The sequence below is a fragment of the Ostrea edulis genome, chromosome 10, assembly GCF_947568905.1.
Source record: "Ostrea edulis chromosome 10, xbOstEdul1.1, whole genome shotgun sequence".
Classification (NCBI taxonomy): domain Eukaryota; kingdom Metazoa; phylum Mollusca; class Bivalvia; order Ostreida; family Ostreidae; genus Ostrea; species Ostrea edulis.
In genome coordinates this window covers 4943728-4997391 of record NC_079173.1, presented here as the reverse complement: position 1 = coordinate 4997391, position 53664 = coordinate 4943728, and the positions used below count along the sequence as shown (strand labels likewise).

Genomic DNA, 53664 nt, shown 5'->3' with positions numbered 1-53664 from the left:
ACATTTACACACCTGTCACAGATACACTCAGTTACACACCTGTCACAGATACACTCAGTTACACACCTGTCATTGATACACACAGTTACACACCTGTCATTGATACACACAGTTACACACCTGTCATTGATGCACACAGTTACACACCTGTCATTGATACACACAGTTATACACCTGTCATTGATACACACAGTTACACACCTGTCATTGATGCACACAGTTACACACCTGTCATTGATGCACACAGTTACACACCTGTCATTGATACACTCAGTTACACACCTGTCATAGATACACTCAGTTACACACCTGTCACAGATACACTCAGTTACACACCTGTCACAGATACACTCAGTTACACACCTGTCATTGATGCACACAGTTACACACCTGTCATTGATACACACAGTTACACACCTGTCATTGATACACACACTTACACACCTGTCACAGATACACACAGTTATACACCTGTCACAGATACACACAGTTACATACCTGTCACAGATACACACAGTTACACACCTGTCATTGATACACACAGTTACACACCTGTCATAGATACACTCAGTTACACACCTGTCACAGATACACACAGTTACACACCTGTTATAGATACACTCAGTTACACACCTGTCATTGATACACACATTTACACACCTGTCACAGATACACACAGTTACACACCTGTCATAGATACACACAGTTACACACCTGTTATTGATACACTCAGTTACACACCTGTCATTGATACACACAGTTACACACCTGTCACAGATACACTCAGTTACACACCTGTCATTGATACACACAGTTACACACCTGTCATTGATGCACACAGTTACACACCTGTCATTGATACACACAGTTACACACCTGTCACAGATACACTCAGTTACACACCTGTCACAGATATATGACCATAAATGAAGTACAAACTTTTACCTGTCGCATATGCACGCTATACCCCAAAGACAGGTGCTATTGTTTTTACAGGATTTCCTCGTCGAATCTGTTTATGAAATAATAATGTAGAAATTTAATAATCTTTTAAAAATGGCATGATTGTTGACAGCATATGCGGATTTGTATCATAATGTTTTAAATTTTGTGAATGTTTTCTAAGTAATAAATTTTGCAGTGTTATTTATATTTATGTATGTAAAGACTGCGCACTGTGAAAGGAGTTATGGAATTAAAAGTATATTATGTATTTAATGTATTTTACAATGCAAATGAAAATATCAGAGAATTTTAGTCAAAGACTAGCATTTATGCATAAATATTTAGTAACTTTTTGCAATTGCTAGTCTTGATCTGTTTCAAATTATTCCATTGTTAAGGTCTTGAAATTTTTATTTGGCAAAAAGAAGTTGAATTTAACGATAAAAGAATAAACATCTTGGTAGAACTGTTTCCATTAGGAAACACACACTAGTTACATCCTCTTTTTACTAAAAAATAACATGAGGTCTGGAACAATCTAGTTCAATTTTATACACAACACTGTCCCTCTAACTTTTTTTTACAATGACCTTGTAATCTAAATAACCGATACCGTGTGTATTCCTCACTTTTTATGACAGTAGTAGTGAGATGATGAAAGTAAGATTGATAACTATCAATAAAGAAACTATTTAGTGAAGTATGAGCATTGATAATAAAAATAAACGCCCCCTTTCTCTCCACGATTAAAGAAAATGAAGTTTAAGGGGGAAAGTTTTGAGGCAATCGTTGTAGAAGACTTCAACCCACCATCTCCCCCACGAATTAGTATTTTGAACATTTAGCTGAAGTTCGATATTGTTTTTGATTAGCTTGTCAAAAGTTCTTGAGAAGATGACTACCAACTTTCTTCCGGCTGGCCCCACATTGCAAAAAAACGATGAAATCTAAGTGAAAAATCATGGAATGATTCATGGGAGGTCAAGGTAAACATCTCTATAAGAGTATAATGAAGTACTGTATCCAGGGAAATATTCACCCCGTTTTATTTTCGCCTTTTTCGCCTTCGTTGCCAATGGGTGAAACTGCTTTCTCTCTTAACACAACTGTCAGGGCGAAATTAACACGCAGTCTGCAAGTGTAGACAGGCGAAAATAACACGGGCGAATATAACCCTATATACAGTATTTATGAAACATGTTGGAATTTTAGGATTAAGTCCATTCCACGAGTCCTTATGTGTGTGTGTGTGTGGGGGGGGGGGGGGGGGGGGGGGGTGTCTGGCTCTGATTGATAGTAATTAATCTTATCCAACACGTTATTTTACTGAAAAACCTATCATGAAAGGTGAAAATAACGAACATTGATCAATCTCATCAATCCCATAAAAAACATAAGATTCAGAGTAGGGCACACCCGGATGTCTGAACACACTAGAGGTGGGGTCAATACCTAGGAAGAGTACGCATTCCCTCCCACACCCGCCATCTTGATCTGGTAAACGAAGTAATCCGTATTCAAAATAGGTATGTAAAAACCAGTCTAACAATTGGTAGGAAACACGTCAGACAGACTTCGAAGTCTTAACAAAAGGTTGTAATTGCAAAATACGATCATTTTAAAATTACGTGGAGGGTACTGATTCCAATTTGGCTATGTTGAGTCTTCTGACTACAGAATGTGAACGTATAAAAAATACCACGTGCCACCTATACAAAGAACATACCTTTTGAAGACTCTTGATCACACCCAGTGCAATTGTAGATCCACGCGATGTTAATGAAATAACTGAAATTAAAAGTATAATAATTTCTATTTATCACATGTTCACGCTTTTATCCAGTCGATACCACACATTACATAAATTATAATTATTAAACTATGGTTTCCTACACCGTTTGTGACGTCACAAACAAACGTTTACATGGTCTGATTACAAAATATCAGGAAGCCAAATTCTCAACAATACAGTAATTATCGTAAATGAATAACCGGGTGGGGTGGTGGGGGTGGGGTGGGGGTGGGGGTGGGGGGTTAACATGTGATAATAAGAATCTCCGATGGCTCGGGGATTGAAAACAACCAACTCGTTGAATATACATCATATCGAACCACAAACCATGGAAGATCCATTATATCATGATTTTATTCTATTGATGTCATAACTGTGAATATACAGGTATATTCACTCTGTCATATACTAAGGTCTCAGGACTTCTTCTCAAATTCTCCACTCGTGTAGTGTAGATTATTAACAGTGACACTAACACTCGTGTAGTGTAGATTAGTAGTGACACTAACACTCGTGTAGTGTAGATTAGTAGTGACACTAACACTCGTGTAGTGTAGATTATTAACAGTGACACTAACACTCGTGTAGTGTAGATTATTAACAGTGACAGTAACACTCGTGTAGTGTAGATTAGTAGTGACACTAACACTCGTGTAGTGTAGATTAGTAGTGACAGTAACACTCGTGTAGTGTAGATTAGTAATAGTAACACTAACACTCGTGTAGTGTAGATTAGTAATAGTGATACTAACACTCGTGTAGTGTAGATTATTAACAGTGACACTAACACTCGTGTAGTGTAGATTAGTAGTGACACTAACACTCGTGTAGTGTAGATTATTAACAGTGATACTAACACTCGTGTAGTGTAGATTAGTAACAGTGTCACTAACACTCGTGTAGTGTAGATTAGTAGTGACACTAACACTCGTGTAGTGTAGATTATTAACAGTGACACTAACACTCGTGTAGTGTAGATTAGTAGTGACACTAACACTCTGTTTGTTTGATATTCGTAGGATTGGTTAACTATATATCGTTAACCGATTGGTGACTGTATTATCTGCCATAATACTATCCATCTCATTGCGATCCAGCCTCACCCTCCAACACCTCCCAAATGCACCAACATAGTGAAGTTGAAGTGTGTTGTAGTAACATTCCATATGCTCCGTATGGGACGTATGGGTTGTCCCATGGTTTAAAAATAAATAAATATAAATAAATAAGGACCATCGTGTACCAACACGTCTGATGACTGCGGTACTGTCTTTTGATGGCCGGACACATACATGTGATGGTCGTATGTCATAAATTATAATGAAATAAAGAAGTAACTTATATTTATAAAAACTAAATAAAAAGTAAAAATTAATGAAATAAATTATAATTTTTATTTATATAATAATTTTAATAATGATTTTTATTTAATTTATTTCTTAAGTATATTAAAATTTAAAAAATATAATAAGTAAATATAAAATTAAATATTTAAAATATTTGTTATTTATTTGGATTCTAATAGAAGTTAATAATAATTAGTAATCGCACGAGTCTCCGTCCTTCGTCCAATTCAAGATACACCGAAATAAATATACCATAACTATTACATCATTATTAATATTAGTAACAGGTGATAGTAATATGGATGTAGGTATGTATATACATGTGAAATAACTAAAATATATACAGAAAAGAATTAGGGTAGGGTCGCCAAAGAAAATTTTGATAATAGAGTGCCACTAGTTATTACTTTGTTAATCATAAATTATAAAATTATGCCAGACAACAATTTTGAGATCGTCATCAGGCAAGAATTTTGAGGTCGTCGTCAGGTGCTACACCTCAGACCCTGTACCATGTTTCTGTAACTGGATCCAGCTCGTAGCACGACATGGCTCCATAATTCTTATTCGATAGTATGTATTATGTGTATAAAACTGAAGATGTATAATGTAGTAAGTGGTGAGTTAGTACTTATGATAAAATTGTATGATAGATAAAATACCAACCATAAGAAGTGGTATACTTAATTACATAACATATAGATTTGATTAAATAATGAAAATACAGAATAGATGCAAAATCACAAATCGCACACATCCAACAAGCTTACATATATTAAATATAATAGTATGCAGCAGGCCTGCATACATACAAACTGCGACATTGCATCTAAATGTTCGTCATAAAAAGAAGTTTACAAAATACATACGTATAATAACATACCTGGATTTTATGTATATTTGCATATACATATACATATAATATACCGGGATTTGATGTATAGCTGCATCTATATTTTAACTACATGTTTATATAAACTAAAACGATAAAAACGCAAAGTTTATATTCCTAATATTAATATGCTACGATACTTATATATGTAATTGTTTACATACTAATAAACATATAGTTATACACGATAGAAAACCCGAATTATATGCTTAGATGTTTATATAAGTATAACACATGTAGTTGTTTCTATATTAGTAAACATATAAAAATTTAACATTAGAATAATGAAGCTTAGTGGTTTTCATACTTATAAACATACGAAACTGTTTACATATTTGTAAACATGCACGATAAAACCTTAGTTATACATATAAGTAAAACTTTTTACTCACCAACCGGAAGGAAACTTACGAATGATATTGGAAGCTATAAATCATGCAAATTAAAGATGGCGAATGAATAGATTAGTTATGTGGCAGCCGCTGTGAAGACGCTCATACAACGTAATTTGTGACGTAATTTGTGACATTGTGACGTTTCATCCGCTGAAATCGCTCATACAACGTAATTTGAGATATTGTGACGTTTCACCCGCTGAAACCACGGTACGCACTGATTCTCATATAAAACAGCAAATTGAAACTTTGAAAAGTTGAAAAATAAACTTTGTAGAATGTTAATTTCTATTATTTTTATGTGTTGCTGATTATATCGTAGATTCTTACTAAAAAGATCTGCAGCTCAGGACGAACAGAAAAAAAGTTATGGTTTCTAAAATGGAGTACTATAAAATGCCAGAAGTAATTTACGAGGCCATTTTGTATTGTATTTAGCATGATATAGGAAGAAAACCCAATATAAGATGTGAAAATGTTTTAATGAAATCAAAAGACAACATTTTAAACTATGCAATCAAATCAACATAAACCAACATTCAGTGACACATGTATTAATATCTAATTCTTTTGTAATCATGAAAATTATTTCAAAAGAAATATGTTTTGTCTAAACTTTGCACAAATTTTTAGAATAGATAATGAAATAGTTTACTTACAAAGAATTCTTTTCATACACTCTTCAATACTTTTGCTTCCCGAATTTTAAATGATAAAATGTATAGCATATCTCTGAAACATTCAGTAAAGGTGTATGACTTTGATTTCGCCATCTGTAATTTACGAGTCGATGTCTGATTAAATCATCAAAATATTTTATTTTGGAACTTTTAGATAGTAAATCAAATAGTATATTATGTATTTTTGCAAGTAATAATCATTCTTATACTATATATAGACATTGAAGAGTACAAATTTTACAAATCTACTTTTAATACAGAAAAATAATTTTCTGTAATTTACGGGACAAAAAACTGATAGATTTACTTTCTTTATTGGAGATCTTTTTGCAGGAAGTAAACCAGATTTGATAAACGTCTGTATATCAATAAGTCAAATAGATCTATTAAAACGTGAAATCATTTAATTACATGCAGAAAATAAAGTATCTTGTGTAGAATAGATTTTGTTGTTAAAGATGTCCGTATACCTCTAAGTCAGACATTAACAGGGAATAATCGTCTCATATAATCAAAGCTTTTTATTATCCAGTCATTAATTTGTTATATTATAAATTAAAATAAAACATGATTAGACCATACACAGTCCTAAATAAAAACTAATCTAAAAATGGAAACCATAAACATTAAGGTAATTTACGAGGCAGAGCCGTAATTCACGTGACATAATGACAATGCCATTTCGTTTACATCTGCATGCCTATTCGACCGACAAATAGTGTTCCATACAATATGAATAAATCACATTATTGCATAATAAGACAATTTTCTGTTTAGATACACAAATAAATAAATATGATAATATAATACAGTCAGAAATTATCCTTTGGCTTTGAATACAACATCGTCCCGCCTTTCAACTTTTTTGTAGACTTCTTGGCCGTATGACGTAATAAACACGCATGTTTTTAAAAATTTAAAAGCTCCCGATCTCGATGTAATTTTTAAAATAGATATTCTTGATGGAATATAGCTATACTAAAATTAGGACTCGTAGATTACGTCCCGTATATTACTTTTCTCAACATAAAACTGTTCAATTTCCATATTTTTTGTTTATATCAAAGTGAATTTTGATTTTTTAATTTCTAAACGATCTAAAGAAAAAACAAACACAAGTAAATTGTATCACTTCCAAGTAGTATGCCCTGTAGGCCCGTCCCGTATGATTACTTTCTTAACCCAGCATACTGACTTTTGTTGATTCTCGGTTTAGTAACTTTTTTATTGTTAACAGCTTGATGGAAATGTTTATGATATCAAATAAAATAGAAAATATATAACTGATAAGAATATATTCTGCCTCTTTCTGAAGCATAAAGTATATTGAATTTTTCAGAAGTACATTGGACTCGTTGATTACATGTGATTTGGCGACAAAGTTCATCAGTCCTTTATTAATTTGGAGTTACTTATAACGTACCAAACTTCATTACAAATTCAACTATCCATTCCAATCTTACGTAAACACACACTGTTTGACCCGAATATGTGACGTTTATTTTTATAACCTGGACTTGAACATGAACCACTCAAATGACGACAAGGGGTTTTCGTAGTACTTTTGTACTTTGGACTCCCGTTCTTAATAAATTCATGCTGAAATGTAGTTCTTTTGATTTTTTAAATTTGTTTTTATATCTTCCTCAGAAATTTTCTCGCCAAATGAATGCGGTATTTGCTATATTATGTTCACGATTAAACTATAAATACTGGCGACATGGTTTTGCTGTTTTATATGAGAATGAGTGTACGATGGCCTATTATATATATGTGCAAAGCAGGAGGTTGCGTTAATGAATGCATTGAATACTGAATAAACATAAATTTTCAATGGAATTACATGTATAAGGACATGTAAAAAATTAAAATTTTAATAGTAAAGTAATTTGACATAATGATATTTAGATTGGAAACAAAACATTTTTATTATTTAATTAAATAATAATTTTAAGATGTAAATTATATGTATAAATTACAGTAACCCAACTCGTTTAAAAGTAATGTCAATAGTCTAGAGTAACTGTCGCTATTCGATGGATCACCTTGGAAGTAATGCTTTGTTTAGTGTAGATTAGTAGTGACACTAACACTCGTGTAGTGTAGATTATTAACAGTGACACTAACACTCGTGTAGTGTAGATTATTAACAGTGACACTAACACTCGTGTAGTGTAGATTAGTAATAGTAACACTAACACTCGTGTAGTGTAGGTTAGTAACAGTAACACTAACACTCGTGTAGTGTAGATTATTAACAGTAACACTAACACTCGTGTAGTGTAGATTAGTAGTGACACTAACACTCGTGTAGTGTAGATTATTAACAGTGACACTAACACTCGTGTAGTGTAGATTAGTAGTGACACTAACACTCGTGTAGTGTAGATTAGTAACAGTGACACTAACACTCGTGTAGTGTAGATTAGTAACAGTAACACTAACACTCGTGTAGTGTAGATTATTAACAGTGACACTAACACTCGTGTAGTGTAGATTATTAACAGTAACACTAACACTCGTGTAGTGTAGATTATTAACAGTGACACTAACACTCGTGTAGTGTAGATTATTAACAGTGACACTAACACTCGTGTAGTGTAGATTAGTAGTGACACTAACACTCGTGTAGTGTAGATTAGTGACAGTGACACTAACACTCGTGTAGTGTAGATTAGTAATAGTAACACAAACACTCGTGTAGTGTAGATTAGTAGTGACACTAACACTCGTGTAGTGTAGATTAGTAGTGACACTAACACTCGTGTAGTGTAGATTAGTAACAGTGACACTAACACTCGTGTAGTGTAGATTATTAACAGTGATACTAACACTCGTGTAGTGTAGATTATTAACAGTGACAGTAACACTCGTGTAGTGTAGATTAGTAGTGACACTAACACTCGTGTAGTGTAGATTAGTAGTGACACTAACACTCGTGTAGTGTAGATTAGTAACAGTGATACTAACACTCGTGTAGTGTAGATTAGTAACAGTGACACTAACACTCGTGTAGTGTAGATTAGTAGTGACACTAACACTCGTGTAGTGTAGATTAGTAGTGACACTAACACTCGTGTAGTGTAGATTAGTAACAGTGACACTAACACTCGTGTAGTGTAGATTATTAACAGTGACACTAACACTCGTGTAGTGTAGATTATTAACAGTGACACTAACACTCGTGTAGTGTAGATTAGTAGTGACACTAACACTCGTGTAGTGTAGATTAGTAGTGACACTAACACTCGTGTAGTGTAGATTAGTAACAGTGACACTAACACTCGTGTAGTGTAGATTATTAACAGTAACACTAACACTCGTGTAGTGTAGATCAGTAGTGACACTAACACTCGTGTAGTATAGATTATTAACAGTGACACTAACACTCGTGTAGTGTAGATTATTAACAGTGACACTAACACTCGTGTAGTGTAGATTAGTAGTGACACTAACACTCGTGTAGTGTAGATTATTAACAGTGACACTAACACTCGTGTAGTGTAGATTAGTGACAGTGACACTAACACTCGTGTAGTGTAGATTAGTAATAGTAACACTAACACTCGTGTAGTGTAGATTATTAACAGTGACACTAACACTCGTGTAGTGTAGATTATTAACAGTGATACTAACACTCGTGTAGTGTAGATTAGTGACAGTGACACTAACACTCGTGTAGTGTAGATTATTAACAGTGATACTAACACTCGTGTAGTGTAGATTATTAACACTGACACTAACACTCGTGTAGTGTAGATTATTAACAGTGACACTAACACTCGTGTAGTGTAGATTATTAACAGTGATACTAACACTCGTGTAGTGTAGATTATTAACAGTGACACTAACACTCGTGTAGTGTAGATTAGTGACAGTGACACTAACACTCGTGTAGTGTAGATTATTAACAATGACACTAACACTCGTGTAGTGTAGATTATTAACAGTGACACTAACACTCGTGTAGTGTAGATTATTAACAGTAACACTAACACTCGTGTAGTGTAGATTAGTGACAGTGACACTAACACTCGTGTAGTGTAGATTAGTAATAGTGATACTAACACTCGTGTAGTGTAGATTACTAACAGTGACACTAACACTCGTGTAGTGTAGATTAGTAGTGACACTAACACTCGTGTAGTGTAGATTATTAACAGTGACACTAACACTCGTGTAGTGTAGATTATTAACAGTGACAGTAACACTCGTGTAGTGTAGATTATTAACAGTGACACTAACACTCGTGTAGTGTAGATTAGTAGTGACACTAACACTCGTGTAGTGTAGATTATTAACAGTGACACTAACACTCGTGTAGTGTAGATTAGTAGTGACAGTAACACTCGTGTAGTGTAGATTAGTAACAGTGACACTAACACTCGTGTAGTGTAGATTAGTAACAGTGACACTAACACTCGTGTAGTGTAGATTATTAACACTGACACTAACACTCGTGTAGTGTAGATTATTAACAGTGACAGTAACACTCGTGTAGTGTAGATTATTAACAGTGACACTAACACTCGTGTAGTGTAGATTATTAACAGTGACACTAACACTCGTGTAGTGTAGATTAGTAGTAACACTAACACTCGTGTAGTGTAGATTATTAACAGTGACACTAACACTCGTGTAGTGTAGATTAGTGACAGTGACACTAACACTCGTGTAGTGTAGATTATTAACAGTGACACTAACACTCGTGTAGTGTAGATTATTAACAGTGACACTAACACTCGTGTAGTGTAGATTAGTGACAGTGACACTAACACTCGTGTAGTGTAGATTATTAACAGTGACACTAACACTCGTGTAGTGTAGATTAGTAGTGACACTAACACTCGTGTAGTGTAGATTAGTAGTGACACTAACACTCGTGTAGTGTAGATTATTAACAGTGACACTAACACTCGTGTAGTGTAGATTATTAACAGTGACACTAACACTCGTGTAGTGTAGATTAGTAATAAATACACTAACACTCGTGTAGTGTAGATTAGTAATAGTAACACTAACACTCGTGTAGTGTAGACTATTAACAGTGACACTAACACTCGTGTAGTGTATATCCCTAACAGTGACACTAACACTCGTGTAGTGTATTTTTTCATTCGTTTGTTTTGGTTTTGAATGAATTGCCTTTTCACATCTAACACCACTCTTCGTGACGTTAAATATATATCTTAAAGAATTTGAGAACATCAAAAGGTTGCCATCAAATCCTAAATCAGTCTCTGTAATATTGGATTGTTTTAAGTTATTAATGCACGTGATTCAGACACCTGTAGTCTACCAAATACATAGTTTCTTGATATTGCATTTCGTTACTTTCAAATGTAACCGTTTTTTTAAAAAGAAATACAAAGTCTTCATGATGCTCAACAGCGTAATATGACGACTGGAGGGTGGTGTGTTACAATTAGCATGTTGCACAATGCACCATATCTTACCTTTGGAGCAGATATCAACGGTATGGTTCAACAAATCATCGTCACAGAACATGTAGACCACACGTGACGTGCGTAGCACAGAAACCTCATCCCTTTGCGTCATCTTCGTCAACGATTCACAACAGCATCTTATACAGCACCTGTCATTCCTGGAATTTGCAGAATATCAGATCAGACTGTTCGCAATCGACAATAGGATACTGGGATCAGAGCGTGCAGACCTATTGTGGCAATGATCTAACCTCGGAACATCGCCTTAGCCGACTTAAATGGTCTCATACTCCTAGAATATGGCCGCGGTAACTCTGGCGAACAGTTTGGTTCTGAGATTAATCTTGATTTTCACCACAGAGGCCTGATGGAAGACTCCGAGTGGGCTATATATAGGCACCAAAATGAATGTTTTCAGCAAAATTGTTTTCATGAGGCTGACCGGTATGGAGGGTAGTGCTATGATGTAGGAAGCAATAACCTATATACAGTGTATGCACAGGCAGGGCAGCATTGGTTCACATACAGGGTACTTCGATGGCTCAATGGTATATTGATGAAGTCATACAGCCAGACATAGTTCCAATAATACAGCAACCCGGAGCAGTATTCCAACACGACAACGCCATACCACATATTGCTCGTCTAACACGTGATGTTCTGCAAAGACACAATATCCGGGTTCCTCCTTGCCCATCCAAATCACCAGAATTGAATCCTTTTGAACATACGTGAGACAAACTGAATGGGTGCATCCGCTAGAGACAACTGCAGCCTAAAACTTTGCAACAACTGGTCCAAGATCCGTAGTTAGAGTGGTGCAATATCCCTAGACAGTATTACTTAATAGCGTCCATGGATAGGCGTTGAAAGGCAGTCATTGGTGCTCGTTGGTGACACACTCGATATTGAACTTGGGTCACCTTGAATACTGCAAATTCCCAAATATACGCGAAGAATTTATTATCGCGTAATTTCGCGAGAAACATCTCTCGCGAAAAAATATTTCTTGCTTTTATTTTTATATTGCTAAAATACTTGCAAAAACACTTGATCAACAGAGCACTTGCGAATTTATTTTCTCGCGAATTGACGTCCATGAGTCATTTCGCGATAATAAGTACTCGCGTAAAATAAGGAATATGCAGTAGTTAATTACTGTAATCATCATTAGTAATTGTGATACTTTGATTTTACTTAAGTATTTCTCATGTTTTAAAGTAATTCCACTTTCGTGGAAATTTATGCATGATAAGAACATAAATTTTGTTGGTATCGATTGACCGAGTTCTTGTCAAAATTATATCAAGAAATGACAAACTTCACAATACTTTACAATATATATTTTTCCTTCACTTTTACATATTTTCATATTACACCTTGTTTACTACAGTTCACTAAATTAATGAAATTAAAGTTGGTTTCTGCTTCCACATCATGTGAATCAGTCTGGTAAATTAAGAGTTGTTCTTACTCCCAAACTTTGGCGGGCAGAGGTGTAACAAACGAATGGCAATGTTTCTTATACGTTGGACTACTTGTACCTAGGAGCTCAGAAGTGAGGTGAAGACAATCTGGTTTATATGAGAAATTAGCAAGTGAAGTTTTCAAATTACAAAACACTGGGTGCCAACTATATCGCCGTGTACGCCTTGCCTGCAACGTCCAAACTAACTTGAAACTGGTATTTCACGTGAATATATACATGGCATACATGTTGTCTAAATTTAGACCTGGTAAACATCATTAACTTTACCTGTATGGAAGAAAGTTAGGAATAAAATTATATACATTTGGCACACTGATTTTGACTACGGATAACTCCGTTTACCTGATCAGGATATAGGGCTTACGGCGGGTGAGACCGGTCGACAGGGGATGCTTACTCCTCCTAGGCACCTGATCCCACCTCTGGTGTGTCCAGGGGTCCGTGTTTGCCCAGCTATGTACTTTGTGTAGCCGTGTGAAAATTTTGTAAATAACTTTTAAGTTTTATGATTAAAAAGAATTGAATTTGCAATTGATAAGATTGTATAATAAAGTTCTACTAGAAACTTATGCCAAAACAATGGCAAGCAGCTTTGATTTTATTTAATTTCCAAGTTGATGTAATTAGTATTTTCCCGCCAAAAGTTTGGTGAGCGTTTGGCGCCTCTTATAGTCATGTGACTTTAGACCAGGGTTGGATTTTTTCATATTGTCTAGTGGGTTTGAATTGTTCAGGCGTTTGAGTTATAGTTATAGTTGGAGCCATTTCGCCATCGTGGTATGTTTGGTTTTTCTTTGTTTTTATGGAAGCAATAGCATCGCAGTTGGTGCTCTTAATTATATTGCTAATATCTAACAAAGTGCATGTTTAACTTTTATTGCAGTTGCACCAAAGAAGCTTTGAAATATAGTTTACAGCTTTACATTTGATAAATATCAAGCCTAAAGTCCATAACTTTGGTAAGTTATACTATTTAGACTGTTTAAGCAGTTTCTTTGTTTAAGCAGGTAGTTAGATGCCACAGGTCAAAGATGGCTTTCTGCATTATCAGCTTTTGATTTCGATATTATTTATAAGCCAGGAAAACAGAACACAGACGCTGATGCTTTATCTAGGTATCCTAATTCCAATAAGAACATCAGTTCGGAGACAGTCAAAACAGTATACAACTCTGTGTAAGTACAACAACACATCATTAATATGGTAGAAACAGTGGAACCTTTTGATATAATTGAAGCAACAGAGTTTCCAGGACAACCATTAGCTCAGCTAGAGTTGAGAGAACTTCGGAGAATTCAACGAGATGATTCACTTATTAGATTTTGGATAAATGCAGTAAAGGCAAAAGCTCTTCCAATGAAACACAAAATTCCAAAAGGCAAAGATCATATGAACATGTGTAGGAACTTCAACAATTTGAAATTAAAAAGAGGGGTATTATACAGAGAAATCAAGAGTCAAGACAACATCATGAGTCAACTTGTATTGCCAAATCAACTTATACCTATTGCTTTAATAGGACTACACAATAATATGGGTCACCCAGGGAAGGATAGAACATTTTCGTTATTAAGGGATAGATTTTTTTGGACAGGCATGAATTCGGATGTAGAAAATTGGATTAAGAACTGTGAAAGATGTTTGAGAAGAAAATCCTCATGTCAGAAGGCACCAATGGTGAATATCACATCGTCTTATCCACTAGAATTAGTTTGTTTAGACTATCTAACATTAGAGCCTTGCAAAGGAGGAATCGCCAACATCTTAGTTTTTACAGACCAGTACACAAGATATGCTCAGGCAATTCCGACAAAGACTCAGGCTGCGAAAACAACAGCAGAAGCACTTTACAATAATGTTATCTTACATTATGGCATTCCAGCTAGATTACACAGTGACCAAGGTGCACAGTTTGAGAGCAATTTAATCAAAGAATTATGCCAGATAACAAAAATTGAAAAATCAAGAACAACGCCATACCATCCGATGTGTAATGGCATGACACCTCATCAATATGCTAGGAACTTTAGAAAATAAGGAAAAGCAAGACTGGAAAAAAAATATCCCTTCATTGGTTCGTGCTTACAATTGTACAAAACATGGGAGTACTGGTTATTTTCCATTTGAGCTAATGTTTGGCAGAAAACCTAGATTACCGATAGATTTAGCATTTGGATTACCTGAGGAGCACAACACAAAGGAATCGTACAGCGAATTTATTACGGAATTAAGGGACAGAATAAAAGAAACCTTTGAATTAGTAAAGAATACAGCAGAATCTTCCAGGCATAAACAGAAAATGAATTTTGACAAGAAAGCTAAAGCAAAGAAATTGAATATAGGGGATCAAGTCTTATTGAAAATATTGGCATATGATGGAAAACACAAAATTGCAGACAAATTTGAAGAAACAATTTACACTATCAAATCTCAACCGAATACAGATATTCCTGTGTATGTAATTACAGATGAGGATGGGCATGAGAAAACTATTCATAGGAATCTTATTATTCCTATTGGGACGACATTTAAGCCTAAACCAGCAGAGAGAAAAGGCCTTGGAGAAAGAAATCCGCGGATTGAGGAGAAACGGGACGAACAGAGAAAGGAATCAGATATTGAAGATGAAGAACAATTTGACACAATACAAATTGAAAGAGGACACACTGATAAAAAGAAGGATAAGACTATGGCGACACAGCCATTGGAAATCCACGAAGCGCATGATTATGCAGAAGTACAAGCTGAGAAGGAGCTAGTAGAAGATGACTCAGTAGAGGAGGTTAGACGTTCGTCAAGAACAAGGAAGAAATCAAAGTGGCATGACGCTTATGTTATGTCCCAAACACAGGAGGTTGAGAACAGACAAGATAGAGCACAGTTGTTAGTAATTTGTTTTGCTCCAATATTTTAAAATTTACATCTCCTTCATTGATTGAAAACATTGTACATAGTATCATTAAATGATGGGACATCATTTCATGGAGAGGGGGAGAATGTAGCCGTGTGAAAATTTTGTAAATAACTTTTTAAGTTTTATGATTAAAAAGAATTGAATTTGCAATTGATAAGATTGTATAATAAAGTTCTACTAGAAACTTATGCCAAAACAATGGCAAGCAGCTTTGATTTTATTTAATTTCCAAGTTGATGTAATTAGTATTTTCCCGCCAAAAGTTTGGTGAGCGTTTGGCGCCTCTTATAGTCATGTGACCTTAGACCAGGGTTGCATTTTTTCATATTGTCTAGTGGGTTTGAAGTGTACAGACGTTTGAGTTATAGTTATAGTTGGAGCTATTTCGCCATCGTGGTATGTTTGGTTTTTCTTTGTTTTTATGGAAGCAATAGCATCGCAGTTGGCGCTCTTAATTATATTGCTAATATCTAACAAAGTGCATGTTTAACTTTTATTGCAGTTGCACCAAAGAAGCTTTGAAATATAGTTTACAGCTTTACATTTGATAAATATCAAGCCTAAAGTCCACAACTTTGGTAAGTTATACTATTTAGACTGTTTAAGCAATATAAAAGTCAACTAAAGCAATAATATAAATAATTTGTTTTTAATCTTATCTTTTTCACTTATTAAATATAAATAAGTTCGGTGGATCACTTTTATAAAATTGTGATTAAAGTGCTTGAATATCATTTGATATAACTTTATGCTAAGTTTCAAATGATACAATATATGTATATATAACATGTATAAAATGTATATATGTATTTGACGTGATGTACATTTCCATGCCATTTTGATATGCGGCTTTCTGTTTGTTACAGGGCATTTCAATTTATACTATTTATTGTGCAATTAACTGTGCAAGTTAATGGATTTACATGGGTGAAATATAAACACGAACTTTTAACAAGGATTTACGCTGTTGTTGTAATTCTATCAACGCATCTTGAGTTACATTTGTATTGCTTATAGGAGTTATCAGATTGATCACTGTTCGTTATCTTCCCATTTCATTTAACTCTTTTGTACAAGGTTAAAACTAGGGAAAGTAGTTTGTACATAAAATGTGACAGTTTCTTCTGCGATACTTATTGTAAAATAATCTTATTAAAAATAAACTAATTCAGAAGTTTATGTTATTTATGAATCATCAATGATATGTTTCAAAATATTGAATTTAAGGACAACAACCCTGTTTTTATTGACTTCTTTATTAAGTCCATTATGCAATAGATTTCTCTAACTTTTCACAGAAGTTTTATATATTTTTGTAAAGAAACAGTTTCTTGATATTGTTATGAATACTATATCGTTATAACCAGTTTTTGTGAAACATTGATAACGCTGTTTAAGGAAAATTCCAAATTTCTGACGTTGATGTGGGATTTTGTTTATTTATGTCGGGAATCTTTTAAAAATTAGTGATGGCCTATTTTTCATATGAAAATTTATTAGTTTTGATTCTAACAAATGGAAATAAATACGCTTTATATACTTCATCACATAATAATGCAATTATGGTGTTACCTTTAAAAGAATATGAAAATGTACTGTGCGGTTTTTTTTAAAGATTTTGTTTTTAGTATATTCTTTTTTATTCTGCCCATATATTTGCACGACAATAATTGATAAGATACCCCCCAAAATCAGTTACTCACCAAAGGATGATATACTTGAGACTGACCCTCATACTCCTGAATAAGGACGTGGCTTATGTGCTTGAAGTTATCTTCTCTGTAAAACCAGAATAATATAGTAGGAGACAGCAGTCTTCGTAGAGGCGTGCATGCGGTAAGTAAGCATAATTGGTTGAATTAAAACTGTTGGCTTAGATACATTTGAATGAAGCTGATTCGTGTGTACTGCTGGCTGATTATCATAATGCAAATGTCACCGTTATTGCTGAAGTGCGCGTGGGTTTTACTGGGAGGGGGATGTACCATATATTATTTTCACATCTGATGAGGAAAACAAAATGCTTGCATTTTGCCAACAGCCCGTAGTAGCTACATGTACATTAGACGTCGACTATTTACATATTTTAAATCCATTTTATAATGTATATTCATCGAACAAGATTATAGAACTTACATGTGTGCATTGTGCAGAAGTCTACTTCACAAATCTTAATGACAACTCAGTACATGTAGATCATAATACACCAAACACAGGTATGGAAAACCTTGAATAATGGGACCAAAACATTCCTGAAAACTGGACATTTTATACTTACGGGCTTTTAAATAACACAACGCCTATTTCCCTCGAATATAAGAAAGATATCGCAACACCCCCCTCCCTTCCGTAAAGAAGTCCACTTCATGTGTTACTCGTGCTTATTGTTTACATGATGTGAGTAGAATTACATGACCTTTTCTAGATGCAGTTCTGAAGCTCCTCGAGAAAATATTCGGACAGACCAGAGAGCTACAGATCCACCCCTTATAGCTACAGATCCACCCCTTATAGCTACAGATCCACTTCTTATAGCTACAGATCCACCCCTTATAGCTACAGATCCACCCCTTATAGCTACAGATTCACCCCTTATAGCTACAGATTCACCCCTTATAGCTACAGATCCACCCCTTATAGCTACAGATTCACCCCTTATAGCTACAGATCCACTTCTTATAGCTACAGATTCACCCCTTATAGCTACAGATCCACCCCTTATAGCTACAGATCCACCCCTTATAGCTACAGATCCACTTCTTATAGCTACAGATTCACCCCTTATAGCTACAGATTCACCCCTTATAGCTACAGATCCACTTCTTATAGCTACAGATCCACTTCTTATAGCTACAGTTCCACTTCTTATAGCTACAGATTCACCCCTAGAAACCTTCCATTTACAGCGCAGAAAAAATGCGTACAGTTGAGGCCTTACATCACTGTACTATTGCATCGCCGTCTCATAAATCTAATAATAGAAACAAAATTCATAACCTATTTTCCGACTATACTTGTGTCTAAACAAATACTTGTTAAAGCCCCATATGATCCAAAAACTGGAAAACTGGATGGTTGGCCATTTATGACAATCCAATGTCAACAGGCGTTCAAACATTAACGTCATTTGTGGAATATGTTTACGGTTACTGCGACGACGGCGAGGAAAACAATTGGACGCCATGGTAGGGCAATGTCATAGGGTTATCTGCTGAAGACATTACGAAGGTTTACAACTTAAACCCAATCAATGACGTTACAGAATGCAGTGGGCCCGATAGGGATCACGGGTCTTGTTTCTGACGAATCAAGATTTAACGTCAGGACGGCAGTTTACAGACATGTGCATGAACGCTACGTAGAAAATCATGTGCTTGAACGAGACAGATTTGGCGGAAGTAGCGTAATAAGGAATACAAAATAGAGAGTTGGGCAAACATGGACCCCTGGATATACCAGAGGTGAGATCTGTCTTAACAAGAAATTGTATACCCTATGAATAGTGTTTTAAGCATTTTACAAATTGTGTCACTGGCAAAAGTTCTTTTCTAGTAACGTATAGAAATAACGTCGTTTAGATTTTAACGTCAGTACACATTCTCACCTTGCCATCTATCCCTCTCTACAGAGTCTGATCAACGATACACTTACTAAATGAATCAAAAACAAATAAAGGGCCATGATTTGAAACGACTTTAAGAGCAAAATTCGCTAAATGCTTCCAACATCAATATCATCCGATTTACTATGTAATATATACAAATTTGGTGTGGAGAATGACTTCTCTTTTTATTTTCATGTTGTATACTTTTTTCCAAGGGAGTGCACATATCCTTGCAGTAATTATGATTTTGGAGCAGTGGAAAAAATCTGGTTTTAAAGAAATAACTTCGATATTAACTGCCCAACCTCAACAGTGGGACAACCCCCCCCCCCCCTCCCCCAAGCAAGATTCAATAGAATAAGCGTCCCAGATGATCATATCCAACTTAACAAACCTAAACAGAAATAGAAAAAACCAATCATGGCTTCTGTTGTCGATACACAGTAACTAAGAGTGTTTCCCGTGTGTTCTGTAGGGTTGATTGTCATGCTACAATGAAACAGAACAGTAATCACTCTCATAATTCCTATAGAGAATACTAAAATTAACAGTAGGGCAAACACGGGTCCATGGACCAGGTGCCTAGGACAAGTAGCATTCCCTGTTGACCGGTCACACGCGCTATGAGCCCTATATCTTGGTGAGGTAAACGGAGTAATCCGCAGTCAAAATCAGTATGTAAAGAACGATCTAACAATTTGCATGAAACACGTCAGACAGTATTCGACCTAACAGCAGATTGTCTTTGCAAATAAGATCATTATTACGACAATAGAATTTGCTAAATGCTGGCTTCAGTCGAGATTATTGAAACCTATATAGCATTGTATATTAAACAAACAAGAGACATGTTGTCTCAGTTTTAATCAAAACAAGAAGGATCTGATCCTTTGTCGACACCGATTTTGCACCTTAAAGTTTTTCTCTTTTGATACTAAAATCAAATATAGAATATTGAACCGGTGCAATTTTGATAAAGAGCGTCCTTCAGTTTTCAATATCCAAAGTTATCTGAATTCTGTTGTTATAACTCAAAATGAATTTTATTTCTCTCTCTCCAGTTAATGTAACATTGTGAGCAATAATGGTTAGTATTTGAAGAAGATTAAAACCTGTAATGTATGTAGAATTTTTTGTTTTTATCCAACTTATCTAGGCTCAGGAATAGAAAACCAAATAAAAATCATATCAAACAATATCAAACAATAATTTGCCCATTAATTTCTAAAACTTTTAACTTATTGAAATAATTTATATTTCGAGCTCGAAATAAAGGACACCACAGAGTCGTCCACTTCTGCTTCATACTTAGATATTCTATTGAAAGTAGACATTAACGGCAAACTGACAACTCGAACTGTATGACAAACGGGATGATTTCAGCTTCTCCATCGTCAACTTCCCATATTTTTTAGCAATACTCCATTATCACCTGCATATGGAGTTTATATCTCTTAACTGATTCGATACGCAAGAGCTATTCTGCGTATAGTCAGTTTTTAAATCGAGGTAAGCTACTGACAAACAAGTTGATGGTGCAGGGGTTTCAACAATCTCGATTGAAGTCAGCATTTCGCAAATTATATGGTCGTTATAACGATTTATTTCGTCAATACAACCTCGTATTGGGTCAAATGCTGTCTGACGTGTTTCATACCGATTGTTAAGTCGTTCTTGGCACACTGATTTTTACTGCAGATAACTCCGTTTACCTGATCAAGATATAGGGCTCACGGCGGGTGTGACCGGTCAACAGGGGATGCTTACTCCTCCTAGGCACCTGGTCCCACCTCTGGTGTGTCCAGGGGTCCGTGTTTGCCCAACTATCTATTTTGTATTGCTTGTAGGAGTTATGATATTGATCACTGTTCGTTATCTTCACCTTGCATCCAACCACAACTCCTTGGAGAGATCTTAAAGATAGCTTAACCTTATGTGCCATTTCTACTATTGCAATGAGTTTTATCACATAATTTCAGGCACCATTGGTTTCACCTATTACAATCTCTTGTAAAGCAGAAATATCTGTAAGAATTTCCGAAACCCCTGCCTGCGGGTGTTGATCTTCAATTCATTGAAACTCTTACACACGAATGGACTGGACTAAATTTGGCATTGGGTGATGCCAATGATTTAGAAAGATGAACTAGTTCACAAAGTCAGGACCAATCATGATATACAGAACGAAGTTAGGCAATAACTGCATCCAAGTTCGAAAAATTATGAGAAATAAAAAGATGTAAAAGAAAGTGTTGAAGAACACATTTCAGGATAAGGATTTCACACTGCCCACTCTCTAGTTTGTATTCCTTATAGGAGCTATGAGTTTGATCACTATTCGTTATCTTCACCTTTCATCATACGAAAAGGTAATGAACAAATTGCAAAGCAAATGCAAATCAGGAAAACAGGACACCATCTTCCATATATAGGTTTGATTGTAAACCCAATGCTACTTTTTGTAGGTGATACTCCCGAAGGTATTGTGTGTGACAAATCTTAAACTGCTTTGATTGAGATGAAACACCCTCACTCTGTTAGAAACGAAATCATCATTGAAACATGCAAGACAAGAATGTATTTCTTCATCCAAAGAAATGGTTACACCTTCAAATCAAAATATGAGGTCTAAATATCGTTTCTTGTGATGTGATAAGAGCTCCATTTTAAGATTTCATACACCAAACAAGAGTTTTATGCAGAAAAGGTTTATCCAAACTAGGTTACTATGTATGTGTTATTTTAGGAACTAGCCAAGGTTTACGTTTATAATTTGAATATAATCTATGATGTTGATTTACATGTACTACATCAAGCAAGATTGTCATTTTGAAATACGATGTCTTCAGTGACAAGACAGAAAAATCAACAAAGTGAAGGTATCGAACAGTAATCAATCTCACAACTCTCACAAGGAATGCACAATAGATAGTTGGGCAAACACGGGCCTCTGGACACACCAGAGGTGGGATCAGGTGCCTAGGAGGACTAAGTATCCCCTGTCGACCGGGCACACCCACTATGAACCTTACATCGTGATCAGGTAAACGAAGTAATTTGTAGTCAAAATCGTTGTGCCAAGGACGGCCTAATAATCAGTATGAAACATGATCCAATGATAAGTTAAATACTTTTATACCCAACGTATATCATTTGTGCCTTCTGTTGCTTGACGCTTGTATTGCATCTGTGTTTGTTTCTGATATGTCCGTTTGACCAGAAACTGTTTGCACTTGTTTTTATATAACAAAGCCTATCATAGAAATAGCATTTAAACTGGTCGACAGGGGATGCTTACTCCTCCTAGGAACCTGATCCAATCTCTGGTATGTCCAGGGGTCCATGCTTGCTTTGTATTCCTTATAGTGGTCAAGCTTCGTTATTTTCACCTTTTCTAATACACTTTGAATTTCAACATACAAAGGTTTTGGTCGCTTGCGAGGCTGATAAAAGTTTCGGTCGACATTTCGATGCCGTTTAGCATTTCCTTTTCTGTCTCTGTGAACCACCTGTAACTAAGTAGTAAGTCATTTGTCTGGCGCTAGGTCCTTTCTGTGTATGTCAGTCTCTGTGTTGATGGTGGCGGGTTATACCATCATCATAATCACCTATGTGTGTCATACCTTTATGACCTGTCAAACTGCTAACTGCCGAGTCGTGCAGCGACGTGGGGAGGGGGGAGGGGGGGGCTTGTCCCTCCTGGTGTAGGATGGTCCGGGGTCAGTTTGAATTATAAATCATGATCGTCTGAAGCCCGGAGTCCACATGGGAGAAGATCGTACATTTTGACAGTCCCTGCCCTTCTTCTTGCTACATGCCCGATTTGGTCAAAGAAACATATAATGGAAGTAATCTTCGGTTTTCCTGCCTAATAAATGATTGTACAATTCCTTTTCGACTAGTCTCTAATGATGAATCAGTGACAATCTGAAAAGTACCAGAGCCATTGACTTTATGACAAAGCATCAGCATATTCAGTACATCATACCGTCAGTCAAAGCTTTATATTACCCAACAGTTTGTTGTCAAATTAGTAAAACGTGTCAAATCGAATCCTGACCTATCTGAATAGTAAAATATTGAGTATAAAGAGAATTCTTACATTAAGTAACGGTACATGTATTTATGTAAGTTGCAAATGGAAGAACCTAACTGGATATCAAACAATGTTCCAGTTTTGTACAGATTTCATGATGATATTGTGATTTAGTTTTGCCCTCATCATTTAGCAGGGGGTGGGGGTGGGGGATAGACTCCTACTCTAGATCTAGATATAGTTCTTTAGTGCATGATGTTTAGTGCACACGTCACTAGGTATAACACACGATGTTTAGTGCACACGTCACTAGGTATAACACATGATGTTTAGTGCACACGTCACTAGGTATAACACATGATGTTTAGTGCACACGTCACTAGGTATAACACATGATGTTTAGTGCACACGTCACTAGGTATAACACATGATGTTTAGTGCACACGTCACTAGGTATAACACATGATGTTTAGTGCACACGTCACTAGGTATAACACACGATGTTTAGTGCACACGTCACTAGGTATAACACATGATGTTTAGTGCACACGTCACTAGGTATAACACATGATGTTTAGTGCACACGTCACTAGGTATAACACATGATGTTTAGTGCACACGTCACTAGGTATAACACATGATGTTTAGTGCACACGTCACTAGGTATAACACACGGAAGTGTTAAGTGAACAGTGGGTAGAAAGTAAATGCAGGAAAGGGAAGGTCTCCACGTGTGTGAACAATACGTGCTTGAAGACCTGTTGTGAAAATAATAACCAATAATGGTTAGCCATAATGTATTTTCAAGTAGGACCACGGCATGGAATACGTCTTGCAGTACATTGATAGATGTAAGATAATTCCACAAAGAATTACAGGCACATAGCAATAGGGGAACTTGGCTCCCACATTGTTTTGAGAATATAGTTTTCTTTGCCATAAATTTTACATGCGAAGTTCAATTTAACGCCTTCCTCCCCCCCTTATGATAGCGGTGAAAGCTTGTAGAAATGTAAGCTTGAAACGATCAATTGAACCCATGGCCTGATGAATAAACCGTTGTGCAAAACGTAATTATTCTCACATCAAACCACCATAATCATTCTTGAATCATGGTACCATGATTATATGAAGAATACACCGATACTAAAATAAAACGCACTTTCAAAAAGAAGTTTTTTGGTGTGAGAAAGGGGTGCGTATTATATACCACGATAGATTTTTGACTAGTGTTTATTTTCAGGTGAAATTCGGCGGCTAAACGCCTCCTCACACATAGGCGAATTCAATAAACGAAACCTGACGAATAGGATAAACTTCTTTATTCTAGCGAAATCTGAGTGAATTGTTTGAAAAATTAAAATATACGAAATGTAAACGTAGGAAAAAGATTTGTTGCGAATGATTTACAAAGTGTGACGAACGGTTACTGTAATTCACAAGAATGCGTTGAATCGCGTAAACAATATTCGTTCTTTCCGTCTGAGTGAAACCCTGTCTGTCTGTCTGAATCCCTGTCTGTCCGTCTGTCTAAATCCCTGTATGTCTGTCTATCCGAAGCCCTGTTTCTCTGTATGAATCCCTGTCTGTCTGAAGCCCTGTCTGTCTGTTTCTCTGTCTGTAGCCCCGTCTGTTTGTTTCTCTATCTGAAGCCAAATCTGTCTGTCTCTCTGTCTGTAGCCCTGCCTGTCTGTCTCTCTGTCTGTAGCCCTGCCTGTCTGTCTCTCTGTCTGTAGCCCTGTCTGTCTGTCTATCTTTCTGTAGCCCTGTCTGTCTGTCTCTCTGTCTGTAGACCTGTCTGTCTGTAGCCCTGTCTGTCTGTAGCCCTGTCTGTCTCTCTATCTGTAGCCCTGTCTGTCTGTCTATCTGTCTGTAGCCCTGCCTGTCTATCTCTCTGTCTGTAGCCCTGTCTGTCTGTCTCTCTGTCTGTAGCCCTGTCTGTATGTCTCTCTGTCTGTAGCCCTGTCTGTCTGTCTCTCTGTCTGTAGCCCTGTATGTCTGTCTGTCTCTCTGTCTGTAGCCCTGTCTGTCTGTCTCTCTGTCTGTAGCCCTGTCTGTCTGTCTCTCTGTCTGTAGCCCTGTCTGTCTGTCTGTCTCTCTGTCTGTAGCCCTGTCTGTCTGTATCTCTGTCTGTAGCCCTGTATGTCTGTATCTCTGTCTGTAACCCTGTCTGTCTGTCTGTATGTCTGTTTAAATCCCTGTCTGTCTGTCTATCCGAAGCCCTGAATCTCTGTCTGTCTGAATCCCTGTCTGTCTGTCTAAATCCTTGTTTGTCTGTCTGTCTAAATCCCTGTCTGTATGTCTGTCTAAATCCCTGTCTGTCTGTCTGTCTATCCGAAGCCCTGTTTCTCTGTATGAATCCCTGTCTGTCTGAAGCCCTGTCTGTCTGTCTCTCTGTCTGTAGACCTGTCTGTCTGTCTGTAGCCCTGTCTGTCTGTCTATCTGTCTGTAGCCCTGTCTGTCTCTCTATCTGTAGCCCTGTATGTCTGTCTCTCTGTTTGTAGCCCTGTCTGTCTGTCTGTCTGTAGCCCTGTCTGTCTGTCTGTAGCCCTGTCTGTCTGTCTATCTGTCTGTAGCCCTGTCTGTCTCTCTATCTGTAGCCCTGTATGTCTGTCTATCTGTCTGTAGCCCTGTCTGTCTGTCTCTCTGTCTGTAGCCCTGTCTGTCTGTCTCTCTGTCTGTAGCCCTGTCTGTCTGTCTGTCTGTCTGTCTGTAGCCCTGTCTCTCTGTCTGTAGCCCTGTCTGTCTGTCTCTCTGTCTGTAGCCCTGTCTGTCTGTCTCTCTATCTGTCTGTAGCCCTGTCTGTCTGTATCTCTGTCTGTAGCCCTGTCTGTCTGTCTCTCTGTCTGTAGCCCTGTATGTCTGTCTCTCTGTCTGTCTGTCTGTCTTTCTGTCTCAAGCCCTGTCTGTCTATATGTCTATCTGAAGCCAATGGGATCACGCGCTCGCCCTTTTCCGTAACCGGTATGAAGACTCGGACGTGTATCGGCGCAAGAATTGCATCAAGTCGATGCATTTCTTCGCCGGAAGCGCGCCTGTAGATGAGGTTAAAAGGCCAGTACCGAATCCCTGTATCGTGTGTTATTTAGATTTTCACCACAGATTCAGTTTTGGTATTATTAAAGTTTTATTCACTATATTACAGAAATATATAAGTGGAAATTGATAGTGGTAGAATACCTTAGATATGCATGATATCTTAGGTGCATTTGAAAGCTCGCGTTTCATATTGTAACGTACGACTGTGACGTCATAGTTAGATTTGTGTAGACATAGCAACTGACTCTGATGGCGTCGATCCACATACGAGGTTCATTTGCGGTTACGGAAATAGCCGAGTAGTTACGATTGTCTGAAACCCTGTCTGTCTGTCTACCCGAAGCCCTGTCTAACTTAATCAAACTTTTTTCACCTTCCCAAGAATCACACGACCAGTTTCAACGAAAGTTTTCACGAAGCATTATTGGATAAAGACGTTCTATATTAATTCTATATCTTCCATCCCTGCACTATCCCACAGATCAGCCACAAAAATCAGAATTTTCCAAAAATTCACTTTATATATGTATAAAAATATATAATGTTAAAAAAGAAACAAAAAGCAAGAAAAAAGACATAGTGGTAATCTTACGCTGAATTTTTTTCAAATATTTTTCCCTTCATTTTTTTGGTTTGGAAGGAATTGTCTTGTTACATCTAACGCTATTGTTCGTTGGATAGATATTTTAAAGAATTTGATGATGAATTACATAAAAGGTCGAAGGTCATAAAAATGGCACGCGACACACTGTCTTAGCATGGTATACCCACATACCAAATATCAAGGGCCTATGTTTAAAGACAAAAATGATATTGTTTGGACAACAAATATGTTCCAAAAGTTTTATTATTTGACCTTTAAATGAAAGTTCAAGGTCAAAGGTCAGCAAAAATGGTACGCGACACACTATCTTACTATGGTATACGCACATACCAAATATCAAAGGCCTATGTCAAAAGACAACAAGATATAGTTATAATCTACCGATTATAACGTTTCCCATACGAAGTACTGGCTGTATAAAAGTGGCCTTTTCTGAGTACTACTACTTTCCTCCCCTGACAAAATCCATGTTAATTTTACGAAATTTAGATCACAAAGACTTTGAAATCAAAAACAAAATAATCCCCCTTTTTTCCTTCAGTAAAACTGGTGTCACTTGACCTTGACCCTAGTTTGTAGGTCCCAACATCCTCTCATCATTTTTGATGAGCTCATGTCTCTATAAGTCCTGGTCCTAAAGTTATACAAGTTTTCATAATCAAGGTCAAAAGGTCACTGGGGATACTAATTTGTTAGGTCACTACACCATCATTTTTGAAGATTCCATGCCTTTATCCAAAGTTATGTTTGTAGATGTTATCATCCTCTTATCATTTATGAAGGTCACATGTATCTATCGATTCCGGTTCTAAAATTACATGAGTTTGTATGTTCAAGGTCAGAGGTCAAAGTCACTGGAGTAACTTGACCTTGATGATTGTTTGTAGGTCCTGTCATCCTCTTGTCATTTCTTCAGATTCCATGTCGTTATTAGTCCCGATTTTAAAGTTATACCAGTTTTTCTGTTCATGGTCAGAGGTCAAGGTCACTGGAGTCACTTGACCTTGATACTAATTTGTAGGTCCTGTCATTTTCTATTCATTTGTGAAGACCCCAGTACTTTATCATATTTGTCAAGTTATATCTGTTGAATTTTGGAATAAATTTTCCCCATAGTTCTATTTTAAACCCCACCCCCATTTGATCCCTCCCAAAATGTACCCTAACCCCCTTCAATCTGAAAACAAATACATTTCTGCACATCTAGATACATTGGCCTATCATATACTTCAATATCTATTATTTTCATGAACTGGTTACAGAGTATCGGACAGTTTTAGGCGCGAGAAAGAAGATTGATTGATTGTTTTGCTGTTTTTCGCCACACCAACAATTTTTCTGTTATCTGATGGCGCTCAGTTTTTATTGGTGGAAGAGAGAACCCAGACACAATGTACCTTGGAAGAGACCACCGACCTTCCGAAAGTAAATTGGGAAAATTTCTCACTTACCGGCACGAGCGGGATTCGAACCCGTGCCGACCAGAGGTGAGAGGCCGTGCGAGAAAGAAGAAGAAAAACAAGAAGAATTCATACTAAAACAACATTTCCCCCTTCTGGGAAGGGGCCACATAATAATCAGTGTAATTAAGAAAGGAAATTGTCAAAGATTATATATACTCCAATGATCCCATAGTGAGACCCCATCCTACCCCTTCCCCTCCTCGACCATGATTGTTCAAAGTCAATGATAACTTAGACGATTTGAAATTCTTTTAGAAAGGGCTTTACATGATAATTTGAAATTTGTATAAAAATAATTTTGAACATATCATGTACAGAATACGACCATCTTACTAGCCACAGGAAAACTAAATGTAGCACCACTGGGGTTGGGGGGTTGGGGTAGATGTGTGTATGTTACAGAATACAACCACTTTACTAGCCACAGGAAACCAAATGTAGCACCACTGGGGGTGGGAGTGGGAGTAGATGTGTGTATGTTACAGAATATAACACTTTACTAGCCACAGGAAACCAAGTTTAGCACCACTGGGGGGATAAATGTGTATATGTTCCCTTCATCATTGGAAATAAAATAAGTGCCTAGAGTGTGTAAAATATTTAGTTCACAAAATAAATGTCAATATCTTGCTCGTTGTTCTTATTAATTTTCATTATGACCGAGTGATCAGTTACAAATTAGAAACTATGAGGTGAGCTCCTTTGCCCTCAAAGGCTGATATGAGCATTATTTTATTATTCTATGGGCGTGTCTATCTTATCGATCTGTTGATCACTTTAGTTTTATTACATCACTGCACATCTAATCATTATAGAGATCTGAAAAGTAATCCCACCCTCGGGAGGTCCCAGGTGGTACCCCATACAGCGCCAAACTGATGGCGGCAGATGATCCAAAATGTCCTCTACCTTGCCTTGATGCTGGTTTTGTGGACTCTATAAAGAATAAGTTGCTGTTAATCTTCACCATAACTATATGAGAAGTAAATGTAGAAACTTTTAGGTAAGCGAAATACAATAGTCTTCAAAGGCCGATGTGGTCTTTGTTTGAGGTGCTTCAGGTTCGTCAACATTGTTATCGATCTCTTCATCCGTTTTCTCTGATTTGATCACCCCATATTCAATAGAGGCCTGAAAAGTGATAACACTTTCGAGCACCCCTAAGTGGTACCCCTACAGCCCCAAACTGAGGGCGGGAAATGATAGTCTAAGCCCCCCCCCCCCTACTTCGCCCTGATACTCTAAACACAATGTAAAGAAAGAGTATTTAGTTGAAAGTATATGTCTCGCTAAAAAACAAAACCCCAAAAATTAAATTTTAAAAATCCAGTTAAGAGTCATTTTAGGTTCTAAACATTTGAAAAGTACATGAAATGTAAAGACTATGTAGAGAAGTTATGTTAAATATTTGTAGTTTGTTACAGAATTTGTCACCGTTAACGCATAAATATTTTTCAAACCTTTTATAAGATCCGCCACTGTTAATCTCAATAAAACCTTCTGTATACCTTTTTCAACACTTAGCTCGCTCGGTTCTGCCGTTACACCCTGCCTTGTAATCTTAAAGTAATCCTAAATACTCAAGGTGCTGAGGAAAATCTACCAAAAGTGCGACTGCATCGTGGTCAAGTTTTATTTCAAAATATTTGGTAAAGCTATTTTAAGCCGCCTAGAATGACTAATTATCGGTAAAATTACATAATATGCGGGCGCGTAGCGATTTATTACTCAAATGTGGCCCCAATGATAACCTCTTGAAATCACACAAACGGCTGTCCCCCTGAACGTCTCCTATCTCCCTTGCACAAAATGAACACCTCTCGGTCATTTATCATTAGACTGTCCTATGAATGCAGGGGTGCATTATCTTGTTGGGAACTAACACACACTATACAGGTAGGTCGGCAATTGTATATAGGTGCGACGAGAAGCTAAATAGTGCCTTCTGCGGTAATCTTATATTATGATAGTGCTCGTACATGTATTAACGGGATCCATCATGTCATATGTACTATATATATATATATATATATATATATATATATATATATATATATATAAAAGCACTAAAGTTCCAACAACACCCGATACCTCAAATATATATATATATATATATTATTAAATACTTGTAAAATCAAGTCACTTTCGAATAATTCCATTCTATCAAAATTTTATTTATACTTCTTGTCCAATTTTTAAAAAATGATTTGCGGTCTATGGAAATCAATGATCTTGAATGTATAATAGCAATTTAGGAGTAAACTTTAGGGCATGGATAAAAGAAAATATGGGTGGTCGTGATGACTGGAGAGAGTAGTGTCCTTAGCCCCTGTACTGCTGGGTCATCGTAGCGAATGCCAGAGTGTCGTCGTTCGATCGAAAAAAAAAAGTGAGATTTCATAAAAGTCTACGTACAGTATACTTCATACCCCCCCCCCCCCCATATGATTCAATACATGCGTATTGTAGAACAACTCGATACACCCTCTAAAAGTCACTGTCATGACATAAGATACTTTTATTATATGTTAGTGAGGGAAATGTAAAGATTTCTTCACCCAAGAAAAATCACATTCCCCGAATGCATATCGAGGAAAAGGGTGTGTATTAGCTGTAAGTTAAATCGCGTGATTTGTTCAACTAATATCACAGTGTTTCACCCCCCCCCCCCCCAACCCCCGAGATATACATGCGCGTCCTCTCAGTAGCATTTCACATTTTCATTAATTAATATCATTATGAGTTTCAAATCCTTGTAAGTTTTTTTTTTTATTTTATCGTTTTAGTTACATTTACCAAATTAATCAGATGTTGTGCATTTCTGAGTAAACTCTAAATGTGTACTGTGTAAATGCATTATAAAAGGACGGATCTGTCCACATTCCCATACCGCGCCCCCACTGATATGTTGTGTATTGAACATACAAGACAAAGTATTGGTTTTTTAGGGGTGTGTGCGTGTTTTTTCCTATTTATTTGAATTGTTGACTACTGTTTTATTCATACAAAATGACACTTCGTTTGACTTTTGATCGAAGGACTGTACAATTATATGAAGATAGTCAGCCCTTTTCATATCATTTTTATCTATCAAGCTTCAGTTTAAACATTAGTCAAACACTTGAATGTTGAAATGAGGACATAAATCAACTATCGGCGTACAAAGTAGCCTGCTAAGATCACAAAATCGGAGCCTATCGTCAGATTTACAAATCGTTTACTTAATAACCAGGGGATCGCCATTACCTTTATCCAGCACTTCATTTAAATAAGAAAAAATAAATGCGTCAAGATCGAGTCAAGGAAGAGAATATCCCCCCCCCCCCCCCCCCCCCCCGGGTTGCTTCTTCAAAAGGATGTCTAATACATGTATCGCCTGGTTTTACAATAATCGGGATAATTTCCGTACACTTTTCGACAGGGAAACATTTCAGAGGCTTAAGGATGTATGCTACACCAGAGAAATTTGATATGGATGAAAAGTGGAGGATATGTACAACAATATTTTGAAATTGAAAACTTTCAAATTTACTTTATTTAATCAAAAATGCAGTTTTAATAGAAAGCAATTTGAAAAAATATAAAAACCCTGCTGGACTCAAATATGCGATCTACAGTTTAGCATTCGACGTGCTAACGTACTGAGCTACTCAGCTAGGCGATGAATTTTGAAATGAATAGACAAAATAATATTGCTGATATTTATATTTTCATCCATGTTTTAAAAGGAAGTCAGTCATTTTGACGATGTAGAGTACCGCCTTAACTCGTACTTAAGGAGGAATAACATACTAAAGAAATATGGATGGAAGTGGAGGTTATGTACAGCAATATCTTAAAATTGAAAAAGTTTACAATTTACCTTACTTAGTTGAAAAATTAAGTATTGAAAGAAATTAATCTGAAAAAAAAATTAAAACCTCTGGAAGACTCGATTTGACGAGCTACGGATCGGTAGTGGTCATCTTAACTCTGAGTTACCCAGCTAGGCAATCACAAATGTAGATGTAAAAGAAATGATACACGTATTACTGATGTTGGTATGTTTCAAAAGAAAGCCAGGCAAGACGTATTATTCATTGGCTGAGCATGCAGAAAATAAATCTCAAGATCTTTTCAAGAGAGGGATATGTTATTGCACAATGTCCTATCTCCCAATTGAGAAATACAATTATCTAATATGATGTTTTCTCCCTGTCTCTTATCTTATGATTTGTACGAACAATGGAGGAAATGTTTGTCCTCATTTAAAATGTCCTGCTGTTATTGATAGTGCGATTACAGTATTTCCATTTCTGTCGCATTTCAATGTTTGTACTTGGCCGGTCCATTGTATTTGCCTTTTGATGTTGGTAGATTGAGTGACATCTAACATTTTCATTTATATCTCTACATTACACACTTTTTAGACGGATACTTTCAGATCTATAGTCTATTACTGATCTTTCAGACCTGCAATCTGCAGTCTATTACTGTCGATTTGATGCATACGTTTAACCCTGCAGTTTATTACTGTCGATTTGATGCATACTTTTAGCCCTGCAGTTTATTACTGTCGATTTGATGCATACTTTTAGCCCTGCAGTTTATTACTGTCGATTTGATGCATACTTTTAGCCCTGCAGTTTATTACTGTCGATTTGATGCATACTTTTAGCTCTGCAGTTTATTACTGACGATTTGAGCTCAGACACTACCTAGAGGCGGACGAAAAAGTGTGAACGAACACACGAGGAGAGTAGGGGGGGGGAGAGTAGGGGAGGGGGGTTAAAGAGGAGAGTAGGGGGATTTAAAATAATGAGAAATTTTGATTTTACTCATGTAAATACCTGTACAAATACGAATGGAAAGTAGTATATAACTAGTAAGATCACAAATGTCACGAAGCCTGAAAGTATAAATGGAATTATATTAATTATACCTTTGACACGGCGCCTCGGTTTCTACGGTTTTATCCGAAAAACCGCCCCATTTAGGCACCTCTTAAAACAAGCAAGGGGTACTGAGGACCTATTCTAACCTATTCTAACCTGGATTCCCCCACGGAAGGAAAAATATGTTCCTAAACCGAAGGTTTTTATAAGGGGTGGATCTGTAGCTCTCTCGGACAATAATGGAACAGACCAGAGAATATCTCTGTACATTTTTCTTCTTTTTGAGGGTTTAAATTCATGGGTTTTGTTTCTAAATGAATGCAAAGAATCTAAATCCCTGATCCACAATTTTAACGATCTTGTAATAAACTGTATTTTGCAGAATTTGAACAAAATACATAGTGCAGTATCTAAACGTCTAAAATATGGGCTGTCGAGGGTTTTTCTCCCTAAACTGAACTACCCTGCATATGACTTTAAGCAATATCTCCGTCACATGTGTAGGGACGCTTATAGTAAGAAAAGTTTAATCTTTAGAATTTTTTAATTAAATATTTCAAAGTGATTTTCAAATCCATTTAATCCTGGTTAAGAGCTATTTCCCGATAAGACTCAACCTTGTTCTTGATCCAACTCACATCATAATTCCCCTGCCTTTTACGTAAGTTGTCATCACCTGTATAAAAATCTCCAAACTTTCGGTTTACTTTAGTTGTAATTATTTTCTCCCTCAGTGCCCTCGTCCGAAAATAAATATTTTTCCTGACTATTTATTAGTAAAACAAAAGAGAAAAAGTGTATAGGTGTGTTGCGTTCGTTACAGGATCGCTTTTAATGAACAAACATAAAACTCAACCAAGCCGAAAAATCACAAATGAAAGCAACTGAAAATGGGCTGGGTGGGAGGAAAGGGTCTTCACACTGCCCGAAATCTAACCAGTAGTAGTATATATAATACACGCGAAAACGTTTGTGCGTGAACTCAGAAACCCGCGAAATGTATTTACGGAAATTAACGAAAAATGACGAAATGTAAAACGTAAAAAAATAAATGTATTACTTTTATTTTTCTACATGATATAATAATTGTACGTAACACATTCAAGCAAATTTTAATATCTTGCATTCAGGAAAACATTTTTATCAGATAATGAAACCAATCTGCAATCCATAATCGGACCAATCACAGAATTATGAATGTCAATGAACGATGCTTGGATACATCCATTTGTCTGCGTAATTTCATTCAATTTATAACGTTTACTCTAAGTTTTATTTGACGCGTTGAAACAAAGTTCGAGGTTTTCGTATGTAAAATTATATGCTACCAACTTTTGACGTTGATTCAAGTCATTTCAGAATTTCATAAAGTCAGAAAAACTAACATTCATTGATATCACATGAATGATCTTTTTATTGTTAAAGAAATTTTAATTGCATATCAAAAGAAAGCATGTCTATCCAGATAGAAATTATTAATTCAAAATTGAACGCACTGTTTTGGAAAAAAGAGTGTATTAATTTTTACTTCATTTCAAATGTGCACATCCCGCAAAACAATACAGCCCTCTCAAAGATACCTTAGCAAACAACCACCTAATATCAATTTTAATGGATTCGTGCAGTGAGTTACCGATATTCTATTCCATGTCTCATTCTTAGGACTAGATCTTTAAAGCTTATTTGTCTTAATTAAATACATAAATTGCAGATCTCCAAAAACCCCACTTGGTCGATGGTTGTAGTCTTTTTAATTCTTAGGCACGAAAAAAGATTAGAGCAGTCAAACAAAAATGGAGGGACATACATGCGTCTCTGTAGAATAGAAACATAACAATTTACACCCTCCGCACTTCCAGAATGTAAAATAATATCTAAATTCGAAACTAAGTCACGTGGTAAGTGATGGGGATGCATTAGATTTCGATAGCGTGGTATCAATATCTGCTGCTTACTTACAAAATATTTAAACTTTAAGCAAAAATTGGAGAATAAAAAAAAAAACAACCATACATTGAGCGATCGGGAACACAGATACCCCATTAGGTCGACTAACTTCCTAAACCCTTCGTCTGTCACATTTTAGTCTCACTTCTGATTCCTTCTGATTCACAATTGAAAGAAATGGAAAAACGTTTTCTTTCTGTTTTATGAAGAAGAAAAAAACAATTACAGAGTGAAAATGGATTGTACGTTAAAACTTGTAAAGGTGGTGGTTTAAAATTGTCTGTATCACGGGGTTGATTGTCACCGAAACTTATAGGGATAAAAAAAAATATCGTACATATGTAAAGTTAAGTAGCGGTATACACTTAAAAAATTAAATGTTCAGAAAGATATTATTTTTTAAGAGTATACAAAATTTTATATATATATATATATATATATATATATATATATATATATATATATATATATATATATATATATCTTTTATAAAGGACGTGGGATGAAAACAATATATTTGATACACGTCCCTCCCGAGCATTTTTCACTCGCCTTACCAGCAGCAAAATTTAGGCCTATGCTCGGGGCTTACAGCCTATGAGCAGGGAGGGATATTCATCGTGCCACACCTGCTGTGACACGCGGCCTCGGTTTTTGCGGTCTCATCCGAAGAACCGCCCCAATTCGTCGCCTCTTACGACAAACATGGGGTACTGAGGACCTAACTCGGATCCCTACTGGGTTATTGATAAGGCGAATTATTTATCAAATGAAGATGGTTCCATCGTGGGGATCCCTTTATTCTAGTATAAGGGATGACCGCTGATACTTTAGCTGCTATCAAAAAATGTGTTATTTGATTGTATCTTCGTTTAACGTCCCGTTGAGAATTTTTCACTCATATTGAGACGTCACCAACTGTAGGGGTGAAGTGCCACAAATTAGCTTAGCGCTGAAGGCCGTAGCAGTGAGGGTTCGTTAACGTGCCAACGTCTGCCACGACACGAGATCTGCTTTTAAGGTCCTATCCGAAAGACTCGTGATTCCCTTTTCTGAATGCCGAGCGTGTAGCGAAGGAGCAATCACTTCCGGAATTCAAATTTGAAGGTTGACACGGTCATGGAAGAAGCGGGGCTTGAACTTACGAACTCCCGGCTACGAAGCGAATGCTGTACCACCAAACTTCCGCGACCGGATGTAAAGAGGGGGTAAAATGTTTCGTATCACATACATAACTCAGAACTTGTCTTTTCTATCAAGTGCATAACAAACTAAAATATGTATGAATTTTCAAAAGTATGAGTATACGGGTCCCCTGATATCAGAGGGAACTTCAGGGGACTGAGGTGGTTCCTCTACGCTGGGAACTTCCGGAGACTGATGTGGTTCTTCTACGCTGGGAACTTCCGGAGACTGATGTGGTTCCTCTGCGCTGGGAACTTCCGGAGACTGGGATGGTTCCTCTACCCTGGGAACTCCCGGAGACTGATGTGGTTCCTCTGCGCTGGGAACTTCCGGAGACTGGGATGGTTCCTCTACCCTGGGAACTTCCGGAGACTGATGTGGTTCCTCTACCCTGGGAACTTCCGGAGACTGGGGTGGTTCCTCTACCCAAGGGGAGGGCGCCCTTTCCCCTGCCTCGCCCTGGAAAGCCGTTTCGAAATTCTGAAGTGAAAATATATATTTTGTTTGAAAAAGTGAAAGAAATAAACATTCTTACCTTCTCTTATCCGGCGTTGACCTCCTTGTGGCACTATCCTTCGGCTGTCTCCTCTTTGTGGGTTTTGGGATCGGACTGGGAGAACGTGAACTTTTTACAGTACTTGTAATTAGATTGGATAGTTAAGACACTGTCTATTTTAAGTATTTGTATTTTGATTGAATAGTTAAACTGTTATACTGTTATAAATGCTTCTATTTAGATTGGATAGTTAAGACACCGTCTATTTAATTGTTTGTATTTTGATTGGATAGGTAAGACACCGTCTATTTAAGTGTTTGTATTTTAATTGGATAGTTAATACACCGTCTATTTAAGTGTTTGTATTTTGATTGGATAGTTAAGACACCGTCTATTTAAGTGTTTGTATTTTGATTGGATAGTTAAGACACCGTCTATTTAATTGTTTGTATTTTGATTGGATAGGTAAGACACCGTCTAATTAATTGTTTGTATTTTGATTGGATAGTTAAGACACCGTCTATTTAAGTGTTTGTATTTTGATTGGATAGTTAAGACACCGTCTATTTAAGTGTTTGTATTTTGATTGGATAGTTAAAACAACGGCTATTTAGGTGTTTGTATTTGATTGGATAGTTTAAGACACCGTCAATGAAATGATTGTATTTGGATTGAATATTTAGATTACATTCTCTTTCAGTGTGTGTGATTACAATGTTTGAACATATTCAATCTAAATTATTGTATTCTTATTGATAGTTACAACACAAGCCATTAGGTGAGTGTATTTGGATTAAGTAGGTAGAATACTGTCAGTCGAGTGAGTATTTGGATTGAGTAGGTAGGGCGCTGTCAGTTGGGTGATTGTATTTGGATTGAGTAGGTAAAATACTGTCAGTTGAGTGATTGTATTTGGACTGAGTAGGTAGGGCGCTCTCAGTTGAGTGATTGTAATTGGATTGAGTAGGTAGGGCGTTGTCAGTTGAGTGATTGTATTCGGATTGAGTAGGTAGGGCGCTGTCGGTTGGGCGATTGTATTTGGACTGAGTAGGTAGGGCGCTGTCAGTTGAGTGATTGTATTTAGATTGAGTAGGTAGGGCGCTGTCAGTTAAGTGAGTGTATTTGGATTGAGTAGGTAGAATACTGTCAGCTGAGTGAGTGTGATTGGATTAAAAAGGTTGGGTGCTGTCAGTTGAGTGATTGTAATTGGATTGAGTAGGTAGGGCGCTGTCAGTTGAGTGATTGTAGTTGGATTGAGTAGGTGGAATACTGTCAGTCGAGTGAGTATTTGGATTGAGTAGGTAGGGCGCTGTCAGTTAGGTGATTGTATTTGAATTTGAGTAGAGTGAATGTATTTGGATTGAATCGCATGTGATTTGATGGACTGCTCCTTGCACGTTTCGCCGTTGTCTGTATGTGATTTCGCGGTCTTCAGCGATGGTTCTATCATGCATGTGATTTACATTATTCTATCAGTCCGAGTTTTACCTAGCCGTGACAATCGGACATCACGTGACAATCGGACATCACGTGCACTGTTCATTGATGGCTCTCAAATCAACAACTCAATCTCCAACATTGTACTTTATTCGCCATTTCTGACACTTATGTGTGTAGTGGTGTTGCCACAAAGGATCAGGCATTGTTAAGGTCTCGATTCTTACTATATGTGCTACACTACAGATTTAACTCTGCTGTAATTTGAGACAAGGCGACTGCCTTATTTTATATCTAATTAGTATTTTTCGAATGTTCAAATTTTGGTTAAAAATAGAATGCAGTACGGATAAAAGCAGCATATGATTGTATTGTATTTGTGAAAACACTATGCGAAACTGTCGAAACAGGATATCATTTTTTAAGGAACGACTATATTGTTTAAGATTTGAATATATTATGGAACAATAAATGTAATATAAACAGTCATATATATCTGTCAATCATATGACAACGACTATTCGATCAGTGTATATACAAAACGTACATACCAAGATTCAAAGTGAATTGAAATGTTAATATGGTGATTTAAGAAAATTTATATTTAAAGTCCTTGCGCCAGGAAATGCCTCTTTTGTGTGGTACATGCACAGAGGCATCTACCTGTATTATCATTCTTGCTGTGTGTACATAATGACAGCTGTTACACGTATCTGCACTAAATAGGATTTTGAATTTTGTTATCTTATACTGATAATTCATTTTGGCTTCATAAAAAGAAATGTACAATGAGTTCCATGACATGCTATAGGACGTGCATCTTCTCCTTGTAGGTTTCTGTCCAAACAGGGCCGTAAATTACATGGAGGCGGAGGAGGCAGCTGCCTTCTCCAACTTTTGAGCCAAAAAAAATTAAAATTTAAAGTTCATTAGAATTTATGTTGTTTCCAATAACTAAGAACATGATACCTCCCTTAAAAAGCATTCCAAATCTTTCTTTTAGAATGAGTTAGTCAAGTAACATCTTAGAAGGCCCTAGAATCAAGGATTTTGCACGAAACGTGTTCAGTGTGCACAAAATGTGCTCAGCGTCTGGGCGGCCCCCAGACCCCCGCCTAATTTCCTGCCTCCTCCAAATTGAAGGTTAATTTACGGCCCTGCCAATCTCCTGAAAGTTTAACATGTTGAGTAATGCGATCGCCTCCAACACTTTTGTTCAATACATATATGATAAAACAGACAATATGTAAAATAAATATTTGATTAAGGTAAGGTTTACGACGTTTAACATATAGCCGACAAGATCACGTTGCATATCAGTATGTTATGTAGGAATTTATCTTAAAAATAACTTTTAAAAACAATTATTCATGTCATTTTGTGATTTTTTAAAATACATTTTCTGGATCTTTGTACAGACAATTTTAACTTTTAACGCATTTGGATAAAGCAAATAAAATGACTACCATCCAGACTTAGTTATATCCATGGTAAAAGATTGAAGAGAATTCTTTCATTTATGCGATCATTATATGGTCATTAAACTCGAACGTTAGAGATGTGCCATTTCTTTACAATATCTCTCTCTCTCTCTCTCTCTCTCTCTCTCTCTCTCTCTCTCTCTCTCTCTGTGTGTGTGTGTGTGTGCGACAATATATATTTAACATGATTGATTGATTGATAATTGTTTAACGTCCCTCTCGAGGATTGTTCACTTATGGAGACGTCACCACTGCTGGTGAAGGGCTGCAAAATTTAGGCGCTTACGGCCTTTGAGCAGGGAAGGATCTTCATCGTGCCACACCTGCTGTGACACAGCGCCTCGGTTTTTTTTCGGTCACATCCGAAAGTCCATCCTATTTAGTCGCCTCTTTTGACAAGAAAGGGGTACTGGGGACCTATTCTAACCCGGATCCCCACGGGATTATTTTACAATGGAAATACCCGGTAATGTAAATTGAACTGCAGTGAATATAATAAGGTATACCAGTAATGTAATGAAGTCAACGTCGATATTAATCAGAGACAAAATGATAACCCTTTTTTGAGGTGACATGAAGTATTTTGTAGGCATTGTGTTTCAGATCTATGCCGAAGTACAGGTATATCGGCACTGTGTTTGTAGAAAGATCATTTGGCTTTGGGTTCATTGTTAAGGACAAGTTCAAACTAATCCTTGTCAATTTTTAAAATGTACAAAGCTGATCGTAATGTAAATAGTGATAATACACAGGATAGATAATTCTGTGACAGACGGAAGTGCGTCAGATATTTATAGCAGTGTAATAAATACTTTAATCTGCAGAGTATACTCAATCGGTTTTGTGATGTGATATAGATTTTTTAAAAAATCTAAACACTTTCTTGAAATATTTTGACAGTATTACCGGTCTTCTTCAGTCGTATTTCAGAATTTCTGAGGTGAATGAAGAAGACCGGTAACACGGTCGAAATATTTCAACAAAGTGTTTTTAGCTCACCTCAAGTGAGCTTTTCTGATCAAAATTTTCCGTTGTCTCCTTGTTAACTTCCATTTTTCAGCGATGGTAGAGTTGAGTTATTAGCTGTGCCTAGTCACATTCATATTTCTTTAATTAAAATGAATCGGAGATTGGTAGGATTGTTTGTTTGTTGTTGGGTTTTTTTTTGGGGGGTGGGGGGTGTATTTTAAAAAAAAAACATTTTCGTCAATATTTTCTTAAACAAAATTAATTTTGAAAAAAACATATAGAATAAAATTCGTAGATAATGACGAAATCAAGTTTTAGAGATCAGTTCTTTAAATTTATTTGTTTTAATGTTTTTCAACTACCGATGTCAGCAAAATGATCACTGATTACGTAATAAGGGATTTTCAGGGGAGTAATATACGATGATTTGGTGGTTTCTATCTCTTCGACGAAAAATATTTTGTTAAGCGTCATTGAATATAACTTGGTCAGAATACTTATCATTTCCATTAGTGGAACTCTTCAAATTAAAGGCGCGTAAAGTCGTGCTACCGGGACAACATACGTAAACATTACTTAGGCATACATAATATAAATTATGGTATCGGATACATATTATATATAACCGACTGCAAACCACAACACTGATTAATTCTAAAGTCAAATTTAGGAATTGATTATTCTTACAAGAAAACAGACGAACTTATTAAACTATGTGAGGGAGTGCAGGTACTAAATCTGCCAAATCTGACCGATATAAAGCATCAATCGCAAGACGAACTGTGAAGGGAAAAACCTATATGCACATCCAACACAAGAACCTTTCTTGTAATTAATGTGATTAATATGTTTTTAAAGTCTGTCAGACTATGAAGACATTCTATCTTATCATACAATTAGGACAGGTTCATATAGCATGGACTTGGTAATCGTACACGAACACCCCCCACCCCCCACCCTCAATTTCCATATTTTAGAACAAGTTATATATATGCCAAACTGCATTTTTAAAGACGTTTATAACACTGATTAACACAACTAATGTGTTTCCAAACTGCATTTAAGCTATTTTGAAAATTACAAAATATTGATGGATTTAGGACAGAGAACATCATTGTTTGGAATTTTTAAAATAGGTGTGGTGGAGTTTAAAAACATGTAACATTTTTAATATGATTGTGTTAGAATATTTGAAAAATGCAGTTTGACCGATGATTATTTTATTTAAAAATATACCATGTATTTTAACTCTTGAAAAGGGGGGGGGGGGGGGGGGGGGGGGGTATGACCGTTTCGTTTATGTCCCATTAATCTCGCACTTGCTCGCGAGACTTGTGCATTTTCTTACCAATGACGCACAAGAGTCATCAAAGAGCGATAACTCTAACGAGCTGGTAATGAGAAGTATTGGACTCATAAACAATACCGCGGTGGCCGAGAGGTTAGAGCGTTCGCCCCGCATGCGGAAGGTCGGGGTTCGAATCCCGAAGTCGTTAAAACAGGTAGTGACAGTTCCATCGCCAAACACTCGGCATCAGGTGTGAATGTCACGGGTCCTCGGAGATGACCTTAAAAACTGATGTCCCGTGTCACAGTAGGTGTGGCACGCTAAAGAACCCTCACTGCTCAATGGCTATAAGCGCCGAGATAGTCCTAAATTTGAAACCCTTCACCAGTCTTGGTGACGTCTCATATGAGTGAAAAATTCTCGAGCGAGACGTTAAGCGAGATACAATCAATAAATACTAACCAAATACGCCATCAATCTTACGTCCCTTTATAAGGAATTCTGGGATGACCCCTAAAACTGAATATGCTTGAAACATTTTTTGTTTGTTAAACGTAGTAGAACAAACGTTGTAATTAATGAGAAGAGATGACGTATTCCAATCAATGATGTCAAGGTTTAGGGGTCAACCAAGAGTCCAAGATGTCAAGGTTTAGGGGTCAACCAAGAGTCCAAGATGTCAAGGTTTAGGGGTCAACCAAGAGTCCAAGATGTCAAGGTTTAGGGTTCAACCAAGAGTCCAAGATGGATCAAAAGTAGTTTCTAGATATCCCAAAAAGTAAAAAATAATTTGTTAAGCATCATTGAAACAAAGTTGGTAGTTTTGATGATCTGCAAATGCTGATATCAGTAAAATGATCACTGGCTAGGTGATAAGGGGTTTCATTTACGAGACATTAATGTTTTCTATTTCTTAAACAAATATATTTTGTAAAGCGTTAAAGAATATAAAGTCAGAATTTGAGGTCAATATGCCAGGTTTAAATTTTGACTTACGACTCCTTTTAAGGTACTGAGGAGATGGTCCCTAAAACTGAATATGTTATCTATGTTGAAACCTGAAAGTCGGTTGTTGGTTTTACGTTCCGTGTTGAATTGTTTACTCATATTGAGACTTACCAGTTGTAGGTGAAGGACTATAAATTTAGACCTATGTTTGCCACTTACGGTCGTAACAGTGAGGGTTCTTTAACGTGCTAACGCCTACCGCGACATGGAACCTCCATTTTTAAGGTCATATCCGAAAGACCATTTGGCAAAAGGGGGGAATTCTTTACCTACCGGTATGGTTACGCCCTACGTGCGACCTTCCGGTTACGAAACGAACGCTATATTACTGAGCTACCTCGAACAACATATAAACAAATTTATAAATTTAACGAGAAGAGCTATTGAACTGTAACAAGGTATCAGCCCCTTAGATAAGGGACCGATAAGAGTAAAAGAAATTAGTGATTTATAGGGAATACTTTAGGGCACTTTGATCCCAATATTTCAAAATCGAACGGAAGACCTATTCGTAAAACAACGGGACGCATACAACTGGCCCTATTGGTTGTTCACAACGAGACCGTGTCTAGTTATTATCATTATTGACTGTAAATACATCTAGGAATTTGAGAACAAATAAGGATTATTTCATGATAGAAAATCCCAACAACGGCGAATGCATGCTTTTACATAAGCATTTAGATACATGTATGATTTTGGCACAAATTGCCCCAACCGCTCTCTGATATGCGTGTCTGCGTGTCACTAATGACCATTAACCCCCCCCCCCCCCCCACCACCACCACCACCACCACCACCACACAATAATCCCTGTCCCAGGAATATGCCAGTAGATAACTAAACAGTATATTCAAAAGATTGATTGATTATTGTTTAACGTCCCTCCCCATAATATCTCACTCATATGGAGACGTCACCACTGCCGGCGAAGGGCTGCAAAATGTAGGCCTATACCCGGCACTTATGGCCTTTGAGCAGGGAGGGATCTTTATTGTGCTACGCCTGCTGTGACACGGGGCCTCGGTTTTTTTGGGGTTTTTTTTGCGGTCTCATCCGAAGGTCCGCCCCATTTAGTCGCCTCTTACGAAAAGCAAGGGGTACTGAGGACCTATTCTATCCCGGATCCCCACGGGATGCAAGAAAAGAACATCATAATTTAAAAACAAAAATTCAACGCCAATTATTTGAAGAGCATCTACAATTACATGAAGTTATAAATCTAATTGTTTTGTTCTTTTACTTCATTACAGATATGAAATGTAGACAAAACTATGAAAGGCCGAAGAGTATTCCAGGTGTTGCTTACGGTGATGTGTGCATATATTTTGGTAACTGTATATGTGTACACACGGGTGTTCGAGACCGGAAGAGAAACACGAGCGGCAGACGACTACAGTTCAGTGTTGGACTATGAAGAAGAGAGACCGGAAACCGGGCAGGCCAAAGGTGACCGGAAGTTAAAAGTTCACAGTGATCATGTCTTCATCGAGTACAACGAAAATTTTCATCAGAATAGTAACTACGAAAGGGGATCAAACAATCACACAGGGAAATGGGAGACTTCGGAAGAAAAGACAGAAATCAAATATTTTGAGGAAGAAGAATTTGATAAAAAGATACGAGAAAGTGCCAAAAGACTTGGAGAAAAACTGCAACGAAATCTTAAGAAGTTTTACTCAAGAAATGAAACGGCACGCCATTTAAATTCCCAGCCCGTACGAATAACAAAATCTTTAATGAAAGGTTCCATGGACGATGCCACTGAAAACTTTGAGAAAAAAGGGGTCAGGGCAGTGAAAAGACACATAGAACAAACTGAGTTTGTTAGAAACCTCAAAATTACGATCTCTTCCGAAAGCTATAACTTTCGAGAAATTTTTTCAGGAATATATCTTTATTCTAGCTTTTTCGACTCTCGCGAGGAAGTCAGTTTTATCAGGTTCATTCTGATTGGCAGAACGCGTAATAGCGTAAAACTCTGGTGTCTATTGCAAGGCAATGACACCGAAGACGCCTTTAAATCCGAAGTGCAGTTTTATCCCACATGTGAAAGCCATATGAAGGATAATGCCGTGTACCTTGCTTCCTGTGAAGTGCCTGATGAATTTGGTCGGGTTCGATACATTAATTTGACCAACATTGAAAATCAGAATCCGGGTGTTTCCATAAATGTCATTTCTGACGTATTAGACACAGGCTTTAGATTTAGATTTGCGACTTGTGTTCCTCCGCTTTTTGGCGACATTAATATTTTGCGTTTGACCGAATTCATAGAACTGTCCATACTACTGGGCACAGAACAGCTCTATTTTTATTACAACGGAGAACGAGATGATATATACCAGTTACTTCAATATTATTCCGAGTTAGGGATTGCTACGCATTTACCTTGGAATTTATCAATGGCGTCGCATGAAATTTGGTATCATGGACAATCCGCCGCCATATGGGATTGCATGTACAGGAATATAAGAGTGTCGGAATTGGTTTCCTTTAATGATATTGATGAATACATAGTGCCAAAAAAAGTTCGGACATGGAATGCCATGCTGTCAGCTTTACAGAAAGTGGCGAGAGACTCCATTTCCAAGGAGCAAGATGTAGCTGTTTTTAGTTTTCAAAGTGCTTTCTTTGATTCTAATTTTGTTGACCATGGTCCAGAGGTTAACGATGAATATAGCCAGCTTTTGACGTCTAACGTCACAATGCGAACTTCCACCATCAGTAAAGTTAGGACTAAAATGATTGTTTACCCATTAAAAGTCTTTGAGCTCGGAATTCATCATTTAAGCAAACCTATGGATGAGAATTTGAAGTCGGTTTCGATTCCTGAAGATATTGCTTTGATCCATCATTATAGACACTGTGAATGGAATTATGGGATGAACTGTGATATGATCATCAAAGATGACTCCATGCATGGGTATAGAAAAGAACTGCTTAGCCGTGTCAGATCGAGGCTCCATGGGTTTAACAGAGTAGAGACTGTCTCAGAACATATAGTAAAACAGGGTACACAGGATAATGTATCATAAAGTGATCAATTGATTGATTGATTGTTAATAACGTCCCTCTCAAGAATTTTTCACTCATATGGAGACGTCACCATTGCCGGTGAAGGGCGGTATATTTTAGGCCTATTCTTGGCGCTTACGGCTTTGAGCAGGAAGGGGTCTTTATCGTGTTTCACCTGCTGTGACACGGGGCCTCGGTCTTTGCGGCCTCGTCGTTTTCCTCCCTATATTCGGGTCGTTATTTGTATGCACCGGTGGCTGAAACATATAAGACGCGGGGAATTTGTCAACATCGAAATAAATGTTGTCCATGTTGAATAAATGATGCCCCTAAATACCGAATTTTAAAAATATCTAACACGACTGTTACAATCAGTTGATCGACGAAGGTCGCATATGACGTCACTGTCCCACGTGACTACCTAATTAACTAACCATTTTGAAATCGGGGATTAGATTTATGTCCGTATTGTGGTTAATTATCGCATTATTTCGGCGAACGAACAATTAGAATTAATTTTAAGCATAAGGAAGACAAAATGCATAATTATAATTTTGCATACTTTCAAAGCATGCGACACGTCCTTTATGAAGATTCAATAATCACGCTCCTGAAGATGGCGGCAACACCGTAAGAAAGGAAACACAATGTTATAGTAGTAAAACCAGGCATCTGTAACACGATAAATGATGATGGTGAAGATGTATAGTGCAGACTGCCCAGTAGGGGCCCTGCTACACTAGGTTTGTTGCGGCGAGGCGACGATGGTTGTCGAACCCCGGATCCCTTGGAAACGGCGACGGGTCTTCTTGAAGCCCGCGATGTTCGTGTTACATGTGTGTATGTCAAGCCCCGGTCACTTTTAAACGAACGCGACTTTCTGTATAATGAAGAGTCCATTATTTCTCGATTCTACTTTAATATATATACAAAGACATTTTTCAAGAATCATTCAAGGATTTTCAATTTTTTATCATCACTTTCCTGCCTACTGGACTGTGGAGAGTACAGAGTTATATCAATAAATGTTGCCTTTTTTTTCTAGACAGACGTCATGCCACCTAGCGTCTGCACATTACACAGTGCTAAAAATAGACATTCACTGGTAGCTCATGTTCAGAGATATGTTTCAACCACAATCACACGACAAACGGTGGTCAAAATCAGTGTTTCAACCACAATCACGCGACACACAGTGGATAAAATCAGTTATTAATTTATTTAAAAATAATAATAGTTTTTAAGAACAATAAATTCTCCAAATTGTTACTAAGGCAATATGGACAAAAGAAGAAATAAAAAACAATAGTGTGCTTATCTTTCTGTAGACACTGATATGTTTTATTTTAGTAAAATATCTCATACCGGTTGTTTGGTCGTTCTTGGCACATTGATTTTGATTGATCACTTCGTTATTTTCACCTTTCACACAGTAAGAATTATAACAAATCGTTAAAGACGAGTCGACCAAAAGATTGTTGAATAACTTTTAGTACAAGTGTCTTTAATGAAGATTGTTCGTCAGTTGTGTCTGTTTTGTAATAGGAATACGCGTTGTTTTGTTCTTTTATCTTGTTGGACGACATAGAAATTAAGCTTAAAAATAGTCTATAAATACTCAGTGTTGAAGGGTACGTTTTGTTTGAGAATTTGAATTTCCATCTTTAATTGGATGTGTTCAAGGTACAAGCTTTTGATATTACTTCTGATTTACATCAGGAAACCAATCTGATTGGGTTTGGTTTACAATAAGTGAACTCACTGTATTTTGGTGACATTGGTTAATAAGTGACCATAATTTACCCATAATGCCAAGTTCGTATATCTTAAAAATAAGACCAGACCTCCATACCGTGTCAAAAGCTTTGCTAATGTCATGAAAACCCACGTAAACCTTACTACCTTGTTCCAAGTTATGAAACATTGATTTTTGTAGATTGAAAGATGCTGTCAGACAACCTAATTATTTCTGGAAACCTTGTTGAGTATTGGGAAAATGTTTCTTGTGTAAAACACACTTAGTGATAGGATCATAGATAACCTTTTCAAAAAACTTAAAAAAGCAAGGCAATAAGGCTACAGGCATGTAACTGTTACAGGTTTATTGCCATCTTTAAATAACGGAACTATCAGATCGCGTTTCCAGTAGACGGGGACATGGTCATAATTTACAATTGCGTTAAATAACTTAAGAAGACGGGAGATCAGTAGTTTACCGCCATGTTTCATTCATCAGACATGCTATTGAATGGTGTTCTATGTGTAATGATTGATTGATTGATTGATTGATGTTTTCCGCCACACTCAACAATTTTTCAGTTATCTGGTGGCGCCCAGTTTTTTATTGGTGGAAGAGAGAACCCAGATACAATGTACCTGGGAAGAGACCACCGACCTTCCGAAAGTAAACTGGGAAACTTTCTCACTTATCGGCGTGAGCGGGATTCGGACCCGCGCCGACCAGAGGTGAGAGGCTGTGTGATTTTGAGCGCGATGCTCTAACCACTCCGCCACGGAGGTTGTTCAATGGACATTGAAAGTTAATGATCATTGAACGGTAACTGAATGATCAAGAAATGTAACCAAATGAGAACTAAATTATGACTGAATGGTCACTCAATTGATAAAAGATAACTGAATATTCAATAGATTAAAATGAAACACAATTTGAGTTGGAAATTTTCAGATTCTTATTTTTTCATTTTTGTTTACAATGTTTAACTAAAATATTTCTAATGGTTAGCCAAAATTTGAATGTCAGTTGTTGAGTTGCAAATGAAATAAAGTACTCACAATTCTTTGCCTTGTAAACAAGGTTCGTGCCATGTGTTTATTTACATATGGATTGCTTGATAGAAAGTATCATGTTTAAATCAAAATGAGATGTACCAAATAAAAGAAACTATTTAATTGTGTTCAGAATTAATTTGTCAAATGACAAAAATCTGCTTTAAGTAACTCCATACTCGCATTATCAGTTTATAAAAGTTTAAATTGTTTATGTATTTCAATTTATTAGAGTTAAAACTAATAAATTATCAAGTAAAATATATAGGTCATCACACTTTTTAATTCTACGTAAAAATCAAAGAAATCAGATATGGTCTGGTCATGCAGTGTCAAAGATACAAGACGTACATCAACAAAATCATATATCAACATCAGGAAATTGCAATATTCATTCAACAGCGTTATTAAAATTTCACAAAAAAATATTTAAAATGATATAAAGTATTCATGATAATTTCTTGAAACTTTCTTTACAAAACTATTTAAAATGTCTGTCCAAATACGGAGAATCTCTCGCATAATGAATATGATAAAGAATTCAACGAAAACAGAGTTATTATACCCCCCGCAACAAGTTGTGGGGGGTATACTGGAATCAGGTTGTCCGTCTGTCTGTCCGTCCGTCTGTAGACGCAATGGTTTTCGGGCTCTAAAGCATTATCCTTTCCACCTACCGTCACTATATCATATATATGGACTACCCATGGGATGAAGATGTTCCCTATCAATTTTGGGGTCAAAAGGTCAAAGGTCAAGCGCACTGGATATCGAAGTAGCAATATGGTTTCCGGGCTCTAAAGCGTTATCCCTTCCACCAACAGTCACCATATCATACATATGGACTACCCATGGGATGAAAGTGTTCCCTATCGATTTTGGGGTCAAAAGGTCAAAGGTCAAGCGCACTGGACATCGAAGTAGCAATATGGTTTCCGAGCTCTAAAGCGTTATCCTTTCCACCTACAGTTACCATATCATACATATGGACTACCCATGGGATGAAGATGTTCCCTATTGATTTTGGGGTCAAAAGGTCAAAGGTCACATGCACTGGACATCAAAGTAGCAATATGCTTCGGTTTGTCATGCCATTTGTTTTTTACACTCAGAAAAGAGGTAGTTTATACGTATTACCAACACCCTTTGGGAGATTGGGGTAAGCGGGGGGTATTCTTAGTGAGCATTGCTCACAGTACCTCTTGTTGCCCTTGAATTCAATATTTGGAAACATATTGATTATTAATATATAACTTAGACTTTTGAAATAATTTATATTCAGCAAGATTTTTTAACAGTAACCATTGAAAAAGACTCCAACAAAATTTATTGCAATACCATGCATACATCTAAATGAATTATTGATTTTGTAAAATACAAGGTGAAGATAACGATCAATCTCATAACTCCTATAAGCAATACAAAACAGATAGTTGGGCAAACACGGACCCCTGGACACACCAGAGGTGGGATCAGGTGCCTAGGAGGAGTAAGCATCCCCTGTTGACCGGTCACATCCGCCGTGAGCCCTATATCCTGATCAGGTAAACGGAGTTATCCGTAGTCAAAACCAGTGTGCCAAGAACGGCTTAACAATCGGTATAAAACACGTCAGACAGCATTCGACCCAATGCGAGGTTGTATTGACGAACTAGATCGTTATAACGACCATAGAATTTGCGAAATGCTGACTTCAATCGAGACTGTTGAAACCCCTGTACCATCAACTTGTTTGTCAGTAGCTTACCTCGATTTAAAAACTGACTATACGCAGAACAAGCTCTTGCATATCGAATCAGTTGAGATATATAAACACCATATGCAGGTGATAATGGAATATTGCTACATAAATATGGGAAGTTGACGATGGAGAAGCTGAAATCATCCCGTTTGTCATACAGTTGAGTTGTCAGTTTGCCGTTAATGTCTACTTTCAATACAAATCTTAAGTATGAAGCAGAAGTGGACGACTCTGTGGGGTCCTTTATTTCGAGCTCACAGGGATATATCAAATCGACTTATGAATGGAAGCTATTATTGTTAATAGACAAAACGTCATCGATATATCTAAATGTCGAATTGAAGGCCACAGCGAGAGATTTTTTCTTCTCGCGTAGAAGTTTTTTAATAAAGTCTGCTTCATATGAATATAGAAACAGGTCAGCTAACAAAGGAGCACAATTCGTGCCCATGGGAATTCCAACAGACTGTTGGAAGACCTGATCACCAAAGACCACGAAGATATTGTCAATGAGAAACTCTAGCATATTTTTTATTTCAACTTCAGAGTACTTGTGCGTGGAATCAGAGTGGTGTTTAACAAAGTAAGTTTTTGAATGACTGATCACTATATATGAATATTTCCGTTTTCCGTTTTTGTTGAAGAAGCAACTGTCTATGATTTCAAAAAGTGTAGTCTTTAATTTATCGTGAGGAATGGCCGTGTATAGTGTTGAAAAGTCATAGGTTTTAATGCTATTGATTTGGGGAAAATTCTGCGATTTCAAGTTTACTAAAAGTTCTTTAGATATTTTAGAATCCACATTTGATTAACACCACTTCTGGCATATGTAGTCGCACAGTAAGTTTGAAGTTTCTCCTTCACAGCTGTTAATATTTTCGTGAGGAGCAAAGGTAGGGGCTTGGTAGTGCACTTACTGGATCCAGCAATGTGTCTTTGTTTGTAAGGTTTTTTTTTTTTTTTGTAGTTTAGGAATTCAGTATAGGTACGGTAACTCATATTCATTTGACCCATAGACTGGGATATTAAATGTTATTTCCTTGTGGACTAGTCCAATTCCCCACATCATATACATTATCATTGCATCCATATGGAAATGCAGTGCCTAGGGTCCTGATCCAGTGATCGTCTCGTTGTCTACAAAAAGGGGTGCTTAGTGTTGCATTGTTTGTGTGGTGGTAATTTTTTTTCTAAAATCCTTACCCTCATGGACAAGATGGAGTGGTCCGGTGCATTTAAATGCTTGTAAACAAGTTGGTTACCACCATTATTAATTTGAAATCACATAAATTAAACCACACAGGTTACACTCAATGGCGTAGACAACGTTAGAAGATTTACAAGTCAGATTATCAAAAGTTTTGGTACAGAAACTACGTCCAGTTAGATTACTACTAAATGAATTTCTTGTGATCAGTATATCACAAGTTTTGCATTTTGTTGCAGAACATTTTGAGGTTGAACACATGGGGTCTGAAAAGGAATTATCAAAAATATCTCTTAAAGGAACATAACAGTCTTTAATTTGGGTATAAGAATTTTGGTTTCTGTACCAAAGCTGACAATCTGACGATTGTACATAAGACAAATCTTTGATATCTCGAAGGATAATCCGAGGGACACTAACCGATCTGTAGGAACCTGTGTCCCTTATAGACTCCACAGAGTGGTGAAATTACATGTTTAACCTTTTTACCCATGCAAATAAAATCAGGACACGAGCCTTGTTTACATAAGAATGATGAGCTTTGTATAAAAATTTTGACCATTAGAAATACCTTAGTTCAAGACCCAAAAATAATACCGTATGGTTTCTTTACGAATCACTGGATGTGGGCGGAGCTCATCTATGGTCATTGTTATTTACCTGGCCAAGAGATCAGGGTGCTGTGTATACTTTTGATGTACACAGGAAGGGTCTCAGGGTCGTCTGCAGTGTTTCTGTGGTCATAGTGTTTTTATAATGGTTGTATCCCTATGGCTGGATGACACACAGTCTACACCACCCCCTCTTTCTCTCTTTGGCTCAATGAATAATTTCTTTTATAAATATAGAACTAACATAAATTGATAATATCAATTATTTCAATAAGTTACAAGTTTTAGAAATTAATGGGCAAATTATTGTTTGATTTCTGATTGTTTAATTTATAATGCATGTATATATAGAGGGGGGGGGGTTACAATTATATTAAAATTGTATTGTTCAGGGATCTTTTTAAAAACAATTGAGTTAGGAGTAAATAGTAGTTATGGACAGGTCAATGCTATCAAAACTCTAGGATACAGGGCTTCCTCAAGATCTAAAGAATGTCTGTAGGTACTGGCTGTTATTGTTATCAAAACACCTCTCTGGGGTAGCTCTAGCTGCAGATGTCACTCCACCCGAGATTTATTGTTAAATGTTTGATTGACAGATGGCTAACAATTTGGGGGTGTTAACTTAAAGTTGGGTCTTTAAGCATTCTAAACATTAAGAATGGAAAAATGATATTTGAAAATTTTCAGCTCAAATCGTGTCCATGCCCTTTCAGACAGGTCATGAAAATCTTTGCTGGGGTACAATCCGCGAAAGATAACGAACAATTATCAATCGCATAGGCCCTATAAAGTATACAAAATTAAGGGCATGAGGAAATACGGACCCCTGGGCATGCTCGAGGTGGGATTAGATGCCCAGAAAGAGTAAGCACCCCTTGTGAGAGATGATTGAATACTAACTAAAGAATATGAGTGAACTTGGCGAACAATAAGCCTATTTATCGCGAATCGGGAGTTTAAAATCCG

The 53664-nt window shown here is 36.8% G+C and overlaps 1 protein-coding gene across 2 annotated transcripts; it reads left to right on the top strand.

Moving 5' to 3' along the window:
* Positions 1–30415: 30415 nt before the first annotated feature.
* LOC125666591 (beta-1,4-galactosyltransferase galt-1-like) lies at positions 30416–46401 on the top strand. 2 transcript variants are annotated; one of them, XM_048899784.2, is made up of 2 exons: positions 30416–30542; positions 44585–46401. In XM_048899784.2, the coding sequence occupies exon 2, from the start codon at positions 44606–44608 to the stop codon at positions 46367–46369; it is 1764 nt and encodes a 587-aa protein (XP_048755741.2). In that variant the 5' UTR covers positions 30416–30542; positions 44585–44605; the 3' UTR covers positions 46370–46401. The 2 variants fall into 2 exon arrangements, with proteins under 2 accessions (XP_048755741.2, XP_048755742.2); XM_048899785.2 differs by lacking the exon at positions 30416–30542 and adding an exon at positions 30931–31035.
* Positions 46402–53664: the final 7263 nt, after the last annotated feature.

Coding starts and splice junctions, on each gene's coding strand:
- LOC125666591 (XM_048899784.2), top strand. CDS start 44,606: ATGAAAGGCCGAAGAGTATTCCAGGTGTTGCTTACGGTGATGTGTGCA.